The sequence below is a fragment of the Scomber japonicus genome, chromosome 15, assembly GCF_027409825.1.
Source record: "Scomber japonicus isolate fScoJap1 chromosome 15, fScoJap1.pri, whole genome shotgun sequence".
In the NCBI taxonomy this organism is placed as follows: domain Eukaryota; kingdom Metazoa; phylum Chordata; class Actinopteri; order Scombriformes; family Scombridae; genus Scomber; species Scomber japonicus.
The window spans coordinates 1,207,140-1,268,087 of NC_070592.1; the positions used below are offsets into that span (position 1 = coordinate 1,207,140).

Below are 60,948 nucleotides of genomic sequence, written 5' to 3' on the forward strand. Positions count from 1 at the left end.
TGTGTTTTTATTAATGTTGAATATAAACATACCACTGCACAAACACTGAGACTTTCCAGTGAAGGAGGAGACATCTGCTGTCCAACAGGAAACAGAAACAAAATGAAATATGTTTGCATATTTAGATTAAGGGATTTTTAGTAGAAATAAGTATTTTATAGTGGTAATACTTTTTTGTGGCAAAAACCATATCAGACACATTCTTTATTCAAGCAGAATCCTTTAATATGTTTTATTACATGTTTAGAAAAGAACTTCCAAGGACAGGTCCACAATCTTTAAGTCTGTCTAAGAACAGTTTTCTAAATGAACACCTTTGTGCCTCACTAAGGACATTTATTGCTTTTCATTTTTTATATGTATCAGAAATCACATAACTTGATAGCTTCTGTGTATCCTGGTCTTGGGTGTGGTATAGTAGGTTGAGTGCATTAACATCACTGGAGGCCCCTGGGCTACAGGACTTTATGAGTCCCCCATCTCTATGTGGTTGACACACTATATTTTAGATATAAAAACTCAGTACAAGGTCATCGTACCAATGTTTGTACATTAATTATGTGTATATATAACACATACTCACACACACACAATTACATCAGCACAATACTTCACTTAGGCTAATAATAGCTGTTCCATAGGCTATGCAACAAATCATACATATTGCCATCGTCGTCATCACTGTCATCACCGTCATCACCGTCATCATCATCGTCATCATCGTCGCCGTCATCATCACCATCATCACCACCACATCATCATCATCATCATCACCATCATCACCATCATCATCACCACCATCATCATCACTATCATCACCACCATCACCATCATCATCATCATCATCACCACCATCATCACCACCATCATCATCATCATCACCATCATCACCACCATCATCATCATCACCATCATCACCATCATCACCACCATCATCACCACCACATCATCATCATCAGCATCATCACCATCATCACCATCACCACCATCATCATCATCATCACCACCATCATCATCATTACCACCATCATCACCATCATCACCACCATCACCATCATCACCACCATCATCATCATTACCACCATTATCACCATCATCACCACCATCACCATCATCATCACCATCACCATCATCATCATCACCACCACCACCATCATCATCATTACCACCATCACCACCATCATCACCATCACCACCATCATCATCATTACCACCATCATCACCATCATCACCACCATCACCATCATCATCATCACCACCACCACCATCACCATCATCATTACCACCATCATCATCATCATCACCACCATCATCACCACCACATCATCATCACCACCATCATCACCACCACATCATCATCATCATCATCACCACCACCACCATCATCATCATCACCATCATCATCATCATCATCACCACCATCATCATCACCACCATCATCATCATCATCACCACCATCATCATCATCACCACCATCATCACCACCATCATCACCATCATCATCATCACCATCATCATCACCACCATCATCACCACCACCATCATAATCATCATCATCACCACCACCACCATCATCATCATCATCACCATCATCATCATCATCACCATCATCATCGTCGTTATCACCGTAGACTAATGAGTTGTGGCTTTAGCCTTATTTATCACTTTTACCACCAGATGTCACTGTAGTGCAGCGTCATGTGCGTTACAGTCGAGTGTTCATTAGCTATATAATTATTCTCAATTTTTATTTCGGTTCGCGTCCACTTTGTTTGCCCTCGTGCAGTTTGGATACCGCGTCCTCTCCTCTCCTCAGAACCCGCCGAGCCACCGCCGTCCAAACAACCCCGGACATCACTCTCCACTTTCCCGCTTACACCGAAACCGTGAGTCGGCTGAAGCCGGGTGTCTAAGTCTGTTTCTTTCGCTTATCTTATCTTTTGTTTTTGACTGGGCTTTTGGGGTTGGACGGTTGCTTTATGAACTGAACCGATCTGATCTGAACTGAACTGATAAACGGGAAAACCCGGGACGGAGCACCCGGTATCCTTATTTCTTTTATGGACCAGGACTGAGTTGTTGAAGAGTTTTGTTTTGCTTGTGTGCTCTAATATAATTTTGTTGAAATTCAAATGGTGTTGTGGTTGGCTTTATTCAAGTTTATTTAAGTGTTCATTTTGTGTTTCATATCCATGCAAAATGTGTTGTGGAACATTTTTCTGGGGTCATGGTTCCAACATGTATACTTTGTGGGGTTGAAGGTGAATTAAATTTGCTCAAACCGTGCTGGTCCATTTTACCTACAACATGAATTCTGAATCTGCAGAACTCTACATTGTCCAATTGACCCCACATTTCTCTCTTTATAAGAGTCCAGGCTGAACACATCTACATGTCTTTATCTACAGTCACAGTGCCACCTACTGGCAACAGCAGGTCAGCCTTATGTGACTAATTTACATGGTGGTGTACACATGATATACAGCAACATGACATAATTAATGGGTGTTATCTAGTCCTAATCTACTGTATCATACAAGTTTTCACAAAGCCCCTTGACTCAATGTTAATGACATACAATACTATTCACTTTATTCAGGTCATTTTATTTCAAGATCTCAGCCCATAACAAAAAACATGAAAGATTATAGAAGAAAAGGCAACAATATAAAACATTAGTTTACAATCAACATTTTAAAAAAGCATTTACATTGAACACAAGTGTAATCATCACTGTCACCATCAACTTATTACATGGGAACCTTTATGCTGAATATTTTTGGAGAAAAGTCTTTGTAGTATATATTTAACTCCAGCTTACATTTGTGGATAAATTGAACACATTTTCACATTCTTGAGCTCTGCTGTCTTATTACTGCTGTTGAATCTCATTTCTCCTGGTTTCTCATATGTAATTAGTCTTTCCTTAATAATTACATTTTAATGGCCCAGTTACCAAAAGCAATCAGTCTGGCTCATTTCAGTATTTAAATTTGGTTGGGCACTGCTGATAACACTATACACAGTACTATTAGTGAACCTCTGTCTATTAAAACAAAAACACCACCACAAGGACACTTTTTTTCATCAACATGAATGCATTTGAAGAGATTTCTCTTCAAAGAGAAATCTCTTTGAAGAGAAATCTCTTTGAAGAGCGTCTAAACCTGACTGCAGTTCACTGGTTCTGATCCTCCACAGTCCTCTCCATCAGCTTCTGTTTCCATCTGTTCAGTTGAGCTGCTGATGAAACTTAACAGTTTCTTCCCTTTGTGAACAGTCAGCTGACAGATGTACCTCCTGTATACACCTTTTTGGCACAAAATGAGCAGTTAAGTGGTTTCTCTTGAATGGATTCTCATGTGTCTGTGCAGATTTGCCTTTTTGTTGAATCTAAAACAACAAAAGGAGCAGCTAAATGGTTTCTCTCCTGTGTGGATTCTCATGTGTCTCTGCAGATATCTTTTCAAAGCAAATAGTTTACCACATTCAGAGCAGCTAAATGTTTCCTCGCCTGTGTGGGTTCTCATGTGTAGCTGTAAAGTCACCTCCTGGTTGAATCTTTTACCACAAATTGAACAACTGAATAGTTTTTCTCTTGTGTGAGTTTTCAGGTGGTAGCGCAGACCTGACTGAGTAAAAGATTTACCACAAACTGTGCAAGTAAAGGGTTTCTCTCCTGTGTGAGTTATCTTATGTCTCCTAAGAGACTCCTTGCATACAAATCTTTTACCACAAATTATACAATTAAAAGGTTTTTCTCCTGTGTGAAATTTCATATGTCTCCTGAGAGACACTTCGCATACAAGTCTTTTAAAACAAACTGAGCAACTAAAGGGTTTCTCTCCTGTGTGAGTTTTCATATGTCTCCCAAGAGACCCCTTGCATACTAGTCTTTTACCACAAATTGAGCAACTAAAGGGGTTCTCTCCTGTGTGAATTCTCATATGTCTCTTAAGAGACCCCTTGCACACTAATATTTTACCACAAACAGAGCAACTGAAAGGTTTTTCCTCTATGTGAATTTTGCGGTGGATGAGCAGATGTCCCTTTTGGCTAAATGTCTTACCACACTCAGAGCAGCTGAATGATTCCACCTCATTACAACTCTGCTCACAGCTCACTACAACAGGTTCACTGGTCTCCTTCCTTTCATCATGGTCTTCAGTCTCAGTCTTTAAAGAGTCTGAAGTCTTGTCATCAGTATCAGATTGTAAATGTGTATCTGGATGTGGGTTCCGGTCTGGTTCTGATCCTCCACAGTCCTCTCCATCAGCTTCTGTTTCCATCTGATCAGTTAGTCTTTGAAGATGTGAGGACTGAGGTTTCTCTTCATCATCTTCACTCTTCACAGGAACAGGAGTGAATGTGAATGTAGTGATATCAGCCTCCTCCAGTCCTTGAAACTGCTCTCCCTCCTGACTGGTGCAGACTTCCTCCTCTTCCTCTTTAATGTGTGGAGGATCTCGGTCCTGGTTCACATTGGAGTTTGTCTCCTGGTTATCTTCGTCTCCAGTAATCACTTCTTGTACATCTGAAAAGGTAAATATGGACAGATGAGATTCAGATATTTTTTTCACACATTTAAAAGTTATATATGCAAACATCTAAAAGTAGACAGGAAGGCAGAGCCTTCAGTTATCAGGCTCTTGTGGAACCATCTCCCAGATTCGGTTCGGGGGGGCAGACACCCTCTCTACATTTAAGAGTAGACTTAACACTTTCTGTTTTGATAAAGCTTATAGTTAGGGCCGGCCAGGCTTACGTTGGACCAGCTCCTAGTTTATGCTGCTATAGGCTTAGACTGCCAGGGAATGCTCCTCTCTCTTTCTTTCTATTTACAGTCATGTGCTATCAATGCATTCACCAACTTAAATTTCTTCCTTGGAGTTCTCTGTGCTCTCTCATCTCACAGGTAATCTGGGAACATTGACATTAGAACCTTCGTTCAGAGCTCCTGACTGCTGTCAACACTCCTATCATTTTCAATGTTGATCGATTGTTTGTCACTGTGCCTCTCTCTCCTCTCCCTCTAAACCCCAACCAGTCGAGGCAGATGTTCTCCCACTTAGAGCCTGTTTCTGCCTCAGGTTTCTTCCTGTTAAAGGGGAGTTTTTCCTTGCTGCTCTCACCAAGTGCTGCTCATGTGATAATGTTGGGTTTCCTTAAAGTAAATGAAATAGTTCAGTTTAGACCTGCTCTATGTGTAAAGGGCCTTTAGCTGGCTTGTGTTGTGATTAGGCGCTATATAAATAGAGACTGATTGATAAATTGATAAGGCAACAAAATATTTGAAGTCTCTCATATAAGGTGATGTATATGTGTATATACTAGATTCCATTATTTATATTACACAAGTGAATATGTGGCAGACATATTTATTTTGTATAATGTGCAGTACGGCCCAAAACTCTGAGTCTTAGTAGTGTTAGATTGATTTGATTTGAATTTATTAACATGTCATGCACCAAAAGTGCTCAAATGGGCTTACAAGACACCAAAACAAAAGAAGAAAGGAAGAAATAATAAATGAGAACCAGATAACATTAGAGCATTAGAGCAATTAAACATATAGATCGTCCTGACATTTTTTCCACACTTCAGATACATATTTAGCCAACTTAAAGACATTAGAGTTAAACAGCCAGTCCATTCATCATTGTCATCATCAGAGCACCAAAACATAAAAGAAAATGTGATTCATTTTCAACTTCATTGAGTTCACATAACCTTTCATCTTCAAGAATGTTTTTAAATCTACCGACTTCAAGTTTCAAGGGAAGGATTCCTGTTCTCAGCTGAGCCACTGTTTGCTTTAACATCAGGTTCAGGGCCATAATGGCGCTTTTCCACAACACAGTTCCAGCACGACTCGACTCTGCTCGGTTCCAGGAACGACCTTTTCCATTACAAAGAAGTACCTACTCAACGTGGGCGGGGTCGTCAACGGATCAACGAAACTGCCGTGACTTCGTTTTATACGTGACACAAACACAAACAATGGAGGACATGGAGGCGATGGTGTACTTGCTGCTGTATGTGTCTTTCTGTCACACACAAAGCAACAAAATTGAGCCGTATGGCTGTAACACTGTTGTTGGTATTTAAAAATGCCGGCTTTGACTCTTGTGTGGGACGGCTCGTGACTCTTCTGACCAATCAGTGGCCGGAATTCTGTTGTTGTCACATTTAGTATCGGCTCGGCTCGCTTGAAACCTCAGCAGAGCAGATACTAAAAAAGTACCAGGTACCAGGTACTATCCCTAGTGGAAACGCAAAAAAACCTGAGACGAGGCGAGCTGGAACTGTGTAGTGGAAAAGTACCATAATTGTGCTTAGTTTGGATATATGTTCATAATTTGGGCTTCAATAAAATATCATTTAACCATTTTGTCTCAAATAAAGCAAATAGTTTCTCACTAATTTAAGCTATTGAACAAGTTAAATTATTACTATACATATACTGTTAGAAATGTTAACATTAGTGCTTTCAAACTGCAGCTATCTTTGGTTTGCATGTTAGTGACTGATAATAACTTGAAGTGATTTTATGGCTCATCAAGTTTGTTATTATTGAGTTTTTATCAGTTAATATGACAGTATTATTTATGTTCCAGCCACAGTGGTGACCAGCCTGGTGCCATGCTTGACGGTTGGTGAAATTTAACTGTTCACCTGAATAGTCTGATAGAAGTGTTTAAGTTGTGAGTGCATGCTGGTTCATTTTTCACTGGTTGAGTAGTTTTTAGTACAATACATTTTGTTATTAATAAATGATGAATCCACCAGTGATCAGTGAGTCTACTCTGTGCAGGTTGGAGAGTCGGGTCTCTACAGACAAAGCACAAATCTCTGGAGTAAATATAACCACTGAAAGCCAAACTGAAGGAAGAAGGAACAATCGAAGCTCAAAGTGACTGATCCACTTTCATTTATGAGGCTAATGATTTGACTTCTAAATGCAGCCGTGGTTGGTTCGTACTGTAACTCCTCACAGATTCTCAAATGTTTTATTCTTACAGATTCGGATAAAAGCAGCAAAACAAATGATTATTGTTGAGAGTTTAAGGCCAGAACCCACTTTCCTTCCTTCCATCCATCTTCCCTTCCTTCCTTCCATCTTTCCTTCCTGTCTTCTATTCCTTCCTCCCTTCTTTTTAATGATGTGGCCCTCATCAGATCATATTGTTTGTATGTGGCCCTTGAGTTTAACCTCCTACTTTGAGGTCTGTGTTATACTAAATTGCATTTTTTATGTTGTATCACTTTAAATATTTTTCCACACCTTTTTAAATGATTGATTCTTAAATATTGAAGTATGCACTTTTAAAATACATTTTGATATCTTACAATACTCCTGCATATCTCATTAGTCCTCTATTGATCAGTGGCTGCTGTAAAATGAGCTGAGGGCCCAAAACACATCGAGCTGCTGTCCATGCCTCCATTTTAGGCTTAGTGAGGGTTTCCTATCACACGTGTCCTCCATTACACGACGGGTTGAGTCTGTTTGTTATAAAGATATAAAGAGAACAAACCTGCTCTGTGTAGTTGAAGTTGAGGCTTGAAAACAGCGTCCAGTAGTTTGCGTTGTCGCTTGTTCTCCTCTTTAGATCGAGAAAGTTCCTCCTCGTACTCTGCTATCGTTCTTTCAAACAGCACAAATATCTCTTCAGCAGCCGCAGTTAGTCTCTGATTCACCGACGCTCTCAGCATTTGGACTTTAGACATTTTGAACACAAAGCTAACTTCAGTCTCCTCGTAGCGGGAGATAAATCAGAGGTGAAACATTGTGAAGAGCACAGACAGGTTTATCCAGACATACAGAGCAGGACTCTGAACACAACCTACACACCAGTTCAGTAAAGGAAATCTCTTCCTGTTTTTAACTCTTCTTTGTGTTTATTAGTGGATCACAAACCAGCTTCACAGCGTCATACCGCCACCTGCTGGTTAGATTCTAGACATTACACCATCTGACTACTGACTACATACAGTCTATCACTCCCTTCTGATTTCTCTGAAGTCATTGACCTCTACTCAGTAATTAAAAACACTGAGACTTTCCAGTGAAGGAGGAGACATCTGCTGTCCAACAGGAAACAGAAACAAAATGAAATATGTTTGCATATTTAGATTAAGGGATTTTTAGTAGAAATAAGTATTTTATAGTGGTAATACATTTTTGTGGCAAAACCATATCAGACACATTCTTTATTCAAGCAGAATCCTTTAATATGTTTTATTACATGTTTAGAGAAGAACTTCCAAGGACAGGTCCACAATCTTTCAGTCTGTCTAAGAACAGTTTTCTAAATGAACATCTTTGTGCCTCACTAAGGACATTTATTGCTTTTCATTTTTTATTTTTTTGATTATTTGGGCTGTGTTCATATAATGGCATCACATTCTCCAATGACATTCTTTTTCATATATTTTCTTTGTTTTAATCAATCACTTATAATAGGTCTATAATACACTGTAGACACTACATTGTCACTCTGGGATCCTTAGGGACAAAAATGTCCCCATTGAAACCCATTATGACTACATTATAATGTAGTTATAAATGACTCTTTCATACATTCCTGTGTTCTGAGCTCATTTTAGATCCAGGACTTTTTTGTTTTTCACCAGATACCATAATTTAACTGTATTTTAGCTCTATGGGAGAATATAATGCAGTGTTCCTCAGTCCTGCTCGTCCTGTATTATGAAGCACAGCAGACCAATGAAAAATGTGAGTGCATCCAAAATGACCTGTCCAAAACTACTCTTTCATACAGATATCATATATGCAGACAGTTGTTTTAATTATAATGATTTATAAAATATTGCCAATGAAATAAAAGTACATTTTCAAGAATCCTATATCACACAAATAGAACAACACACATCTAATTTGATATTACAAATCCAGTGGTTAAGTGTTACCCACCAGAATTTTGAGAGACTGTGGTGGTGGTACCTCAGTCCGACCCTCTAGGGAGGCCTGGGGGCATTCTCTTCTGGATGAACATTTTGTACATTTTGAAGTCAAATGCATCATTCTAGTGCACTCTGAGCGCAAAATGAAGAGGTTTTAGTTAGTAAGTATATTGATTTGATATTGCAAATGTTTTTTGGTGTGGCATATTGGCTCTATAGCGCCCCCTAATGACTTTAAGCATTTTTGAAGTGATATAGTTTTTCAAAACTGTTTGCACATGTATCAGAAATGGCATAACTTCTGTGTGTGGCAGAGAAGGTTGAGTGCACCCGTAGAAATGTTTTAAGTCAAAACCCCCACCTATATATGTCATGTTAGACAGATGTAACATCTGCAGGCTTTGAAATAGCCTCTTGGAGCCAAACCCTAAGTCTAACAGAAAGGTTGGATTTTTTTTTTTTTTTTTTACATTTGAAGACCTTTGCTTTGCTAAATTGTGAAGCTTTTGAGTTTTCATGGAACGCCCTCGGCATGACGTGCTGGTCCATTTTACCTACAACATGAATTCTGAATCTGCAGAACATTGTCAAATTGACCCCACATTTCTCTCTTTATAAGAGTCCAGGCTGAACACATCTACATGTCTTTATCTGCAGTCACAGTGCCACCTACTGACAACAGCAGGTCAGCCTTATGTGACTAATTTACATGGTGGTCTACACATGATATACAGCAACATGACATAATTAATGGGTGTTATCTAGTCCTAATCTACTGTATCATACAAGTTTTCACAAAGCCCCTTGACTCAATGTTAATGACATGCAATACTGTTCACTTTATTCAGGTCATTTTATTTCAAGATCTCAGCCCATAACAAAAAACATGAAAGATTATAGAAGAAAAGGCAACAATATAAAACATTAGTTTACAATCAACATGTAAAAAAAAAGCATTTACATTGAACACAAGTGTAATCATCACTGTCACCATCAACTTCTTACATGGGAACCTTTATGCTGAATATTTTTGGAGAAAAGTCTTTGTAGTATATATTTAACTCCAGCTTACATTTGTGGACAAATTGAACACATTTTCACATTCTTGAGCTCTGCTGTCTTATTACTGCTGTTGAATCTCATTTCTCCTGGTTTCTCATATGTAATTAGTCTTTCCTTAATAATTACATTTTAATGGCCCAGTTACCAAAAGCAATCAGTCTGGCTCATTTCAGTATTTAAATTTGGTTGGGCACTGCTGATAACACTATACACAGTACTATTAGTGAACCTCTCTCTATTAAAACAAAAACACCACCACAAGGACACTTTTTTTTTCATCAACATTAATGCATTTGAAGAGATTTCAACTTGTGTGAAATGAACACAAGCAACTGAAACATTTCCTGGATCATTTAATCTGATGCTCCAAATGGTTTGTTACAGAGAACCATCTGAGAATTTGTCCTTGGAAACTGTTTGGAGGAGGGCAACACATGATTATAAAACAGTATTACATCCCATATCACTTAAAAGGGAAAGTATGGCGTCTAAACCTGACTGCAGTTCACTGGTTCTGATCCTCCACAGTCCTCTCCATCAGCTTATGTTTCCATCTGTTCAGTTGAGCTGCTGAGGACTCATCAACACACCTGTGCTTTTTGAACTTTGTAGACCAACTGAATCTTTGGTAACAAACACTAAAACAAAATAGTTTCTTCCATTTGTGAACAACCAGATCACAAACCTTTTTAGCACAAAATGAGCAGTTAACTGGTTTCCTTTGAATGGATTCTCATGTGTCTGCGCAGATTTGACTTTTGGTTGTAATGTAAATTACAAAAGGAGCAGCTAAAAGGTTTCTCTTCTCAGTGGATGCTCATGTGCCTCTGCAGGCGTCTTTTAGAATCAAATAGTTTATCACATACAGAGCAGCTAAATGTTTCCTCTCCTGTGTGGGTTCTCATGTGTAGCTGTAAAGTCACCTCCTGATTGAACTTTTCACCACAAACTGAGCAACTACATTCTTTTTCTCTTGCATGAATTTTCATGTGGGAGCGCAGACCTGACTCAGTATACGATTTACCACAGATTGTGCAAGTAAAGGGTTTCTCTCCTTTGTGAGTTAGCTTATGTCTCTTAAGAGACTTCTTGCATACAAATGTTTTACCACAAGCTATACAAGTAAAAGGTTTTTCTCCTGTGTGAAATTTCATATGTCTCCTGAGAGACACTTCGCGTACAAGTCCTTTACCACAAACTGAGCAACTAAAGGGTTTCTCTCCTGTGTGAATCATCATATGTCTCTTAATAGACCCCCGCTTTAATATTTTACCACAAATTGAGCAACCGAAAGGTTTTTCTTCTGTGTGAATTCTCTGGTGGATGAGCAGGTGTCCTTTTTGGCTAAATGTCTTACCACACTCAGAGCAGCTGAATGATTCCACCTCATTACAACTCTGCTCACAGCTCACTACAACAGGTTCACTGGTCTCCTTCCTTTCATCATGGTCTTCAGTCTCAGTCTTTAAAGAGTCTGAAGTCTTGTCATCAGTATCAGGTTGTAAATGTGTATCTGGATGTGAGTTCCGGTCTGGTTCTGATCCTCCACAGTCCTCTCCATCAGCTTCTGTTTTCATCTTCTCAGGTTTCTCTTCATCATCTTTGCCCTTCACAGGAACAGGAGTGAATGCGAATGTAGTGATATCAGCCTCCTCCAGTCCTTGAAGCTGCTCTCCCTCCTGACTGGTGCAGACTTCCTCCTCTTCCTCTTTAATGTGTGGAGGATCTCGGTCCTGGTTCACATTGGAGTTTGTCTCCTGGTTATCTTCATCGCCAATAATCACTTCTTGCACATCTGAAAAGGTAAATATGGACAGATGAGATTCAGATAATTTTTTCACACATTTAAAAGTTATATATGCAAACATCTAAAAGTAGACGGGAAGGCAGAGCCTTCAGTTATCAGGCTCTTGTGGAACCATCTCCCAGATTTGGTCCGGGGGGGCAGACACCATCTCTACATTTAAGAGTAGACTTAACACTTTCTGTTTTGATAAAGCTTATAGGTAGGGCCGGCCAGGCTTGCCTTGGACCAGCTCCTAGTTTATGCTGCTATAGGCTTAGACTGCCAGGGAATGTTCCTCTCTCTTTCTTTCCATTTACAGTCATGTGCTATCAATGCATTCACCAACTGTTAGAAATGTTAACATTAGTGCTTTCAAACTGCAGCTATCTTTGGTTTGCATGTTAGTGACTGATAATAACTTGAAGTGATTTTATGGCTCATCAAGTTTGTTATTATTGAGTTTTTTATCAGTTAATATGACAGTATTATTTATGTTCCAGCCATCTTACAACAGTTGTGACCAGCTTCTTCACTTCTCTTCTCTCCCTTCCATCTTTTTAATGAGGGCCACATCATCAGATCATATTGTTTTGTATGTGGCCCTTGAATGAACATGAGTTTTACCTCCTGCTTTGAGGTCTGTATTTTTTTTTTATGTTGTATCACTTTAAATATTTTTCCACACCTTTAAATGATTGATTCTTAAATATTAACGTATGAACTTTTAAAATATATTTTGATATCTTACAATACTCCTGCATATCTCATTAGTCCTCTATTGATCAGTGGCTCCTGTAAAATGAGCTGAGGGCCCAAAACACACCGAGCTGCTGTCCATGCCTCCATTTTAGGCTTAGTGAGGGTTTCCTATCACACGTGTCCTCCATTACACGACGGGTTGAGTCTTTGTGTCCAGCGGCTCCACACAGGAACCAAACGGGCTGTTTGTTATAAAGATATAAAGAGAACAAACCTGCTCTGTGTATCTGAAGTTGAGGCTTGAAAACAGCGTCCAGTAGTTTGCGTTGTCGCTTGTTCTCCTCTTTAGATCGAGAAAGTTCCTCCTCGTACTCTGCTATCGTTCTTTCAAACAGCACAAATATCTCTTCAGCAGCCGCAGTTAGTCTCTGATTCACCGACGCTCTCAGCATTCGGACTTTAGACATTTTGAACACAAAGCTAACTTCAGTCTCCTTGTAGCGGGTCCTAGCTCTACTTGGCTCGACTCAACTCGGTTTGGTATCAGGAACGACCTTTTCCATTAGTTCCTCCTCAACGTGAGGAGGGTGGTCAAAGCACGGCTCCGCGAAACTGCCTTGACTTTGTTTTATACGCGACAGAAACAATGGAGGCGATGGTGTACTTGCTGCTGTATCTGGCTTTCTGTCTCACACAAAGCAAGAAAATTACCGAATGACTGAAACGCTGTTGTTGGTATTTAAAAATGCCGGGTGTGGGACGGCTCATGACTCAGTGACTCTCTGACCAATCAGTGGCCGCATTCTGTTGGCGTCACATTCAGTATCTGCTCGGCTCGCTTGGAGCCTCAGCAGAGCAGATACTAAAAAGTAGCAGCTACAAAGTACTATCACTGCTGGAAACGCAAAAAAAACGAGTCGAGTAGTGCTAGAACTGTAGAGTGGAAAAGCGCCAATTGTGAAGAGCACAGCTTCATTCACACTGAACAATAAACAGAGCAGAACTCTGAACACAACCTCCACACCGATTTAATAAAGAAAATCTCAGCGTTATACCGCCACCTGCTGGCTAAATTGGGACATTACACTATCTGACTACTACTGACTAAATAAAGTCTATCGCTCCCTTCTGATTTCCCTGAAGTCATTGACCTCTACTCGGTAATTAAACTGTATGGATTGATTGATTGATTGATACTGAGGCAGACAATGGTGGACAGTCAGACCAGAAAAATTGAATCAATCAATCTTTATTTGTATAGCGCCAAATCACAACAAAGTTATCTCAAGGCACTTTACACATAGAGCAGGTTCTAAACCGAACTCTTCAGGTTTCAAGACCTGTCTACAAAAGTCTTTTACACATTTGGGACGACTTATTTAATCTTTCTTAAGGCATCTTAAGGCCTGTTCAGCTGTTTTGTGAATAGATGTTTTATAATAGAGAAGTCATAATATATATTGTATATATTACATATTATTTATAGGTTATTATGCAGTGGATTTTAATGATCCAGTCCACATAAGATGAAATATGGCTGTATGCGGCCCTTAACCAAAATAAGTTTGACACCCCTGCCATAAGTCTGTATTATATTTACAATAGCATGTTCTAGAATATTACAACACTGACACTGATTTAATGGACAATAATAACGGAAGTATTGGGGAAAAGAAAAGAAAAATAGTCACAAAAGACTTGCAGAAAACAATGAAAAATTATACATAATACAGTTAAAAGAGAAACATAACTATATGAATAAATGAATATAACTAAAACAAAGTGAATAATCCATTTTGCAAACCAGTTAAAATCATCTGGAAGTGTTTCCCACACAGATGCAGAGAGTCTACAGACACAATCACTGAATGTCTGAACTTTAACATAAAGGAGGTTTTTGTTTGGAAGAAACTGAAGAAATCTGGCTTTGTGTAAATAATATTTGCCCAAAAGAAACAGCAGTCTAATCAAGTTATCAACTACACTGATGTAAGACCGTAAGTTCAAAAATAAGTCCAGACTTTCTGTAATAGTGACCAAAACCTAATAAGTCCTCCACATTGATGAGGGAATTTGAATCCATAAGTTACTTGATTGAACACAGACATAAAATAAGTGAGAAAAGAACTCAACCTCCTTTTTTGCAGAAGGAACATAAAGAAGAAACACCTAATCTAAAATTGTTAATTAATTAATTGCAGAGATAGTATTTGTGTAAAATTTGAATATTGTTTTCTTTAAGTTTATAAGGCACAAAATAAATCTGTTAAATTAAGTCCAAACATTCCTGCTAATGTGATGAAACATTATTTTCCAGCTGAGAAAGAAGTTTGGATACTGACTAAGAACACTTCTGATATGAGTAGTATTTAATGAACATTCCTCAAGATCCTTTCCATCAAGCCACAGTTTAGGAATTAGTCCTGAGAAATGTTCATATAATAAAGGTGCTTTGATGAGAGACAGAAATTTAGTGGATATGATGAGAACAAGAAATATCTAATCCTCTTTGTGGGATGAAGTCTTCATATGTACGAGGTCCCTCATTTCATTTAAAGGTTCAGAAATTAACAAAATACCTTTGTCTTTAAAATATAGTATGGTATTTGTGTATACAACATGTTGATGGTTCCATAATATACATGATACACTGCTGCTTGTTGTCATATATTGTGATTTATGGCCTCTTAGTGACACCTACTGTCAAGAATACCACATTACATGTAAAAGTCACTAAAAAGCACACTTACTGTGGAAGGTTTCATTCTTTCTGGATCACTATCATATTCCATGCATCGGTAATTTGTCACCTTTCTTGTTACACTTGTTACACTTAGTTTTGTATGTTTTTGTGTGTCTATTTCTTCACTGTAAAGTTTTTATGTTGTATATCTCACTATAGGAGGGCCACTCAACGAGCTCTTGTGGGTTTTATCAGCTTCTTCTGCACATTTCTTAATCTAAAAACAATTCTGCATGTATTACTTTTCTTGTATTAGGTATTTTTTTCTTCATAAAGATAAATATAATTGTTAACTTTGACCATCATGGTCATCCATAAAGCTGTAGCATTAATATTCTGCACTTTAACCTGAGGAATGTGATGTGTTGGTAGAGAAAAATAGTGCAGTTGTGCTACAATAAATGGAATAAGCACATGATATCTGTAATTAATATAATAATACCCAGCTTATATATCCACAAAATCAAACTTTGCACTGGCTCTTAAGATTTTCCCTCAAACACAGAGTTGTGAAAACAATGTGTGTCAAGCATTGTTGTCTATATTCAGTGCAACAAGCCTCAGCTGTCTGAGGCCTGAATGGAAGATGATAAAATCTCAAACTCAGTTTTCCATATTGCAAATTTATTTAAAAGCAAAATTGAAATATCACATTGGCATAAGGCAACTCTGCTATAAAGTACAATGAACATGAGCAAATGAAAAGTTTCTGTCCTGGATGAGTTCATTAATGCATGAGGGGGAAAAAGCAAACAAAAAAAACAAGTTTTTAAGCCAGTATTACAACCCAAACACTTCAAAAGGAAAACGTATTGTGACTAAACATCGACGTTCACTCTTCTCCCCTTTCAATCATCATGACTGTTTAAGGTTCAGGAAAGTCTGAAACATTGTCATCAGTATCAGGTTGTAAATGTGTATCTGGATGTGAGTTCCTGGTTGGTTCTGATCCTCCACAGTCCTCTCCATCAGCTTCTGTTTCCATCTGTTCAGTTGAACTGCTGATGAAACAACATTGTTTCTTCCCTTTGTGAACAGTCAGCTGACAGATGTATCACATCTTTTAAGCACTAAATGAACAGCTACATGGAATCTCTGGAATGGATTCTCATGTGTCTCTGCAGATTTCCCTTCTTGTTAAATCTTTTAAAACAGTCAGGGCAGCTAAATGGCTTCTCTCCTGTGTGGATTTTCATGTGTTTATTAAGATATATTTTTAAAGCAAATAGTTTACCACATTCAGAGCAGCTAAATGTTTCCTCTCCTTTGTGGGTTCTCATGTGAAGCTGCAAGGTCATCTCCCGGTTGAATCTTTTACCACAAACTGAGCAACTAAATTGTTTTTCTCTTGTATGAACTTTCAGGTGGTAGCGCAGACCTGACTGAGTAAAAGATTTACCACAAAGTGTGCAAGTAAAGGGTTTCTCTCCTGTGTGCATTCTAATGTGTTTCCTAAGAGACTCGTTGAATACAAATCTTTTACCACAAATTGAGCAACTAAAGGGTTTTTCTCCTGTGTGAATTCGCACATGTCTTGTAAGAGACCCCTTGCTTACTAATCCTTTACCACAAACTGAGCAATTGAAAGGTTTTTCCTCTATGTGAATTTTGCGGTGGATGATCAGGTGTCCCTTTTGGCTAAATCTCTTACCACACTCAGAGCAGCTGAATGGTTCCACCTCATTACAACTCTGCTCACAGTTCACTACTACAGGTTCACTGGTCTCATTCCATTCATCATGGTCTGAAGTCTCAGTCTTTACAGAGTCTGAAGTCTTGTCATCAGTATCAGATTGTAAATGTGTATCTGGATGTGAGTTCCTGTCTGGTTCTGATCCTCCACAGTCCTCTCCATCAGCTTCTGTTTTTATCTCCTCAGTTAGTCTTTGATGAAGATGTGAGGACTGAGGTTCCTCTTCATCGTCTTCACTCTTTACAGGAACAGGAGTGAATGTGAACTTGGTGATATCAACCTCCTCCAGTCCTTGAAGCTGCTCTCCCTCCTGACTGGTGCAGACTTCCTCCTGTTCCTCTTTAATGTGTGGAGGATCTGGGTCTTGGTTCACGTTGAAGAGTGTCTCCTGCTTATCTTCTTCACCAATGATCACTTCTTGCACATCTAAAAAGGTAAATATGAAACACAGACAGACAGCTATTAATGTAAACACATCAACCTTTGTTCAATCAAGTTTGATAACCATATTTTATGTTGAAGGCAACCTGTGGAAGTTTTAAAACACTCATAGTGCTATAGTGCATAGTTTTATGAGTGGGTGACAAAACAAAAGTAATTGAAATCACATTGTTTGAAATCATGTCACAATGTTTTCCAAAGTACCAGATCTTCTGCCAATTTACACAATGTTGGGTTATCAGGGCTCATCATAATCCCTTTTCAACTTTCTTTTCAGCAAAAGTAACATCTTTTATTCTTGAAACATAGTGCAGTGCAAGTGTTGTTGCATAACATTAATTATTACCAATGTGACAATTTACTGGGTCACATAGCGTCAGTTTAATCATTACTATTATGTCATCCGAGGCTGAATGTGCCCCCACTTCAAAACTCATTGTGGCACCACTTTCTATGGGAGCAATGTGAAGGTATTTCACCCTAAAGACTGCCAGGAGTTTAGCTAATGTATGTTCTGTATGTTGAGCCACACTTTCCATCTTCACATACTCTGATACATGAATACACATGTATTTCACATTGTTTTTGTGGTTCTTGCTGCAACTTGTCAGATTATAAAGATTTTAACTTATTTGTTTTTCTTCTTACAGAATCTGTGATAAAAGATGATAATTATTGTTGAGAATTTAGGTCTATGTTATACTGACCTGCATTTATTATGTTGTATTATTTCACTTATACTTCCACTCCACTACGTCCATCATTTTTAATTATTTGATGTTGACTAACAAGTGTGTAGCCTAATTTTATAATAAATATTGACATCTTTCAATGTTAATGCTTGTCTCATTGGTATTCTCTTGGCCCACTATTGATCAGTGACACCACACCACATCAAGCCAAACATTTTAGGGTTAGTGAGGGCTTCCCATGACATGTGGCCTCCATCTCATTGAGTCTGTGTCCAGTGTCCAGCCTCAGCGGCTCCACACAGCAATCAAACGGGCTGTTTGTTATAAGAAGATATAAAGAGAACAAACCTGCTCTGTGTAGCTGAAGATAAGATGTAATAAAATGCAAACAGAACAAACCTGCGTTGTGTATCTGAAGTTGAGGCTTGAAAACAGCGTCCAGTAGTTTGCGTTGTCGCTTGTTCTCCTCTTTAGATCGAGAAAGTTCCTCCTCGTACTCTGCTATCGTTCTTTCAAACAGCACAAATATCTCTTCAGCAGCCGCAGTTAGTCTCTGATTCACCGACGCTCTCAGCATTTGGACTTTAGACATTTTGAACACAAAGCTAACTTCAGTCTCCTCGTAGCGGGAGATAAATCAGAGGTGAAACATTGTGAAGAGCACAGACAGGTTTATCCAGACATACAGAGCAGGACTCTGAACACAACCTACACACCAGTTCAGTAAAGAAAATCTCTTCCTGTTTTTAACTCTTCTTTGTGTTTATTAGCGGATCGCAAACCAGCTTCACAGCGTCATACCGCCACCTGCTGGTTAGATTCAAGACATTACACCATCTGACTACTGACTACATACAGTCTATCACTCCCCTCTGATTTCTCTGAAGTCATTGACCTCTACTCAGTAATTAAACTCTATTCCTGTCCTGCCTTACATACTGTAGCATGTTTTTTTCTTTAATGAACCAGATATAGATCATAGACACATAAAAGAGAAACACATTAAAAATAAATGTATGGGATGAAAACAAGAAACACTAAAAAACAAAGTACAAATAACAAACAAATAAATATGTAAATATGTAACACAAGCAGTCAGGCCAACATTGGACAACAAATTGAAATATGGTAGGCTATGTATCTTTTCCACCAAGTTTAGGAATCAGTCCTGAGAAATTTAGTGGATATAAGAACGAGACATATTTATTCCTCTCTGTTGGATGAACTCTTCATAGGTAGCCTTTCATTTAAAGGTTCAGAAATAAACACAATACCTTCGTCCTTAAAATATAGGGTCTTATTTTTGTACACAGCATGTTGATGGTTTTATAAAATACACAATACACTGCTTTGTTGTCATATATTGTGATTTAGGGTTAGGGTTAGGTTAGGCCTCTTACTGACACCTGTTATAAAGAATACCACATTACATATAAAAGACACTAGAGGTCACACTTTCTATAGAAGGTTTAAAGGTTTATTTAAAAGTTGGATTGTATGAGGTATTTATCCATAGTCAGTGTGTTACCTGCAGTCATATTGTCAGCACACTCCCAGTTTGGAGAAGCAGGCAGAAGTACCAGCATGGAAGTTAAGCACTGTACTGCTGTGGACAGGCTCAGAAACAAAACATATTTTAGCCACTTAAATAAAATGAAAAATCATCAGACAGTCCTTTCCTTTGGTACTACATTTTCTAAATGTTAGAACTTCCATATTAACCTGTGTAGCTCACTGTATTACGCTTGAGATATGCTGTTTGGATCAGAGCTACAGATACAATAACATGTTGTTTATTGTGGAGACAAGACAATACCTGTATGAACCAGAAATAAATATTCTGAAGAGTCTGAAGTTGAAAGACCTGAAAACAATGACCCCAGCTACTATCACTGATGATGTGTCCAAGTGCATCACTGGATGTATGTACATATTATATTATGGGGTCCCAGAAAACATTTCTGTTTCATGTTGTGAAGAACATGGGCATGAAAGCAATATTGTACATACAAATTAGGAATAATTCATTTAGTAGTCTGTACATGTCCATCATAAACATGAACCAAAAACTACAAGTTAGCCTCACTATAGCGTATACAATGGATGTACAGTATATATGTAGATATGTGTTAGAAATGTGTGTTGAAATAGTATATTCGAAATGAGAGAAAGAAAATCATAAGCATTTCTTTACTGGTTATCCGGTAAGTTGTGTCAATTATATTGCAGAACTCTTCAGCAACTGTCTGACTGTCTGACATATTTGATGGTGGTTTTACATAATCAGGTTCAGAAGTTGTGACAACATTTTGTGTGGAGTGTTGATGTCTATATTCAGCTGTCTAAGGCCAATATCACTGAATGGAAGACAGTGAAATCTATAGTGCATTCAGAAAACTTTTCAGACCCCTTCCTTTTTGTTTACATTCAGTACCCGCATAATGAGAAACCAAAAACAGAATTGTTTTTGCAAATTTATTCAAGAGTAAAAACTGAAATATCTCATTGACACACGTATTCGGACTCTTTACTCAATACTTATTTGAAACCCCTTTGGTAGTGATTACAGTCAGTGGCTTCTTGAGTAGGATGCAACAAGCTTTGTACATCTTTGCAAATTAGGGGATTTTCTGCGATTCTTCTGTGCAGATCCTCCCAGGCTCTGTCAGGTTGGATGGGGAAGGTCATTTATCTCCAGAGACACTCGATTAGTATCAAGTCAGGGTCTGGTTGGCCCACTCAAGGATATTCACAGAGTTGTCACTAAGCCACTCGTACATTGTATTGTTTATGCGTTTAGGGTCACTATCCTGAAAGTCAACCTTCAACACAGTCCACAGTCCTCTCCATCAATCTCTGTTTGCATCTGTTCAGTTGAGCTGCTGAGGACTCATCAACACACTTGTCTTTTGAACTTTATGGACCAACTTAACACTTTGGTAACAAACACTAAAATAAAAACAGTTTCTTCCCTTTGTGGCCAGCCAGGTAGCCTGACAGGTGAATCTGTATCTCTATGAATCTTTTAAGCACAAAATGAACAGCTACATGGAATCTCTTGAATGGATTCTCATGTGTCTCTGCAGATTTCCCTTTTTGTTAAATCTTTTAAAACAATCACCGCAGCTAAATGGCTTCTCTCCTGTGTGGATTTTCATGTGTTTATTAAGATATATTTTTAAAGCAAATAGTTTACCACATTCAGAGCAGCTAAATGTTTCCTGTCCTGTGTGGATTCTCATGTGAAGCTGTAAAGTCACCTCCTGGTTGAATCTTTTACCACAAACTGAGCAACTAAAGGGTTTGGTGTGAGTTTTCAGGTGGTAGCGCAGACCTGACTGAGTAAAAGATTTACCACAAACTGTGCAAGTAAAGGGTTTCTCTCCAGTGTGCATTCTCATATGTTTCCTAAGAGATCCCTTGCATACAAATCTTTTTCCACAAACTAAGCAGCTAAAAGGTTTTTCTCCTGTGTGAAATTTCATATGTCTCTTGAGAGACACTTCGCATACATATCTTTTACCACAAACTGAGCAACTAAAGGGTTTCTCTCCTGTGTGAGTTTTCATATGTCTCCCAAGAGACCCCTTGCATACTAGTCTTTTACCACAAATTGAGCAACTAAAGGGGTTCTCTCCTGTGTGAATTCTCATATGTCTCTTAAGGGACCCCTTGCACACTAATATTTTACCACAAACTGAGCAACTAAATGGATTCTCTCCTGTATGAACTTTTAAATGTCTCCTAAGAGATCCTTTGCATACAAATCTTTTACCACAAACTGAGCAACTGAAAGGTTTCTCCTCTGTGTGAGTTCTCCAATGTTTGCTCAAGTGACCCTTTTGGCTAACATTTTTCCCACACTCAGATTTCAACTTATTACAACCTGACTGAGGTTCACTAGTCTCCTTCCACTCATCACTGTCTTCGGTCTCTGTCTCACTGTCATCACTGTCAGGTTCAGAAGAGTCTGAAGTCTTGTCATCAGTATCAGGTAGTAAATGTGTATCTGGATGTGAGTTCCTGTCTGGTTCTGACCCCCCACAGTCCTCTCCATCAGCGTCTGTTTTTATCTGCTCAGTTAGTCTTTGATGAAGATGTGAGGACTGAGGTTTCTCTTCATCATCTTCACTCTTCACAGGAACAGGAGTGAATGTGTACTTGGTGATATCAACCTCCTCCAGTCCTTGAAGCTGAACTCCCTCCTGACTGGTCCAAAGTTCTTCCTGTTCCTCTTTAATGTGTGGAGGATCTGGGTCCTCCCTCTTTATCTCTGTATGTAATGCCATGTATTGGCTCAGACTTTCTCTTTCTGTAAAAGCTTTATCATTCTCAGAGGGGTTTAATCGTTTCCTGTCAGTCTTACACCTCACATGACTGTCAGAGACTGATGGATGTTGTCTTGTCTCTTTCCAAAAATCACTGCCATCAGTGTCAAGTTTAGAAGAGTCTGGAGTCTTGTCATCAGTATCAGGTAGTAAATGTGTATCTGGATATGAGTTCCTGTCTGGTTCTGATCCTCCACAGTCCTCTCCATCAGCTTCTGTTTTTATCTCCTCAGTTAGTCTTTGATGAAGATGTGAGGACTGAGGTTTCTCTTCATCATCTTCACTCTTCACAGGAACAGGAGTCAATATGAACTTGGTGATATCAACCTCCTCCAGTCCTTGAAGCTGCTCTCCCTCCTGACTGGTCCAGACTTCCTCCTGTTCCTCTTTAATATCCTGGTCCAGACTAGAGCTCCACTCCTGCTTCTCACCAATGATCACTTTTTGCACATCTAAAGGTAAAGCTGAAACACAGATAGACAGCTATTAATGTAAACATCACATCAATGTTCAACTTTGATGACTGTATTTTATAATAAAGGTACTCTGTGGAGATTTTAAATACTCATAGCTCTGTACTGCAATATTTTTTATGAATGGGTGACAAAACAGGAGTAGATCAAATCAAGTAGACGTTTTCCTAAAGTACAGCTGCAAAAATTAGTCAATTAATCGATTAGTTTCCCACTATTATATTATTCTGCAACTATCTTGATAATCAAATAATTGTTTTTAGTCATTCTTCAAAAAAACATTCCCAAACTCTCTGATTCTTCTTCTTAAATGTGAATATTTTCTTGTTTCTTAAGTCACATTGACTTTGGGCTTTTGACATTTGAGGATGTCACCTTGGGCTGTCAACAGTCAACAGATTAATCGATAATTTAAATGATTTTTATTTGCTGCCCTTATGGTATGCTTTTGGTGTTTCCATGCTCAGCTGCAGGGATACTAACAGTTATTTTCATGATTAATTGACCGATAGTCTTTTTTTTCTTCTAATTAATCAAATTGTTGTTTGGTCTATAAAATATGTGAAAAGAGTGAAAAATGCTGACCACCATATCACAAAGCACTGAAGATTGTTGTTTTGTCTAACCGACATTTCACAATCCAGAGATACTCATGACTTTACTGTCACAGTGGACTAAAGAAACCAGAACATTTTCACATTGTGAAGCATTTTTTTGTCTGGACAGAGGAACACAATGGAGAGAAAAAGATGCATCTACCAATCTAGCCTGTTAGTGTGGACACAGTCTTAATCTGGCTAATGATGACCATTTTATTTGTAAAATCATAAACCAGTTTTGAAAATATTCAAATGTGTTGTTTGGAACAACCATCACAAACCAAATAAATTCAGTTCAATATTAAAGAAGAAAACCAGAGAATGTTATCAATTGAGACCTTTGTGTTCTGTGTCATGGTCAACCCTGACATAGATTCATATAACAGTGCTTAATGAGAGACAGCAGTTTAGGGGATATACTTTTAAGTACTCTGGGATGCTGAGAGCGACAAATGTCTAATCCTCTCTCTCAAATGAACTCTTCATTGGTCCTTAACAAATAGGACGTGGGAACATTTTGCATCGTGTAAAATGGCATCTGCTGCTTGTTGTCATGTATTGTGATTTATGGCCTCTTGCTGACATCTGTTATCAAGAATAATACATTACATGTAAAAGTCACAAGAGGGCACACTTCATGTGGAAGGTTTAACAATGTCGCCACTGCTGCACTGACGAGTCTGTCTGTCTAATTAATGTTGCAAAAATCAAGTAAAACATTAACAATCAGATCATTAAGACTCACTCAAGCTTAATTTATTTTCTAACACATCATTAAAGTTTAAGAGACAAAGCACTTTGTCTCACTGTTAATGATACACAATACTATTCACTTTATTCAGTTCATTTTATTTCAAGATCATAGTTCACACCAAAAAACATGAATGATCATAGAAGAAAAGCCAATAGTAGGGACGCACTGGTGAGATCATTTTAAAAAGAGTTCTTTATTCGATGAATGTAGATGCTGATATGCAAAATTGGAAAAAACTAAACAAAACATGGGCATTGGGCAAGTAATTGGTGTATGCCCCGACACTGTGTAACACTGGTAACACAGACTACCGCAGCAAACTAGCCAGTAATATAAAACTGTTTACAAATGTCAAAAAACAGCATCAATATTACACAGAACTTTAATCATTACTTACACTATCAACTCCTAACATGAGAATATTCATCCTAAACATTTCTGAACAACAACAAATATGGATGAATCTTAAGTCAAATTTTTTCCTGTACACAGAAATACACAAAGTTTTCCTGGTGTTTCCTGTAACATTTCTGTCGACTGATTTGTGTTCATTATTTCAGTTTTTTGAGCATTTACAGCTGATACCACAAACACACTGTACTATTAATAGTGACACTCGAAAAACACAAGGCCATAAGCATTAACACATTTGAAGAGATTTCCATTTATGTGAAATGATGATGAGAAAAGTTTCTATTCTGGATGATAGATAAATGGATGGCGAAAAAATTGTTTTTAAGCCAGTTTTAAATCCCATATGACTTAAATAGGAAACGTGAGGTGTCTTAACATGAACAAGGTTCACTGGTCTTCAAATCATCATTGTTTATGGTTCAAGAAAGTCTGAAACCTTGTCAGCACTGTCTTGTTGTAAATGTCTATCTGAATGTGAGATCCTGTCTGGTTCTGATCCTCCACAGTCCTCTCCATCAGCTTCTGTTTCCATCTGTTCAGTTGAGCTGCTGCATCTTTTGAACTTTGTAGACCAACTGAATCTTTGGTGACAAACACTGAAATGAAACAGTTTCTTCCCTTTTTGATCAGCCAGGTAGCCTGACAGCACCTTTATTTATACATCTTTTAAGCACAAACTAAGCAGTTAAACAGTTTCTCTTGAATGAATTCTCATGTGTCTCTGCAGATTTCCCTTTTTATTAAATTTAACACAACAAAAGGAGCAGCTAAATGGTTTCTCTCCTGTGTGGATTCTCATGTGTCCCTGTAGGTATCTTTTGAAGCCAAATTGTTTACCACATTCAGAGCAGCTAAATGTCTTCTCTCCTGTGTGGATTCTCATATGTAGCTGTAAAGTCACCTTCTGGTTGAAACTTTTTGCACAAACTGAACAACTAAATGGTTTTTCTCCTGTGTGAATTCTCTTATGTCTCCTAAGCGACCCCTTGCATACAAATCTCTTACCACATACACAGCAACTAAAAGGTTTTTCTCCTGTGTGAGTCTTCAGGTGGTATTTCAGTCCTGATTGAGTAAAAGATTTACCACAAACTGAGCAACTAAAGGGTTTCTCTCCTGTGTGAATTCTCATATGTTTCCTTAAAGACCCCTTATAAAGAAATCTTTTACGACAAACTGAGCAACTAAAGGGTTTTTCTCCTGTGTGAATTCTTTTATGTCTCCTAACAGACCCCTTGCATACAAAATGTTTACCACAAACTGAGCAACTAAAGGGTTTCTCTCCTGAGTGAGTTTTCAGGTGGTATTTCAGACCTGACTGCGTAAAAGATTTACCACAAATAGAGCAACTGAAAGGTTTCTCTCCTGTATGAATTCTCATATGTCTCCTAAGAGATCCTTTGCATACTAATATTTTACCACAAACTGAGCAACTGAAAGGTTTCTCCTCTGTGTGGATTCTCCAATGTTTGGTTAGGTGTCCTTTTTGGTTAAATTCTTTCCCACACTCAGAGCAGCTGAATGATTTCAAATTATTACAACCTGACTGAGGTTCACTAGTCTCCTTCCACTCGTCACTGTCTTCGGTCTCTGTCTCACTGTCATCACTGTCAGGTTCAGAAGAGTCTGAAGTCTTGTCATCAGTATCAGGTTGTAAATGTGTATCTGGATGTGAGTTCCTGTCTGGTTCTGATCCTCCACAGTCCTCTCCATCAGCTTCTGTTTTTATCTCCTCAGTTAGTCTTTGATGAAGGTGTGAGGACTGAGGTTTCTCTTCATCATCTTCAGTCTTTACAGGAACAGGACTGAACTTGCTGATGTCAGCTTCTTCCAGCCCTTGAAGCTGAACTCCCTCTTGACTGGTCAAGCGTTCCTCCTGTTCTTCTTTAATGTGTGGAAGCTCTGGTTCCTGTTGGTCCAGATTGGAGCTCCACTCCTGCTGCTCTTCTTCGCCAACAATCACTTTTCGCACATCTAAAAGTAAAGCTGAAACACAGACAGACAGCTATTAATGTAAACACATCAACAAGTTTGATAATTGTATTTTATGTTAAAGATAACCTGTGCAGTTTTTAAACATTGGTAGGGCAATTCATTTTAAACAGCAAGTGTAGACCTCCATTGATTAGTTAATTAATTAATTAGTTTCCAACTATTAAAATAATTGGCAACTATTTTTATAATTCATGAATAGTTTTGAGTCATTAAAAATAAAGTCTGATTCCAGCTTCCTTTCATCCATCCATCCATCCATCCATCCATCCATCCATCCATTCAGTGCCGCTTATCCAGACCCAGTGGCAGTGCAGTGGCATTAGACTGAGCAATGAAACTTATAGACGACACACAGCATGTCTAAACTTCTGACCCTATCTCTAATGCCGAGGCCAGACATTCTCCACAGGAAATTCATTTAGGTTGCTTGTATCACGATCTCATTCTTTTGGTCACTACCCAAAGCTGTTGACCATAGGTGAGGGTTGGAACATAGACTGACAGGTAAATTGAGACTTTTGCCTTCAGGCTCAGCTCTTCCTTCACCAGAAAAGTCTGGTGTAACTCATCACTGCTGTAGCTGCACTAATCTGCCTGTTAATCTCACTCTCCATATTGCCCTCACTTGTGAATAAGACTCTGAGGTACTTAAACTCCTCTGCTTGGAGCAGCACCCCCCCCCCCCTCCCAACACTGAGGGGGCAGTAAACCTGCTTCCAGCAGAGCACCATGGCCTCAGATTTGGAGGTGCTGACTCTCATCCCGACCGCTTCACACTCGGTTGCAAACTGTCCAAGAGCCTGTTGGAGGCCTTCACCTGTAGAGTCCAACAGAACAACATCAACCCCAAAAAGCAGAGAGGTGATTCTGAGGTCCCCAAACTGGACTCTCTCCTCCCCCCGGCTGCACCTTGAGACTCTGTCCATGAAAATCACAAACAGGATCAGAGACCAGGGACAGCCCTGATGGAGCCCAACACCCACTGAGAACAGGTCTGACTTTCTGCAAAGAATGTAAACACAGCTCTCACAGCGATTGTATAGGGGCCCAATGACTCGCAGCAGAGACCCTGGTACCCCAAATTCCCACAACACCTCCCACAGGGTCCCCTGAGGGACATGGTCAAAAGCCTTCTCCAACTCCACAAAACACAGTCCCCCTTTTTTCAAAAATGGGGACCACCTTGCCAGTCTGAAAGTCCATGGGTACTGTCCCCGACCTCCATGACAGCCTCACAATATCCAGACGGTTTGCCATAATATCTTTGAGGCAGACTGAAAAATCCTTCTCCATGGCTTTCCTGAACTCCTCCCACACCTGGGTATTTGCTTCAGCGACCACCTGAGCTGCTGCCTTATTGGCCCGCTGGTACCTGTCTGCTGCTTTAGCCAGGCCCTAAAGGCCTCCTTCTTCAACTTGACAACCTCCTTCACTGCTGGTAACTACCAGTGGATTCTCAGTTTGTCTCCTCGATAGGCACTGATGACCCTCTGGTCACAGCTCTGGGCAGCACCTCCACAACTGAGGTCCTGAACATTGTCCATTGTCGGATTCCATCCTCCCGGTAAATGCAGGAGAAAGGACACAAACCTTGTTTAGTTAACAAAATAGTTATTAATTAGTTGTCGACTGATTCATTGAGTAATTGTTGCAGCTAAAAACAAAATAACTTTGGAAGACATCCACTTGATTTGATTACCTCAGACTGCTCAACATAACTATTAACTTCAGATAAACTCTTAAATAAGGACTGAGTTCTGGGTCTTGAGAACAGACTGAAAATTCTAAATTTAAGATTTGCTTCCTTCATTATTCCCAAAGCTTTAAGCTTTTTTGAGCAGATGGACTGCTGTAGGACACAATGGAAATGTAGAGAATAGCTAAATAAATGAATCGTAAGTTTAGGGCTCTGATCAATGAGCATTTGCATAATTGAAATAATACTTTGTTCAAATTAAGCTGGCTAAGTTCTAAAACACAGTACTTGAACAAAAATGACCACAGCAGGAGTTTAAACTCAGTTATGTAAATACCTCCATCCATGTTAAAATGCCAAAATGGGTATTTCTCTTCCTACTGGGCATGTGCACAAGACAGATGTGAAAATCAGTCGCAGAAAACCAGCAAAGAAGAAACAGTATACTGTTTCCATTTCCGCACTGGCTTCATAACATTTAGTTTATTGCAGCAGATTACAACAGTTTGAGCAGAGAAAGGTGGAAGATAGCTGCATCTAACTCTAAACAAGCTGTCAAAGACAATAAAGAGAACAACACTCACATGAATCTGTGCACCACTGTTTTTGCTGAGTTTCTTCTTCTTCTTCGTCTTCCATTAAAATGCTGCGCTACTGCCTAGGGCTGCAATAACGAATTGATAAAAATAGATATGATATATATAAAATATATTATTAACAGTGTTGCGCAATTAATCCGTCACTTGCACATTGACTTCACATGCAGACCGAGTTGAGCAGAGCGTGGCGGAGGTAGAGGGGAGCCAGTCGTTTAAAAGGAAATGAAACAAGTAAAACATGGCAGAGGCGGAGAAAGCGGTTCGACTGAAATCTTCAAATGTGTGGGATCACTTCACACTACATAAACTAGAAAGTGTGTTAGTTGCAAGCTTTGCAAATGCGATATGACATACACTACGGTGATGATACAGCACCTGAAACAAAAACATGCTTCATCAATGAGGAGGAAGTGAGTTCAACAGAAGGTAAGTCACTACAAAATCCCACGTTTGTTCCGTTTAAAAGTCATTAGTCTGTCAGGTTGCTCGTCTGGTCCCAGCGTTCACTCCTTATCGAGTTTGACAAGCATGAAAAGTTCATTAAACTAACATTAACATTAGCTAGTTAATGACAGTAATTGACCGACTAATCTTTCAATTGTATGTGATGTGTAGTTTAATGTTCTTTTTGTATAGTACTTGTTCAGCTTCAATTAAATTAAATGTGATGTATAAATTAATTTTGAACTTACTACAATGATGGTAATAATTTAATGATAAAGTGTTAATTTTCTGAAATAAGGTCAGGGTGAAGACACTACACTGTATGTGAGTGAGGTAGATGAAAGTAATTTATTACATCTACTCAAATTTGTGTAATTAAGTCATTTTTAGGGTACTTGTACTTTAATGAGTATTTATATATGAGATTTGTAATTGCTCTTTGGGTTACTTGCTTACCTTTACATAACAGTTATCAATAACTAAAACAACAATGCATGTATTGAGTAGTGCTGCATTATTAATCATTTGGTCATCTACGCACCATGAGCGGAGATACTTCACAGACTGCTTTCACTCTCTGTGTAGTCTGTAAAGAATGTGTAGTGCATGGTCACATGACCACAGACCAGGTGTAAATGGATGCTAACAAGCAGGATGACACTGAACTGGTGGCCAAAAAGAAAGATGCTTTACTCTGTAAAACATCTCAAATTAAACTCTGTATGTCACACAGCAATCAGCACCTTAAACAGCACAAAGAAAAATGTGATGAATGCATTGCAGCGCAAGCGCTAACTAATAAAGAGATGACACATGAAGGCCAGCCTGTAAATAAAAACAAACAAAACAAAGCATAATTACAAATGTGTTCGTAGGACCTGTGTGAGGAGCGTATGGTCGTTATCACAACGGATAACAGCACGAACATTGTGAAAGCTGTGGAGCTTAATCAATGGACTTGGTTCCAGTGTTTTGGACTTCACGTTGCTAATGGTAAGTTAGATTCTCAAAATCATCGGTAATGATTCACTCATGATACCATTTTGTTTATTATATCGCAACCGTTATCTCAATATTTTCCACAATAATCACAATATGACTTCTTCACCAAATCATGCAGCTCTAGTATTGAGTTGATGTAATCTGCTAATATACATACTCATACTGTCTTTCTTATTCCAGAAGAACAACAAACTGTGAGAGGCTTCTTGATGGAAAATACATCGTGTAGACCTCGACAAGGAGGCATGCAGTCAATCTGCCTCCCCACCATGCCACTGCAGGAAAGACATACTGCATCTAACATCACAGAGTGGCTGGAAGAGGTAGTAGCCGGGTTTGAAATTCCTCCTAGCAAAATCATCACCATAGTCCATGACAATGGTGCCAATGTTGTGGCTGCAGCAAACATCCTGGAGGAGAAGCATGGGTGGTCCTTACTGTGCAGCCCATGGTCAATGCTGCATTGAAGCATCCAAGCATTGAAAAATCTATCAGGGCTGCAAGATATCTGGTAGAACATTTTAAGAAAAGTGAGCTAGTCAGCACGCTAAGAGAGAAATAACAAAAAATGGCCACAGCTGAGCACAGTCTTGGTGAAGACATAAGCACAAGGTTAAACAGTACATTCTATATGATAAGTAAAGGTGGTCTGTAGCAGCAACACTGGCTGACAGCTCTGTCACACAGAGAGGCAAAAGGATACCTTGATTTGAAACCAGACCAGTGGAGCCTGCTGGACGAGCTTTGAACAGCCCTCAAGCTTTTTGAATGTGCCACCGTGTTCATGAGTGGACAGAAGTATGTGACAATATCTGCAATACCTCCACTTGTGAAGTCTACCGAGAGCGCTGCCTTCAAGTCAGCCCCACTGCAGGCTTTCCAACTCACTGCTACAGAGGAGCTGCAGGATCAATGGAAAAGAGACTGCTCTTTCAGATACAACACCAAACACAGTGACCCTCGGCCCTCAACCTGAGGTTTAGGACCCTGAAGTTTCTTTCACCTGACGAAGTCCTTCATGTTCAACCTTAAGTGCAAACAATGGCACCTGGAGAGAGAAGGGAGATGGATGTGCTGCAGCATGGCAGTTGCAGCGTCACCTCCACCAATACTACAGCTGCTGAATTGACACCTCCTGCCACTCTACTTAATTCACTCCTTGGTTCTGATGGTGAAGACAAGCACAGAGCAAGTGCAGCTGAGGATGTTCACACCAAAGTAAGGAACAAAGTCCTCACATACTTTGGAGAAAAGAACCAAGGAAGAAAAACCCCATTACAATGGCGGAAGGCTAACAATGACAGATTTCCCATGTCAGCCAGGCTAGCCAAGTCCTACTTATGCATCCCTGGCACCTCAACACCATCTGAGCAGCTGTTCTCTGCAGCAGGCAACACAGCATCCAAGAGGAGAGTCAGCATTAGCCAGAAGTATGTAGACAGTTTTGTGAGTTTTTAATGATTTATTTATTGTTCTGACAGCTCAGGTCCCACTTTATAAGAAAAGGAGCCTATATATTTTGCAGATGTTCATTTGCCATCAACATTTAGGTTTTCTTTTAAATTATTATTAATAATTAAATGTTTCTTTAAGAGCTCAGGGACGTTGAAGCAGCAACCTTTTGTACTGCACTGTATTTACTGTCAATTAATTTGTTGATTATTTTGCGATTAATGAAGTGAGTTAATAGTTATTTCATCCATAAAATGTCAGAATATGGTGAAGATTTTCAGCTTCTTCAAATGTCTTATTTTGTCCACAACACACATTTAATGAGATGGAATCGGAGAATTTGGACTTTTTGTTTTTTTTAAAGAAAAACAATACATAAATGATCAAAGTATGTGTTGATTAATTTAGTAGTTAACAACTTATTGACACACAAATGAATCATAAACCGTTTTGCAGCTTTGTCCACAGTTTTAAACACTTTACATTTGTTTTACTTTCATTTTTAAAAGCATCTTACTCTGAAACTGTTATTAGTTTATAAACTATCAGACCAACTTCCTGTTTCTGCAGCCTGACAGTCAGAGATGTTACTGTGAGCTTGTTTTAATATCATGATGACTAAACCAAAGAGCCTGCAGTGAATCACACAGATAACACTTTAACAACTAAAACTCAACATGCAGAGAGACTAAATAAAGCTTGTACCAGACTAACATTAGCTTAGCTCTCCCTGCAGCCTTACTGTGTTTTCAGCAGTAAAATCCGCACAAACCTTCAGTTGTCAGCTTGGTTTCAGGGTTTGGGTCGGTGTCACGGTGTCGGTCCATCTCTCCTCCGCTTACTACACTGAATACTGCCGTTTATCTGCGCTTATTTCCAGCCAGGCAGCGGATTCACTGCGCTCACTGCTCGCATCCTCAAAGCAGGAAACCAAGACTTCCGGGTACGGGTTTCACGATGAACGCGTCTCCTGCTGTCCGTTTGCTGTTTTTAATATTCAGACAAAAAATGCATGAATGAAAACAGCTTCAGTCATAAAGCCTTGAAATGATGTAGAATAATGGAGGTGTGCACTAAAGTTAAACCGGAAATGCTTCACGACGCTGGAGTGTGATGGTTAAGGGAAAATTAAAGTGCATCATAAATAATAATAATAATTAAAGCCTGATTCAATATTTATTCACCACATACACTTCTAACAAGTATAGTTATATATATAATATAAGTAAGTTATATATAATAGCAAACAGCCTTATGGTTGTTTTTTACTCTTTCATTAGTTAAAATAAATTCAAAGAGTAAATTTAATCTGACAACAGTAATAATCTTCTCACTTTCTCTGATACCCTTTAGCAAAAGTTTGTCACTCAGCTCTATTTGTAAATATTAATAAACCATTAATAAAAGGTTCTTATAGTAATCTATCAACTTTGCACTTAATGAGCCTGCAGTTAATAAGTTGTTTATGAATGTATTTTGCTCCAGCCCTTTTCAGAGCATAGGCCGTTAAACTCCCTGATAAACTAAAATGACAAAACAAATATTTGACAGGGAATATTTTCCACAACCTAGCAATGTCAAAGTTGTTCTTACTAATATGTAAATTATCTATAAAGCGTTAGTAAATTATTAATCATCAATAAAGTCATTAATGCTTATGTTACCATCACCTTATGTTATCAATTTAACATTCCAGCAAAATTCAGTTAAAATAAAAAATAAATCATTAAATAATCAGACATAAATAGATAACAATAAATAGATTTTAAAAAATACTTGTTTACATAAGTGAGTTATAAGTGTTGAAACAGTAACAGGACACTTTTGTGGTGCCTTCATATGTTATGACATCATAAAGTGATGGCATTTTCAGAACTTCTTAAGCTTATGACATCATTATGACATCATATCTTTGGCTTCTTGATAAAGACTGCTCCAGCAGGTCAAATTGACTGTTGGTGTGTAACACAGTGATAATTCTGTCTGATATCAGGAAGATCGTTTATAGAACATTTTTATCTGCTGAAGACTCTAACTAAGTGGTTGGTTGTATTAAAATAACAATGGAAACGCAGGCAGTGCCAGCACAAAACCCGCCGGAAGACACTTCCATGGAGACCAAAGATGAACCTATAGATATTAAAAATATGTTCACTTGTGAAGACATTCCTCTGATTGTGCAGCTGTTTCGAGAGGCGGACGCTGATGGCAGTGGAGGGTTGGACACTGATGAATTTTGTGTTGCACTGCAGCAGTTCTACGGAGCTGTGAATACAGACGACCTCATTGCACTTCATATGCAGATTGACGTAAACTGTGATGGAACTGTGGACCTTGATGAACTACTGAACTTTGTGTTGACTAAAAATACAGCAACAGCAAACATAAATTTGAGCAAACATACGTTTCCCAAATCAATAAACATAGTTCCTGTGGATCACTATAAATCAATAGTTAAAATGATTTTCCGTCCATTTGAGGATAGCAGCAAACAAACTGGTGCTTCTGAGCTTTCAGTGGCACCAATAAGGGCCTACCAGAAAGGTCAGTACCTCTCAGTCAGCTCTGATGGACTCTTCAGCTTTTGGTCAGACAGCTTTCATCAGTCATGCCCAGTCAGACTAAACAAAGTACAAACGAAACTTCCTTTTTCACACAGGAGCAAAATGTATGTTAATGACATGGTGTACATCCGTGAACTCAAAGAGGTTGCTATCGCAACCTATGACAGGGAACTGACTTTCTTCACCTGCAATGAATTCCCTGACCTATTTCAACATAAATACTCTTTAATATTTGAGGAAAACATAGTGAATACCATGAACTACTGGTCCAGCGGCACTAAAGCAATTTTTTCCTTTGGTGACACAAAAGGCTTTTTGTTTGTATTTGTCAGCTACAACATCCAGAGCAAAGGCCTCTTCTACAAAAATGCGTTTGAGAAAATCACTCTGCGGGAGTATCCAACTGTTTATGTGACATCCCTGTTAAAAAACACTTCTGAAGACTTTCTGTGTGTTAAAATTCCCATCTTCGATGAAATATGTCATCAAGTTCAATACTTCCAATCACTGGATACTTTTGCCATCTGTGGTAGTTCATTCACAACGATGGTACTCGTTAACCTGCCAAAGTCACCCAAAGCCAAAATCAATAAGAAACTATTTAAGAGCTGTAAAGGACATGGATTTTTCACCTGCATTGAATACTGCCCCTCAATTAAGTATCTGGTGACTGGTGGTACAGATGGCGCTCTGCGGGGGTGGTATCCCCATGACACTGTTTGCAAAAAGATAGCTACGGGACACATCAAACCAATCAGCTGTATCACAGTTAATGTGAGAAACAAAATACTCCACAGTATATCTGTGGACAAAAATCTACGCTTGTGGTGTGAGGAAAGCTGGGCGTGCCTGCAAAGCATCCAGGTAGAATTATTGACACAGGCCCCAATCTCCACTGTTAGCTATAATGTTTACAACAATGAGTTAGTCCTGGCTAACACAGACATGGGAACATTTCTGGGAAGAGGAACAGATCTTTTTATAAGTATGTTAACATCCCATGACCAGCCCTTGTGTGGTGCTCTTTACCACAGCATATTCAAGCAAGTCATCTCTGTTTGCCTGTCTGGTGTGGTGATAGTTTGGGATATCCTAACAGGAATGGACATCGTGAAGTTCAAGGTCACTCCAGATCATTACATCGGGTTCACCGCCTTTTCATTTGATGGAACACAGCGCAGACTAATCACAGTTTCTGACCATGGGAAAGTGAGACTGTGGAACTTCAGCAATGGAGCAGAGCTTTCCGTTCTTCCTGTGACTGTGCAAAAGGAGGTGACAGGTATCGTCTCCATAAACGACAGGGTGTTTGTGTCTGGATGGAATTCAAAGGTAATTTTTGACCTTGATTTAGAGGAAGTTGACAACAGAATTCTGGAGCATGACAATTTAAATGACATTACCTCCATGAGCGCACATGAAGCCAGACTGTTTACTGCCTCAAGCAATGGTAACATAGTTATTTGGGATGCTGAAACTGCTGAGGTTACCTATTGGCTTGACACCACTACCGACCCTCGAACACACATGGCAGACAGAAAGACTCAAGGCTATATAAGGAATGTGCCTGATGAGAGTAAACAAAAGAAAGTCACTGGGAAAAATTCTGAACATAAAGACGCTACAGCTCTAACTGAGGAGAGGAATGATTTGAATACCTGTCTTTTCATTCTATGCCTGCAGACCAGGACGCCCACTGCCAACACAGCCACACTGCTGACTTCTGAAAATAACTGCATCTGTGCTTGGTCTATTATTAGCACAGGTGGTCTGTTAGGAAAGTTCAGGGCAGTGCTTGGTGAAGGTGATGTCATTACCACCATGTCAACTGATGCCAAAGAGAAGATACTTCTGACTGGGAGCAGTACTGGAAAGGTTTATCTGTGGGACATTCAGTCGTTTGGATTTAGAAAAAAGGAAGATCCTCAAGGGCCATTTGAGGTTATAAAAAACTGGCAAGTCTCACTGTATCAACCACCTCTGCTGGGGTCCTGGAGAGCTCATGAAATGAAGGTGATGAGTGTTAAGTGCGACTTTGGATGTGAAAAGATAATTACTGCGTCATTGGACAGCAATGTCTCTTTATGGACAAACACAGGCCAGTGCATAGGCATCTTTGGCAAACATGAGTGGGATGCTGAGCAAATCAGCCTTATAGAGAATACCGGCAAGGAGGAGCCACTGGAACCAGACACAGTAACAAAAGAAAGTTCCCAGGTGACAATCCCTGAGTCACCAACACAACCATCCCAAAGTCTAAAGTCACCACAAGATTTCACAAGCCTCATTAACAGAAGTATAGAAGCAACCACAATACGTGAGCCAAGGCCAATACTGAATCAACAACAAATATCTAAACTATGTAAACAGATGCTCGCAATCACACCATCACTTAATATATTAAAAAACAAAAGGAACCTGTTATGTTCAATGAACAAAAATGACGAGGACTTCCAGCAGGGGTCAACAATATGTCCACCAAAGACCTCGACAGGCCTCGACGGTAGTAACACTACAAACAAGGAGGCGAAGGAGGAGTGATGTTGAATGAGTGCTGGATGTCGGATGAGTGATGGATGTTGGATGAGTGATGGATGTTGGATGAGTGCTTGATGTTGGATGAGTGATGGATGTTGGATGGATGTTGGATGAGTGCTGGATGTTGGATGAGTGCTGGATGTTGGATGGATGTTGGATGAGTGATGGATGTTGGATGAGTGCTGGATGTTGGATGAGTGCTGGATGAGTGCTGGATGTTGGATGAGTGCTGGATGTCGGATGAGTGATGGATGTTGGATGAGTGATGGATGTTGGATGAGTGATGGATGTTGGATGAGTGATGGATGTTGAATGAGTGATGGATGTTGGATGAGTGATGGATGTTGGATGAGTGATGGATGTTGAGTGAGTGATGGATGTTGATTGAGTGATGGATGTTGGATGAGTGATGGATGTTGGATGAGTGCTGGATGTTGGATGAGTGCTGGATGTTGGATGAGTGATGGATGATGGATGAGTGCTGGATGTCGGATGAGTGATGGATGTTGGATGTTGGATGAGTGATGGATGTTGGATGCTGGATGAGTGATGGATGTTGGATGAGTGCTGGGTGAGTGATGGATGTTGAGTGAGTGATGGATGTTGGGTGAGTGCTGGATGTTGGATGAGTGATGGATGATGGATGAGTGCTGGATGTCGGATGAGTGATGGATGAGTGCTGGATGTCGGATGAGTGATGGATGTTGGATGAGTGATGGATGATGGATGAGTGTTGGATGTTGGATGAGTGCTGGATGTCGGATGAGTGATGGATGTTGAATGAGTGATGGATGTTGGATGAGTGCTGGATGTTGGATGAGTGATGGATGATGGATGAGTGATGGATGTTGGATGAGTGATGGATGTTGGATGAGTGATGGATGATGGATGAGTGCTGGATGCTAGATGAGTGATGGATGTTGGATGAACAGTTGTGTATGCTGGGTTTCCCCCTCAGAACTGAACTGATTTAATGCAAGCAGTGACATGTGACAGTGTGTATAATTGTACACTCTGCATCAGTGCAGTCAGAATAATATGAAACAACTATGTTATGATAACTGCAAATAAAAAACAAACATTGTCACGTACAGTGTGTTAATTGACTCCAATGTTTATAAATGCTAAATTTGGGTCAGACAAACCTCATCAGTCATTAACTAAGTTTCTACTCTTTCTTCACTAGCAGAAGCAAAAGAATACTCACTCTGTACAGCGGCGGTTTGAGCATGGGGTGGCATACAGGCTGTCGCTTCCATTTTACTTAGTTGAATGACTTTTTACTAGGGCTGTCAAACGATTAATTTTTTAATCGAGATTAATCGCAGAATTTCCATAGTTAATCACTATTAATGGCGTTTTGAATTGCATGTTTAAAATCCTGTTATTTTCCATTTGAAGGCAGTTTTAAGCCCATAATGTAAAGCATTTCTTACCAGAGTGTCTTAACTGGGAATCAATCACGGCTCTGCTGCGACTCCCACACTCCAAAATGGTCCTTTGGTGGAGCTGAGGCTGGCTTGGCTGCACCTGGGTGTTTAGCGTGGAGGTGCTAACTCAAACTCCACGTACTCCGGTGGTAGTTAAACTCCGTTTGACACAGGTTGCATTTTACTTTTGACTTGTCAACTGAAGCGTCTGGAAGTGTTTTAAAGTTAAACAAGCCGTTCAAAAGTCCAGTAGCTCTCTTACTTTCCATCAGCGCGGTAGGTTTACTGCAGGAGGCCACTTCAAAGCATAGCGCTACAGCTAGAGGAGCCGTCTACGGGGGAGTAGAAGGGACAAAAAGGCTTGCTACATTAAAATGCGATAAAAAAAATTAACACGTTAACGATTGCATTAATCTAATCGTGGTTAACGCGTTAACGCTGACAGCCTTACTTTTCACCTAAAACAGGTTTCCTGCATGATCTTCTTGTTAAATGTTTGATGTTAATACAAACTCAACTCTAACAATTTCAAATGAACAGCCCATAGACATAATCTCTTCATTTCCTGACTTTTATTGTGAAACATCTGCAGTCATACTGTACCATACACAACAATGACTCAAGGTTGAAAACGGCAGTATTGTGTCACTTTGAACCCTGTAAAACAAAACAGGTTCATTAATTGATTATATTCTCCTCACATTAAGTGTATAACAGTAGATCATCAAACTTGGCTAACAGTACCAATAATGGGTTTCTAAAACAGTATTCTTTAGTTAATTCATTATCAGCAACATGTAAATCCATAAATAGTCAATTTAATTTGTATGTAGAATGATCAGTCACATGCTGGAGTGTGAGTACGGACAGGTGTCACAACATCTAAACAACACAGATCTGAGGTACTCCAGGTATAGACATTAACAACCATTTTCATTTACAGCACAGTCACATATCTCATAATAATCAGATTAAGCTGCGAGCAAAACCCAAACATAAAAAAGGAGGATGTCGCCTAAATATTAACATTGCTGCTTACTGTGATAAATAAAAGTTTGATTACAGCTGGTTAATATCCTCCTGCTGGGAAATCACCTTCCTCACCATTATGACTTCTCATCACCATCAAGAACAAGTTCATTGTCCTGACCTCGCTGTCAGAGCTGAGTGAGAGACTCCCATCCAGTAGCACAGGACTGTCCTTCCCTGAAGAGGAGGATGAGGTCCTCTTCACTTGAGTCAGTTTTCACAGATAATCCAAAACCTCTCAGGCTTCATCGTATCCTTGTCCAGACTGTCCCAAGTGGCAACCACCGAGCTAGAGCTGCTGCTTTTACCACATTACTGTGGTAAGGCGTTCACATCACAGTCACAGCAGAGTCAAGCTGTTCACCACTTCACTGCTGAGTGATGAGACATGAGTTATTCCCTCAGGATTGACATAAAGAATGAAGTGCTAAGACATTTAGAGAAATAAGACGTAAAGATAGACATTTATACAACAGACTACTCCAAACTTTACTTCATTGGTCCAAATATAAGTTGTTTTTTCCCTGGAAATACATCTCATATTCAGGATCTGGACTACTAGACTACTTGTTCACAACATCAGATATTCATTTAGAGCCTGGTAGCAGAGTGTGTGAGTATGTTTTAGTATACTATGATGTAAATTGTAATTAAGATTTTTTCCAAACACAGGATTGCCTTATATTTGGGCCAATATGGAATTTAGTAACCAATTATTTTACAACATCTGAGGTTTAAATTATTATTATTATATTTTTATGTCAGTTAGAATCAATACAAGCAGTCCACAAGCAGGCGGTGTGTTGGGTGGAGGCATTTTTGTTACAGTACCTCCAGCTGTGTATTCTTTATCTATGTCTCCAGTCATCCACTGATTGTAGGTATCATGCAGACTCTGCTTGAAAGGCTGGTTCCATATCACATCGGGGTCTTGGATATATTTAAGGCGGCCTCCCAGGATCACTGCTGCTGTGAGCTTGTAGCCACATTTCAGTTCAGCTCTGCTGGCCGCACTGATGTGGCAGCAGTGTCCTGGAGTCCTACACAGGACCTGCAGAGTGAAGCTCAACTCTCCTATCACAGACTGCAGTGACAGTATCATTCATCCAGTTGGTCAAAGAAGTGGTGATCACTGTGCTGAAGATCACTGTGCTGAAGATCTGCTGCTGCATTGCCTTCACTTCACAAACAGTCCCTTTGAAGACGATATACTGCTTGAGTTTGGGGTTGTCGGACTTGGCAGCGAGGTGGCGTGACACTGAAGTGAGAGGTCGTGGCGCTGTAGAAACCTTTGTAGCCAACCTCTACTAGCCACAAACATCTTGCCTCCGTCACTCACTGAGGGGTAGATCTCCAACGCTTTATTTTTGATCATTTTTCTAGATACACTGATATGTTTGTCCTGCATGGAGTAAATCCACTCTGAAAGCCGCCTCTCCAGCTCCAGGCTAACTTTCTTCCTCCCTCCTCCACATAGCCGCGCTCTCCTCTTGTCAGCTAACAGCAGCTCACTCTTCTGTTTTTTCCAGTATCTGATTCTTTTCGGGTCAATGTCAAAGTGCTTAGCAGCTTTCTCTCCTGAATGTTCCTCTGCATATAGCAAAACTCTCTCTTTAAATTTGACATCAAACCTCCGTCTGTGTACCATCTCCCCCGTGTGTGTTCTCATGTGGCTCATCAGATGACCCTTGTGGCAAAATGATTCCTTGTCAGTATTACTTTGAACATCACTTTCATCACCATTTTCCAGAGAATGTACATCTGCCTGAGGTTCACTGATCTCCTTCCAACAATCACTGTAATCAGTCTCAGTTTCTAAAGCTTTATCATAAGGAGCTGGCTTTAAATGACTATCTGGATCCACATTGCTGGTTGAACCCTTTGTTTTTGTTCCTGTGTGGATTCTCATAGTTGAGTTTCCATTGTGAGAATATCTTTTGCCACAATAGGAGCAGCTAAATGGTTTCTGTCCTGTGTGCATTCTCATTTCTGCATTCAGATGTGGCTTACAGACAAATCTTTGACCACATTCAGAGCAGCTAAATGATCTCTGAACAGAGTTACAGCTCACATCACCTAAAGGGTCTTCATTATTTGTCAGAGTGTTCAAGAATGGCTGAGGTTTCCTAGTCTCTCTATAGTCATCATCACTGATATCAGTCTCAGAAGAGTCTGGAGTCTTGTCATCAGTAACAGGTTGTAAATATGTATCTGGATGTGAGTTCCTGTCTGGTTCTGATCCTCCACAGTCCTCTCCATCAGCTTCTGTTTTTATCTCCTCAGTTAGTCTTTGATGAAGATGTGAGGACTGAGGTTTCTCTTCATCATCTTCACTCATCACAGAAACAAGGGTGAAAGTAAACTTGGTGATATCAGCCTCCTCCAGTCCTTGAAGCTGCTCTCCCTCCTGACTGGTCCAGACTTCCTCCTGTTCCTCTTTAATGGGTGGAGGATCTGGGTCCTGCTGGTCCAGACTTGAGCTCCTCTCCTGCTGCTGAGGGGAAACCTCTTCTATACTCTGCAACAGCTGCTGAACATCTGCAGGACCCTCTGAAATACAGACAAAGATATTATGGAAAAAACTTTTCAGGCCAAGCAGGATAATTTAAATTTTGGGATAATTATTTCATGAGCTTCTTGGTAGCAGCTGCTGACTGTAAGCTCTGTACCTGGTTAGTGGTGGCTTAAATGTGGATAGTGCTGAAATGATAAATCAATTGTTCACACAACAGATAATTGATTAATTGTGGGGGCGTTTAACTTGTTTATGAAGCAAAAACACTTCAGCAATCTTCAGCATCCAGTTCCTAAAAAGTAACAGAATATCATAATTATCATTATTTTCTATTCTTTTATAAATGAGCCCCCATGGGTCACACGGCTCTGCCTCAACTACTGAGTTTTATGATGGTTAGCATCCCTACCATCTGCTGGACTGTCCCTGGTCTCATCTATTCCAGCATTGCCATGGCATGTGTGAAATACTCATGAATATAGCTGTATGTGTGAATAGCGGCAATGCTGCATTCGGACCCCTAGGGGCCCCTGGGCACTGAAGCTCATGTCCCCCAAAACAACTTTTATTTTATTCTGATTGGATGACGCTGCTGATGGGTGGAAACCTTGTAACTCCATATTTTGTTTTGGACACACTAGGTTCCTGACAGTGATCACAATTATCAACATCAAGAGAATGAGTCAAGTCCTGTGTCATATTTCAATATACACAATAATTGTTTCTCCCTCCTTCATTGAGGGCCCCTTTCTGCTCAGGGGACTCAGTCCAGCCATGAATAGCAGTGCTGGAAAGATTATTTACCAGATTTATGTGTGAAAGAGGCTTAAACGTGTGTACACAAACTGCCAACTTTGTCTTAAATAAAACCCTGAATATATAATATAATATAATATACCCTGTAATATCTACTGTGTATTATATAAATCTGAGGTTGAGGTTCTATTTACGAGCTTTAAACTTGTGTTTAAATCTAAAATGACTAAATTGAAGCTTTAATTCCAAACCCTGCTTCATGCTGTGGAGCTCAGAGTGAGAATAAGATGTAATAAGATATAAAGAGAACAAACCTGCTCTGTGTAGTTGAAGTTGAGGCTTGAAAACAGCGTCCAGTAGTTTGCGTTGTCGCTTGTTCTCCTCTTTAGATCGAGAAAGTTCCTCCTCGTACTCTGCTATCGTTCTTTCAAACAGCACAAATATCTCTTCAGCAGCCGCAGTTAGTCTCTGATTCACCGACGCTCTCAGCATTTGGACTTTAGACATTTTTACATCACAGGAACTTTTCCTCCGTCAGGACCTCACTGTGAGCTCCGTCACTTTATGAGTCTGCTGAAAAGCAACACAACATACACATCAGTTTAATTAAGAAAATCTCTTCCTGTTTTTAACTCTTCTTTGTGTTTATTGGCGGATCGCAAACCAGCTTCACAGCGTCATACCGCCACCTGCTGGTTAGATTCAGACATTACACCATCTGACTACTGACTACATACAGTTCAACCCTTCATAAGTCAGCTCATCAACCGTTTGGTAGAGGTCACTTTGTGTCGTAATATCTGCTCAAAAACTAAATCTATTGAACCTATTTAACTTTTAGGTCAATCTTTATCACTTGTATGAGGTATGTAATGCACAGACAGACCATTAGATTGTTCTATGGTTGCTATAGATACAGGTTGTTCTATGGTTGCTATAGATACAGGTTGTTCTATGGTTGCTATAGATACAGGTTGTTTTATGGTTGCTATAGATACAGGTTGTGCTGACATCAGAGATACTGCTGGAGACATTTTTGAAGTTGACTTTCATTTTTTCATCTTGTACATGAACAGAATGAGTCTTTAACATGTTTTTAATAAAAGTTTGGACCAATGAAATGTGAATGAGGGCATCAGATTTCAAAAGTCTAGAAGAGTCGCACAATTTGTTGATTTTCATTGTGCCTCTCTCCTCTATCCTTCCTTTCTCTCCTCTCTACCCCAACCGGTCGAGGCAGATGTCCGCCCACTTCTGAGTCTGGTTCTGAGGTTTCTTCCTGTTAAAGGGAGTTTTTTCTCGCCACTGTGTCTCATGTGGGAATGTTGGGTCTCTTTAAAGTTAAAACCTGAAGAGTTCGGTTTAGAACCTGCTCTATGTGTAAAGTGCCTTGAGATAACTTTGTTGTGATTTGGCGCTATACAAATAAAGATTGATTGATTGATTGAATTTAATGATTGTATCCAAATTCAAGTTAGTCAGAGGGTAATTTCAGTGTGATGCAGAGTCTATCAGTCTCACAGCTAGAGGGAAGAAGCCGTCCTTCTTTAACTTTATTGGAGACAAAAAAATCTCTTAAATTCAAAATCTTCCTGCTAATGTGAGAAAACATCACTTTCCAATGATGAAAGCAGTTTGGATACTGACTTTAAATAGAAGTTTTAACACTTTTGATATGAGAATGATTAAAAGCATGTTTTATCAAGATCCTTTTTATCAAGCCACAGTTTAGGAATCAGTCCTGAGAATATCAGTGCTTTGAATTAAGGAATGTAAGAACAAGAAAATATCTAATCCTGTCTGTGGGATGAGGTCCCCTGTTAAATTTAAATGTTCAGAAATAAACACAATACCTTTCATCCTTAAAATACAGGATCTTATTTTGGTATACAACACGTTGACGGTTCCATAAGATACATGTGTGAAGTGGGGGTGTTACATGGTGTAAAATGTCTACTGCTGCTTTGTAGTCATGTGTTGTGATGTATGGCCTTTTACTGACATCTATTGTCAAGAAAACCACATTACATGTAAAAGCTGCTAGAAGGCACACTTACTGTGAAAGGTTTAGTCCTTCAGCCACTGCTGCATTGATCAGGTCTGTGTCTGTCTGATTAATGTTGTGACTTGTAGGAGACCAGCCTGTGTCTGCTTTCTCTGACTTGCTTTATAATTTAACGAAGGAGCGCTAGAGCTGGAAGAAAATGAGACGTTTTACTACAGCAGTCTCATTAACACACTGACACCTATTAGAGGTTGTAGTAGTTAAGAACTGAATGTTTTCATATCAGCCAGTTTTCTGTGACAGACATAGTTTCATGTAACAAGCTGTTTATTCCAACTGATGGTATTTATAATTAATACATTAACATGCAAGTGAATATCTCTAATTATACAAAATGATTGGTGATGTCATTCATAATACTCAGATCAACAGATAATCAGCTGGAACATACTAATCAGATCATTAAGGCTCTTATTTCCTAACATACAAACCAGTTGTCTCACTGTTAATGAAACACAACACTATTCACTTTATTCAGTCACTTTTATTTCAAGATCATAGCTCATGACAAAAAACATGAACAAGTTTGCAAACTTTAAAAAAGCAGCATCTATATTACACACAACAGTAAGAATCACTATCACTGACATGAAAACCTTTATGCTGATTTTTTATATTTTTTTAACTCTTAATACATGGAGGAAGTTCTTTCACATATTTTTCTATAACATTCATTTTCTTCAACAAATATTTCACTTCTTTTTGACTTCTTGACTACAGTGACAGGATGGAGCTTCATCTTATTACTGCTTTCAGTTCCATCTCATTTCTTCCTTTTGTATTCTTTCCTTAATAACTTAACTTTTTTCCAACAAGCCCAGTTACCAAAAGCACTCAGTCAGCTTGGCTTGTTTCCTTTAACATTACTGCTGACTAATTTGTATTGATAGTCATTATACACTTCCAGGAGCACTTGCTGCTTATAATACCACAAACACACAGCATGATTAATAGTAAAACACCAGGACAAACCTTTGCAATAAAACATTAGAGGTAATCCAATCCTGCAGTATCTCCTCAGAGTCCGCTGGCTGTCACTTTTGTAAAAGAAATCAAGTTTGAACAAATATCAAACGTCACGCAATCCGTTCGAAGGTATTCAAATAACTATGCCGGTGAATACATTAATGCTCCCATTCTGTTTCTGTTGGATTAACAGAAGCATAGTCTGAAGAAGAAGCTGTTTAAAACACAAATAGTACACTGAATATGTGTTTGAACTGATTAACTGTAGCAAATACTCAATAAATACAAACAATGGATTGGATTTCTTCTCCTGGAGCCGACATGCATACTGTTTTGGTTCAGTAAATGTCTGCTGTCAGTCAGCCTGGTGATGATGTATTTGTTTGGGTGTTTAATTCAAATATTAACAATATTTCTCCAAAATGACTGACTCTACCTCTAACACAGAAACGTTTCTCTCCTGGATGAACATGATTTTTTGTTTCACCTGAAAAGAAAACGTCTAAACCTGAATGAGGTTAACTGGTCTCCTTCCAATCATCATCATTGTTTAATGTTCACTAAAATCTGAAACCAGAGTCTTCACTCTCAGGTCCAGAAGAGTCTGAAGTCTTGCCATCAGTATCTGGTTGTAAATATCTGTCTGTCTGTCTGGTTCTAATCCTCCACAGTCCTCTCCATCAACTTCTGTTTCCATCTGTTCAGTTGAGCTGCTGAGGACTCATCATCACACCTGTGCTTTTGAACTTTGTAGATCAACTGAATCTTTGGTAACAGACACTGAAATATAAGTGTTTCTTCCCTTCGTGATTAGCCAGGTAGCCTTTCGTATACATCTTTTTAGAACAAACTGAGCAGTTAAACAGTTTCTCTTGCATGGATTCTCATGTGTCTCTTCAAATTTGCCTTTTTGTTGAATCTAAAACAACAAAAGGAGCAGCTAAATGGTTTCTCTCCTGTGTGGATTCTCATATGTCTCTGCAGATATCTTTTGAAGCCAAATTGTTTACCGCATTCAGAGCAGCTAAATGTTTCCTCTCCTGTGTGGACTCTCATGTGAAGCTGTAAAGTCACCTCCTGGTTGAACCTTTCATCACAAACTGAGCAACTAAAGGGTTTGGTGTGAGTTCTCAGGTGGTAGCGCAGACCTGACTGAGTAAAAGATTTACCACAAAGTGTGCAACGAAAGGGTTTCTCTCCTGTGTGAATGATCATATGTCTCCTCAGAGATCCCTCGCTTGAAAAACTTCTACCACAAACTGAGCAGCTGAAGGGTTTCTCCCCTGTGTGCATCCTCCGGTGTATGACAAGGTTTCCTTTATGGCTAAACTTCTTACCACACTCTGAGCAGCTAAATAATTTCTTGCTAGTATTACAACTCACAGGAGACTTTGAATCTGACTGAGCTTCACTGGTCTCCTTCCATTCATCACTGTCATCAGTGTCAGCATCAGAAGAGTCTGGAGTCTTGTCAGCAGTATCAGGTTGTAAATGTCTGTCTGGTTCTGATCCTCCACGGTCCTCTCCATCAACCTCTGTTTTTATCTGTTCAGTTGAGCTGCTGGCTGGAGGCTCTGACTCTCTGTTATCTTCAGCGTGGCTTTGATGAGGCCGTGAATACTTCCGAACACACTTGTGGTTTTTGACCTGTGAACGCCAGGTGAATCTTTTGTGACACAGACGACAGCTGAATCGTTTCTCCGCTGAGTGAACAGCCATGTGTTGTGTCACATGTCCTTTTTGAGTAAATTCTTTTCCACATAACACGCAACTAAATGGTTTCTCTCCTGTGTGAGTTCTCATGTGTCTCTCCAGAAGGTAACTGTAGTGATATGATTTACCACACTCAGAGCAACTAAAAACAGGAAACACATTTTTCCCAGCGATATGTCTCGTACCTCTATGAAGGACCAAGTTCCTGTCTGGTTCTGATCCTCCACAGTCCTCTCCATCAGCTTCTGTTTCCATATTTTCGGTTTGTCTTTGATGAAGATGTGAGGACTGAGGTTTTTCTTCATCATTTTCACTCTTCACAGGGTCAGGAGTACTCTTTGTGGTATCAGCCTCCTCCAGTCCTTGAAGCTGATCTCCCTCCTGACTGGTCCAGACTTCCTCCTGTTCCTCTTTAATGTGTGGAGGATCTGGGTCCTCCTGGTCCAGACTGGAGTTTCTCTCCTGACGCTCATCGCCGATGATCACTTTTCGCACATCTGAAAGTAAAGCTGAAACACAGACGGGCAGCTATTAATGTAAATATAACAACCTGTGTTCAATCAAAATTAATAACCATATTTTTACAGCACTGGCTTGACTACAAAGTCTTGCAATGGACATGAAATGATCATATCACAAACTGTGCTTGGATAGTCAATGTATCACAGTATAGCAGGGTATTCAGAAATCCAGAAAGTATGATTTAAAATATGATCAAGGAGATAATCTACTGGTGCAGATGAGCTGAGAAAGATGGTGACTGTGGGTGGTATGGAATTAGGAGTTGGCCCTTCTTGCTTTACACTTTATGTTCTGGAAGATCGCGCCCACCGTGCACATCGTCTTGCTCACTGTGTTCTCACTCATGGGGTCCAACGCCAGCCTCTGAAAGCTAGCATCTATGTTAACAAACTAACCTGGCGCCAATACAGAATAGGGTGGATTAGAGTAATGTGGGATAACTAAACTCCAATGCATTCATCTCTTTCTCTACTGAATTATTCTAAAGTCAACTAGTATATGCCAACCGTGTAACATTACACATGTGAACATACAGGCTACTTGTTTTTTTAACCTATCTGATGCAGAAAGCAAAAAACATGAAGACCAACACAATTAAATGACCAAATATGGATATGCACATTTCAGAATGTTTTGGCACATAGCCTACGGTTGTTTTGTATAAATTTAAGTATTTCTAAGCCTAAAAATTAGTGTCATGATACATGGAACATAAAATATATGTGGCATATATTAAAATGTGTCTTCTGATTTAACAAGGAAACATCTCAGGGATTTCATAATGATATTAAGTGTTGATATAATGCATTGGATTATATATAAATATGGTAAACAAGTCAGAATTGCAACAAGTGTCCCACATTACCCTGATCCACCTGATCCACCCTCCCACACTGTTGAGCCTCCATAAATCACTGCAGGGGGAATTCTGTGTTCTGTTACTGAAGCACTATGAGTTTAAACATTAATGAAAAGAGCAGTACAAATTAAATACTGTTATTGGAAGGGAGGAAGGAAAGAAGGAAGGAAGGAAGGACGGGAGGGCAGTGGCCGGATTGGACTCCTCGGCGGGCCGCTTCCGGCCCGCGGGCCGCATATTTGAGAGCCCTGGTTTATCTGTTAGCATTAGCTTAGCATTGAGTCCCGGTCACATGAACAGAGCATCAACATGTTTCCAGCAACATAAAGACAACAAACCTGCTTTTCGCTGCTTAGTTTCAGCTTTTAAAAGCTCGTCCAGCAGCCTGCGGTGTCTGCGGTGGATCTCCTCTTCATACTCGGTTATTGTTTTCTCTAAATGTCCAAATATCTCCTCCACAGCCGCAGTTAGCCGCTGCTGGACGAAAAGCTTCACACTCTGAAGGCTGCACATGTTCCACACAGCTCACACTAAACTAATACTGACGCTTTTCTGCTCTTATTAGAAGGTGTGTTCACCAAACTCTGCTCTCACTGCAACACAAACACTAACATGGACTTCCGGGGCACTTTTCAAAATTAAAGCTGAAGACATATTAAAATAAAACAACAGATTGTTTACTGCAGTTAAAGTATTAATACAGCAGTGTACAATAATCCATTACAAGTAAAAGTCCTGCATGAAAAATCCTATTACAGTAAAAGTACTGCAGTATTATAGTGATGTAGTATGCAGTATTACAGTAAAAGTACTGCAGTATTATAGTGATGTAGTATGCAGTATTACAGTAAAAGTACTGCAGTATTATAGTGATGTAGTATGCAGTATTACAGTAAAAGTACTGCAGTATTATAGTGATGTAGTATGCAGTATTACAGTAAAAGTACTGCAGTATTATGAGTGATGTAGTATGCAGTATTACAGTAAAAGTACTGCAGTATTATAGTGATGTAGTATGCAGTATTACAGTAAAAGTACTGCAGTATTATAGTGATGTAGTATGCAGTATTACAGTAAAAGTACTGCAGTATTATAGTGATGTAGTATGCAGTATTACAGTAAAAGTACTGCAGTATTATAGTGATGTAGTATGCAGTATTACAGTAAAAGTACTGCAGTATTATAGTGATGTAGTATGCAGTATTACAGTAAAAGTACTACTTTTTTGGAGCAGTGTATTTTAAGGAACCGTTGTGAGTCCCGCTCTCATCCACTAGATGGCGGTATGAACCTAAAAGCTGAAGCACGAAGGAGAAGAAGAAGTGTTTCCGGTTTAACTTTAGTGCACACCTCCATTATTCTGCATCATTTTAAGTCTTTTTGATTATAGCTGTTTTCATTCAACGTGCATTTTATTTTTATTTCTGCATATTAAAAACAGCTGGAGATGCTTTTATTTTGAAACGTGGTGTTTTTCCTGCTTTAAGCATGGAGCAGTGAGCGCAGTGAATCCGCTGCCTGGCTGGAAATAAGCGCAGATAAACGGCAGTATTCAGTGTAGTAAGCGGAGGAGAGATGGACCGACACCGTGACACCGACCCAAACCCTGAAACCAAGCTGACAACTGAAGGTTTGTGCGGATTTTACTGCTGAAAACACAGTAAGGCTGCAGGGAGAGCTAAGCTAATGTTAGTCTGGTACAAGGTTTATTTAGTCTCTCTGCATGTTGTGTTTTAGTTGTTAAAGTGTTATCTGTGTGATTCACTGCAGGCTCTTTGGTTTAGTCATCATGATATTAAAACAAGCTCACAGTAACATCTCTGACTGTCAGGCTGCAGAAACAGGAAGTTGGTCTGATAGTTTATAAACTAATAACAGTTTCAGAGTAAGATGCTTTTAAAAATGAAAGTAAAACAAATGTAAAGTGTTTAAAACTGTGGACAAAGCTGCAAAACGGTTTATGTTTTATGATTAATGTGTGTAGAGTTGCAGCGATCAGTCAATGAATCAATAAGTTGTTAACTACTAAATGAATCAACACATACTTTGATCATTTATTGTTTGGAGTCTTTAAAAAACAAAAAGTCCAAACTCTCTGATTCCACTTCATTAAATATTAAATATGAATATTTTCTGGGTTAGTAAACAGAATATCTTTGTGTTGAGGACGTTGCTTTGGGCTTTAGGAAACAGTGATTAGCACTTTCACCATTTTAAACTAAACTTTCACAAATTAAACTAATTAATTAATCAAGAAAATAATCGACAGCAATAAAAATAGTTTGTTGCAGCTCTACATTCATACTTTGAGTCATATCTCGATGCTACTGTACGGAAAGTGATGTAATAATGTTGTGATCAGATTTTAAACTTCATGCAGAACTTAAACAATCAATAGAAAAAAATCTCTGTCAATTATTTTATTAGCAAAGAAATGAATGAAAAGTCCAGTTACAGTGTTCAAGTTTCTCAAATATTAATATATGATAATTAATATAAGCTGGAGTTTTTCTTTTATATTACGCTGAATATTTTTGGCAAAAACAAATTAAATAAATATATTGAAAATTGATCCAAAGATAATCAACTGACAGATTAAGACCGTCCACACTCAGCAGCACATCTTCTTCTCTCCGTTCAGACTTAAGCAGCATTTATCTCGTCTGCAAACTGCTTTTCAAAATGTCGTCTTGATTGTGTAAATATGAAAAGTAAATGCTGTCATATCACTGACAGACCAGATGGTGGCAGTAGTGCAGCATTTTAATGGAGGAAGAAGAAGAAACAACGACGGCATGTAGATAAATGCAACTGTTGTTCTCTTTGTGTTTGACAGCTTGTCCTTTCTCTGCTCAGACTGTTGTACATTTATCATTTTTATAATTGTACTCTTACACAGCTCCCTTATGAACGAAGTTTAAACCACTCACCACCAGAGTGCTCCAGTGTACACGTTTATTTGTCACCTGAACATTTCTCAGGACAGTAGAGATCCATATGTTACTAGTCTCCTGTTGGAAACACTGGTATGAATATCTTCTATAACCAGAGCAATGCTTTTATTTTTCTATGTATCTTATGTGTGTTTTTAAACTGGACTCTGAGTCTGACAGTTAAGGTGATGATGAATTATCTTAAGAAAAAAATGATTTGATTCCAGCTTCATCAATATGAATATTTTCTGGTTATAATTTCTGGTATAATTTGGACATTTCTTTAAAAAATTACTCAATGATTATTCATTTATCAAAATGTCGTTGCTGGGTTAGGGTTAGGGTTCTTTAAAACACTATCAGAGGCACTTGTTCTCTTTCCTCCTCTGGTTAAGTGTTTTCTAGATGGGCGGATGAGTTATTACTTGTGTGTATAGATTGAAGAAAACAAGGAAGGAAAATAATAACAATAAAAAATAAATAATTAAAAAAATAATAATAGTGTGTTACAAGTATTTCTCCTATGTTTTATGTCTATGTGATTACCTTGTATTATTAATGGCATCACTACATTTAATAATGTTAAAAAGACTAAATATCCACTTGAATTGATTTGCTCTTGTCCCTAATATTACTCCACAGGGTACTTTAACATAACATATCATTATCTAGCTGACATTAACAGCTGTCTGTCTGTGTTTCAGCTTTACCTTTAGATGTGCGAAAAGTGATCATTGGTGAAGAAGAGCAGCAGGAGTGGAACTCCAGTCTGAACCAGGAGGAACCAGATCCTCCACACATTAAAGAGGAACAGGAGGAAGTCTGGACCAGTCAGGAGGGAGAGCAGCTTCAGGGACTGGAGGAGGCTGATATCACCAAATTCATATTGACTCCTGTTCCTGTGAAGAGTGAAGATGATGAAGAGAAACCTCAGTCCTCACATCTTCATCAAACACTAACTGAGGAGATAAAAACAGAAGCTGATGGAGAGGACTGTGGAGGATCAGAACCAGACAGGAACTCACATCCAGATACACATTTACAACCTGTTACTGATGACAAGACTTCAGACTCTTCTGAGACTGATGACAGTGATGATGATGATTGGACACAGACCAGGAAACCTCAACGTTCAAATACTCTTAAAAATAATGAAGACCCTTTAGGTGATGTGAGCTGTAACCCTGTTCAGAGATCATTTAGCTGCTCTGAATGTGGTCAGAGATTTGGCCGGAGGCCACATCTGAATGCACACATGAGAATTCACACAGGAGAGAAACCATTTAGCTGCTCCTATTGTGGCAAAAGATTTTCTCAAAAGGGAAACTCAATCAGTCACATGAGACTTCACACAGGAGAAAAACCATTCAGTTGCTCAGTTTGTAATAAAACATTCAGGTATAGTGGAGACGTTAGCAGACACATGAGAATCCACACAGGAAAGAAAACCATCAGTAGCAATATGAGAGACATGACTAACAGTAACATTCATACAGGATCAGAATCAACCAGCAATGTGGATCCAGATAGTCCTCTAAAGCCAGCTCCTTATGATAAAGCTTTAGAAACTGAGACTGATTACAGTGATGATTGGAAGGAGATCAGTGAACCTCAGGCAGATGTAAACTCTCCAGAAAATGATGATGAAAGTGATATTCAAAGTAATACTGACAAGGAATCATTTAGCTGCTCTGAATGTGGAAGAACATTTTGCCGCAGGGATCATCTGATGAGCCACATGAGAACCCATACGGGGGAGAAACCCTTTAGTTGCTCAGTTTGTCAGAAGCGTTTCAGCTGCAGTGGAAACATTTTGGCACACATGAGAATTCACACCGGAGAGAAACCATTTGAATGCTCATTCTGTGGCAAAAGCTTCAGTCAGAAAGGAACTCTGCAGCTACATGTGAGAATTCATACGGGAGAGAAACCGTTCAGTTGCCCTTTTTGTGATAAAAGATTTGCACATAAAAGACGTATGACCCTGCACATGTCTGTCCACACAGAGGAGAAGAGATTCAGCTGCAGTGTTTGTGACAGAAGGTTCACGTGGTACACGCAGCTCAAAACACACAAGTGTGTTGGTGAGTCCTCACAAATCCGTCAAAGCCAGACTGAGAAAAAGGTTACTGCCAAGGAATCATTTAGCTGCACTGAGTGCAGTAAAACATTTAGCCTCAAGGGCAACCTGAAGACACACATGAGGATTCACACAGGAGAGAAACCGTTCAGTTGCTCAGTTTGTGGTAAGAGTTTTAAACAAAACGTTCATCTCACCGAACACATGACCATCCACACCGGGGAGAAACTGTACAAATGCAGTCTTTGTGGCAAAGGATTCAACAAGAAGTTACTTGTCAAAAATCACACATGCTCTTAATCTTTTGACAGTTTTCTGATCTTTTTAAACAACAATCCTAAATTTACAGATATGCTTTTACAAAGACAGTGAATGAAAAGTGTCATTTTGCAGTTCAATAAGACTTTCTCACAAACTATGTGTACGGGCACATCATCTTTTAACCCATCTAATGTCCAAGCTGATGACATTTGGATCAGGATCAGCCTAAAGTTCATCACCTGAGCAGCTCTGAAACAGAACATCCAGGTTTCAGCTTGTCTAGTAAAGGCTGGCTTCACTGTATTTTTTGTCAGACAGTTATTGATTACATAAATATTCTAGGATTACTTTATTTAAAATGGAGCTGCAACAATCAGTCAACCAACAGAAAATGAATCAGCAACTATTCTAACCCTAGAGACCCAACATAGACCCATTTTTGTCTTCATTGGGGGGTCGGGGGTGTCTGTAGGGGGAGACGGCAGGTCAAGTCGTAAATTATTTAATAATTTGGATGGGTGCCTATTCAGAAGGGCTTAGAACATTATGATGAAAGTATATGATGGCCATTCCCATGCTCAGTTATGCCTCATAAGTTGTTGCCGCAATTTTTGCGTTGATATCATTTCTTCCAGTCGTCACATTAACCACAAACCTTTTGACATTTGGAGATTTCTGCATTTTTCAGAGATTGAATGGCAGTCTGTTCAGAAACCATCCTTATTGTCAGCATACCTGGGATGACCTCACACCCTCTGGTCCTTTGCTCATGGTTGTAAAGTTTCATGAGTTGTGAGGTCACTATAGGTCATTTTATACTTTTAGCGAGATCATGTTTCAGAGAATTGTTTCACTGTAATGAAATAATGACTATGGGGACGAATCATCACACATGAATACAATTGGATTCATCCTCAGGATTCCCTCTCAGACCCAATTTATGCTATTCCAAGGCTGTTTAGGAACCTTGGTATACAGAATACTTTAGAATACAGACATTTATACTGCATGCAAAGAAACTTAATGGTTTTGCAAGGGAAACTCTGTGGGATTAGCATAAAGTGGCTAAAGGGTGGATTTTTGGGTACCAATAAAACCCATTTTCATTCATATACCTTGAGGTGAGAGTTCAGCAGATCCCTTTTGAAAATGGCCATGTTAGTTTTCCCCTTACCCAGATGTGTCCTAACTCATGGAGCGTTATTTAGCTGCCTTCCTGACACAGTAGCATGACATGGTTTGTACCAATGAATGCCTTAGGTCATCTTGTTCATATGATCATCACTCATTGTTGTGAGCATGAGGAACACTGAACAGTTAATCCACTGATAATCTTGTCATCATTTATTAGAGAAACCTGATTCCTGTTTGGTTGGTTTGTATGACCGAGCAGTGAATGCAACATTTAGATGATACGTTTAATTCCTAAGTGCTCGCATGCTGTATGTAAAAAGTTTTGAAACATTTATTTATGGCATGAATTCAAACTTAAGGAGGGAGAAAGAAGGTCATATTAATAGAAGTTTTGTTTTTTGGGGTTGTTTTCTGTAACAAACCTTTGAAGTTGGCGTGAGCTGGTAGCGTACTGGTCTGAACAGCTAGGAACGTCTGCTGCCCCTCCGTCTCTCTACTGCTGAAATAAAACTGCTTTAAAGGGGACCTATTATACTTTTCCTTATATTCAGTCATGTATAATGTCACAATGCAGTATGTTTATATTAAACGTGACCAAAGTGTCAGATGAGGTGAATGTATGTAGAAGTAACTCTGTGACTTCAGATTGTTCTGAAAACTGTTTCCAATGTTTTTTGTACTTTCAGCCCGAGCCGACGTTGGTTGTTTACAGATCTATCTATCAATCAATCAATCAACCAACCAACCAGTCAAACTCTATTTTTATAGCACTTTTCATACAATTACAATGTAACACAAAGTGCTTTAGTGCTGACCAATCAGAACAGAGTGGGCTCATCTAGGGCTTAAAGAGACAGGAGCTAAAACGGCCTGTTTCAGACAGAGGCTGAACTGAGCGGCTGCATAAAGGACCAGTAGAAGATAAATAAGGAGGTTTTTGTTTTTTTTTTAACTCTGAGTCATGTGAAACTATTCTATTGGATTCCAAAAATTAAAATAAAGAGCTGGAAATGAGCATAATAGGTCTCCTTTAAGGTTTCAGCCGGATCTCTAGCAGAGGTCCAGATACTGGAAAACTGACATAAAGGGGATTATTAACTCAAAACATTGTAAATGTACATGTTTCTCAAAGATATCATGTTGAATGAATGCTTAACTCAATATGCTTACACTCTGTGAATGTATACTGTAACTGGACCTGCTGACAGTGGTCAAACAGTTATGTCTTCATATTCTTTAAATAAATATATATGGATACAGTGAGTTTGGAAAATGTGTTTTGTCTTATTTCTTTCTTTCCCTGACACTAAGTCTTATTTGCTGTCAGTTGAATCACAGGTTCAGCTCAAGCTAAAGAGAACTGGATGCAGCATCTGGTTGGTCCAACATGCAGGACCTCTGCTAGATAAAGTGACACCAGCCCATTTAAAAATGTAAAAAACAAACAAAAATCTTAAAATTAATGCTAAGACACAGGAAGCCAATGAAGACAGGTCAGTACCTCCCTCTGTCGCCAAGTGCTGCTCATGTGGGAATGTTGGGTCTCTTTAAATTAAATTAAAGAGCACAGTCTAGACCTGCTCTATGTGTGAAGTGTCTGAGACTGATTGATTGAAGAAATAAGTATTTATTTATTTTTGTATATTTCTGACCAGCTAATGTTCCACACTCCAGTCCAGTAGATGGAGGTAAATGCACCTAAAAGTTCGTGCAAACCGCCAATAAAAACCAATAGAAGAAGAATGTGATGCCTCACCGCTTTTACTCTGAAGGCCTGTAGAGTTGTGTTTGTGTTTCCGGGTCGTGGCGCAGTTAGCTGGTCATAGCTGCACGAGCTGAGTGAAGATGTGATAAAAACGTAAATAAGAGATGAATGTCCAGAGTGTAGTTGTCTCTTCTGTGACTCTACGATCTGTGGAAAATGTCCAGATTTCAGGAACTTAAAGATTTATTCAAACGGCGGCTGATAAATGCGGCTCGCGCTCATCTGTTTGAACATTTCGAGGAATCAATATCTGGAGTTGAAAAGAAGATCGATCACAAACGGAAACTGCTGGATTTGGTTTTATACCCCGACGTGAAAGTGCAGAGAACAGGTTGGTTTTCTTTCTGCTGGTGAGTATTAAAGCAGCAGTCAGGTGTCCACATGAACAGTAGAGAGGTTCATCCTGTTCATACTGATACTACTAATACTATTACTACTACTACTAATACTACTGATTCTACTAATACTATTACTAATACTACTAATATATGTCTTAATATTCAGTATAAACGGTATAAATCCACAGTGTGAAGCTTCTATTGAGCTTCAGCAGTCTGAGTTTGTCATATCAGTGATATCTGACACATTTACTGAGTGGGAAAGTACATGTAGTAGTAATAGTACTAGTACTTTTTGTAGTAGAGACAGTAGTAGTAGTACTTTCTGTAGTAGGGACAGTAGTACTAGTACTTTTTGTAGTAGGGACAGTCGTAGTAGTACTTTCTGTAGTTGGGACGGTCGTAGTACTTTCTGTAGTTGGGACAGTCGTAGTAGTACTTTCTGTAGTTGGGACAGAAGTAGTAGTACTTTCTGTAGTTGGGACAGTAGTAGTAGTACTTTCTGTAGTTGGGACGGTCGTAGTAGTACTTTCTGTAGTTGAGACAGTAGTAGTACTTTCTGTAGTAGGGACAGTAGTAGTAGTACTTTCTGTAGTAGGGACGGTCGTAGTAGTACTTTCTGTAGTTGAGACAGTTGTAGTAGTACTTTCTGTAGTAGGGACAGTCGTAGTAGTACTTTCTGTAGTTGGGACGGTCGTAGTAGTACTTTCTGTGGTAGGGACAGTCGTAGTAGTATTTTCTGTAGTTGGGACAGTCGTAGTAGTACTTTCTGTAGTTGGGACGGTCGTAGTAGTAATTTCTGTAGTTGGTAGTAGTACTTTCTGTAGTAGGGACAGTAGTAGTAGTACTTTCTGTAGTAGGGACAGTCGTAGTAGTACTTTCTGTAGTAGGGACAGTAGTAGTAGTACTTTCTGTAGTAGGGACAGTAGTAGTAGTACTTTCTGTAGTAGGGACAGTCGTAGTAGTATTTTCTGTAGTTGGGACAGTCGTAGTAGTACTTTCTGTAGTTGGGACAGTCGTAGTAGTACTTTCTGTAGTTGGGACGGTCGTAGTAGTATTTTCTGTAGTTGGTAGTAGTACTTTCTGTAGTAGGGACAGTAGTAGTAGTACTTTCTGTAGTAGGGACGGTCGTAGTAGTACTTTCTGTAGTAGGGACAGTAGTAGTAGTACTTTCTGTAGTTGGGACAGTCGTAGTAATACTTTCTGTAGTTGGGACAGTCGTAGTAATACTTTCTGTAGTTGGGACGGTCGTAGTAGTACTTTCTGTAGTTGGGACGGTCGTAGTAGTACTTTCTGTGGTAGGGACAGTCGTAGTAATACTTTCTGTAGTTGGGACGGTCGTAGTAGTACTTTCTGTAGTAGGGACAGTAGTAGTAGTACTTTCTGTAGTTGGGACGGTCGTAGTAGTACTTTCTGTGGTAGGGACAGTCGTAGTAATACTTTCTGTAGTTGGGACGGTCGTAGTAGTACTTTCTGTAGTTGGGACGGTCGTAGTAGTACTTTCTGTGGTAGGGACAGTCGTAGTAATACTTTCTGTAGTTGGGACGGTCGTAGTAGTACTTTCTGTGGTAGGGACAGTCGTAGTAGTACTTTCTGTAGTAGGGACGGTCGTAGTAGTACTTTCTGTAGTTGGGACGGTCGTAGTAGTACTTTCTGTAGTTGGGACGGTCGTAGTAGTACTTTCTGTAGTTGGGACGGTCGTAGTAGTACTTTCTGTAGTAGGGACGGTCGTAGTAGTACTTTCTGTAGTAGGGACGGTCGTAGTAGTACTTTCTGTAGTAGGGACAGTCGCAGTAGTACTTTCTGTAGTTGGGACAGAAGTAGTAGTACTTTCTGTAGAAGGGACAGTTGTAGTAGTACTTTCTGTAGTTGGGACAGAAGTAGTAGTACTTTCTGTAGTTGGGACGGTCATAGTAGTACTTTCTGTAGTAGGGACGGTCGTAGTAGTACTTTTTGTAGTAGGGATGGTCGTAGTAGTACTTTCTGTAGTTGGGACAGTCGTAGTAGTACTTTCTGTAGTTGGGACAGTAGTAGTAGTACTTTCTGTAGTAGGGACAGTAGTAGTAGTACTTTCTGTAGTAGGGACGGTCGTAGTAGTACTTTCTGTAGTTGGTAGTAGTACTTTCTGTAGTTGGGACAGAAGTAGTAGTACTTTCTGTAGTTGGTAGTAGTACTTTCTGTAGTAGGGACGGTCGTAGTAGTACTTTCTGTAGTTGGGACAGTCGTAGTAGTACTTTCTGTAGTAGGGACAGTCGTAGTAGTACTTTCTGTAGTTGGGACAGTCGTAGTAGTACTTTCTGTAGTTGGGACAGTCGTAGTAGTACTTTCTGTAGTAGGGACGGTCATAGTAGTACTTTCTGTAGTTGGGACAGTCGTACTAGTACTTTCTGTAGTAGGGACAGTAGTAGTAGTACTTTCTGTAGTTGAGACAGTCGTAGTAGTACTTTCTGTAGTTGGGACAGTCGTAGTAGTACTTTCTGTAGTTAGGACAGTTGTAGTAGTACTTTCTGTAGTTGGGACAGTCGTAGTAGTACTTTCTGTAGTAGGGACAGTCGTAGTAGTACTTTCTGTAGTAGGGACAGTAGTAGTAGTAGTACTTTCTGTAGTAGGGACAGTAGTAGTAGTACTTTCTGTAGTTGGGACAGTCGTAGTAGTACTTTCTGTAGTAGGGACAGTAGTAGTACTTTCTGTGGTAGGGACAGTCGTAGTAGTACTTTCTGTAGTAGAGACAGTCGTAGTAGTACTTTCTGTAGTTGGGACAGTCGTAGTAGTACTTTCTGTAGTAGGGACGGTCGTAGTAGTACTTTCTGTAGTTGGGACGGTTGTAGTAGTACTTTCTGTAGTTGGGACAGTCGTAGTAGTACTTTCTGTAGTAGGGACGGTCGTAGTAGTACTTTCTGTAGTTGGGACAGTCGTAGTAGTACTTTCTGTAGTTGGGACGGTTGTAGTAGTACTTTCTGTAGTAGGGACAGTCGTAGTAGTACTTTCTGTAGTAGGGACGGTCGTAGTAGTACTTTCTGTAGTTGGGACGGTCGTAGTAGTACTTTCTGTAGTTGGGACGGACGTAGTAGTACTTTCTGTAGTAGCGACAGTAGTAGTAGTACTTTCTGTAGTAGGGACAGTAGTAGTAGTACTTTCTGTAGTAGGGACAGTCGTAGTAGTACTTTTTGTAGTTGGGACGGACGTAGTAGTACTTTCTGTAGTAGGGACAGTCGTAGTAGTACTTTCTGTAGTAGCGACAGTCGTAGTAGTACTTTCTGTAGTTGGGGCGGTCGTAGTAGTACTTTCTGTAGTAGGGACAGTCGTAGTAGTACCTTCTGTAGTTGGGACAGTCGTAGTAGTACCTTCTGTAGTAGGGACAGTAGTAGTAGTACTTTCTGTAGTAGGGACAGTCGTAGTAGTACTTTCTGTAGTAGGGACAGTCGTAGTAGTAAAAGTAGTACTTTTTGCAGCAGGACTAGTAACAGTACTAATATTACTTTTTGTAGTATTAGTAGTATTTACAGTGTTTATAGCATCATATCTCCTCTTAGTGCTTCCCTTCCTTCCTTCTTTCCTTCCTTCCTTCCTTCCTTCCTTCCTTCCTTCCTTCCTTCCTTCCTTCCTCCCTTCCTCCTCTTAGTGTTTCCTGTGTCTCTGTGGTGGAAGTATAGTAACATAAAGTATAGGAACTAAAAACA

The 60,948-nt window shown here is 39.4% G+C and overlaps 7 protein-coding genes across 7 annotated transcripts; 2 read left to right on the forward strand and 5 right to left on the reverse strand.

The window, feature by feature from the left end:
• Nucleotides 1–3,332: 3,332 nt before the first annotated feature.
• Nucleotides 3,333–7,807, reverse strand: LOC128374523 (zinc finger protein OZF-like). The gene is made up of 2 exons (XM_053334793.1): nucleotides 7,539–7,807; nucleotides 3,333–4,534 (listed from the first exon to the last, which is right to left on the reverse strand). The coding sequence occupies exons 1-2, from the start codon at nucleotides 7,729–7,731 to the stop codon at nucleotides 3,333–3,335; spliced, it is 1,395 nt and encodes a 464-aa protein (XP_053190768.1). The 5' UTR covers nucleotides 7,732–7,807.
• Nucleotides 7,808–10,796: 2,989 nt separating this feature from the next.
• On the reverse strand, nucleotides 10,797–18,712 carry LOC128374524 (gastrula zinc finger protein XlCGF57.1-like). The gene is made up of 3 exons (XM_053334794.1): nucleotides 18,444–18,712; nucleotides 16,390–17,337; nucleotides 10,797–11,368 (listed from the first exon to the last, which is right to left on the reverse strand). The coding sequence occupies exons 1-3, from the start codon at nucleotides 18,634–18,636 to the stop codon at nucleotides 10,797–10,799; spliced, it is 1,713 nt and encodes a 570-aa protein (XP_053190769.1). The 5' UTR covers nucleotides 18,637–18,712.
• Nucleotides 18,713–21,088: 2,376 nt separating this feature from the next.
• On the reverse strand, nucleotides 21,089–23,656 carry LOC128374525 (gastrula zinc finger protein XlCGF26.1-like). The gene is made up of 2 exons (XM_053334795.1): nucleotides 23,614–23,656; nucleotides 21,089–22,836 (listed from the first exon to the last, which is right to left on the reverse strand). The coding sequence occupies exons 1-2, from the start codon at nucleotides 23,654–23,656 to the stop codon at nucleotides 21,089–21,091; spliced, it is 1,791 nt and encodes a 596-aa protein (XP_053190770.1).
• A 1,641-nt stretch (nucleotides 23,657–25,297) lies between these two features.
• On the reverse strand, nucleotides 25,298–26,008 carry LOC128374526 (gastrula zinc finger protein XlCGF57.1-like). Its single transcript, XM_053334797.1, has one exon. It carries the CDS (start codon nucleotides 25,991–25,993, stop codon nucleotides 25,298–25,300), a length of 696 nt encoding a protein of 231 aa, XP_053190772.1. The 5' UTR covers nucleotides 25,994–26,008.
• A 7,855-nt stretch (nucleotides 26,009–33,863) lies between these two features.
• On the forward strand, nucleotides 33,864–40,454 carry LOC128374527 (WD repeat-containing protein on Y chromosome-like). Its single transcript, XM_053334798.1, has 2 exons — nucleotides 33,864–36,681; nucleotides 40,243–40,454. The coding sequence occupies exons 1-2, from the start codon at nucleotides 33,864–33,866 to the stop codon at nucleotides 40,452–40,454; spliced, it is 3,030 nt and encodes a 1,009-aa protein (XP_053190773.1).
• Nucleotides 40,455–46,521: 6,067 nt separating this feature from the next.
• On the reverse strand, nucleotides 46,522–49,358 carry LOC128374528 (gastrula zinc finger protein XlCGF57.1-like). Its single transcript, XM_053334799.1, has 2 exons — nucleotides 49,096–49,358; nucleotides 46,522–47,885 (listed from the first exon to the last, which is right to left on the reverse strand). The coding sequence occupies exons 1-2, from the start codon at nucleotides 49,268–49,270 to the stop codon at nucleotides 46,522–46,524; spliced, it is 1,539 nt and encodes a 512-aa protein (XP_053190774.1). The 5' UTR covers nucleotides 49,271–49,358.
• A 974-nt stretch (nucleotides 49,359–50,332) lies between these two features.
• LOC128374529 (gastrula zinc finger protein XlCGF57.1-like) lies at nucleotides 50,333–54,070 on the forward strand. The gene is made up of 3 exons (XM_053334800.1): nucleotides 50,333–50,387; nucleotides 52,395–53,135; nucleotides 53,367–54,070. The coding sequence occupies exons 1-3, from the start codon at nucleotides 50,333–50,335 to the stop codon at nucleotides 54,068–54,070; spliced, it is 1,500 nt and encodes a 499-aa protein (XP_053190775.1).
• Nucleotides 54,071–60,948: the final 6,878 nt, after the last annotated feature.

Bases quoted from the DNA above. Each gene is read 5' to 3' on its own strand.
- LOC128374528 (XM_053334799.1), bottom strand. From the start codon at position 49,270: ATGTGCAGCCTTCAGAGTGTGAAGCTTTTCGTCCAGCAGCGGCTAACT. The intron at 47,886-49,095 runs GTTTGTTGTCTT...TCTGTGTTTCAG, and splicing joins AACTAAGCAGCGAAAAGCAG to CTTTACTTTCAGATGTGCGA.
- LOC128374526 (XM_053334797.1), bottom strand. From the start codon at position 25,993: ATGAGAATTCATACAGGAGAGAAACCTTTCAGTTGCTCTATTTGTGGT.
- LOC128374524 (XM_053334794.1), bottom strand. From the start codon at position 18,636: ATGTCTAAAGTCCAAATGCTGAGAGCGTCGGTGAATCAGAGACTAACT. The intron at 17,338-18,443 runs GTTTGTTCTGTT...TTACCTTTTTAG, and splicing joins ACTTCAGATACACAACGCAG to ATGTGCAAGAAGTGATCATT. The intron at 11,369-16,389 runs CATTTAGCTGCC...ATGAGGTGGAAT, and splicing joins AATCCACACAGGAGAGAAGC to CATTCAGCTGCTCTGAGTGT.
- LOC128374525 (XM_053334795.1), bottom strand. From the start codon at position 23,656: ATGGTCATCATTAGCCAGATTAAGACTGTGTCCACACTAACAG. The intron at 22,837-23,613 runs GCTAGATTGGTA...TCTGTGTTTCAG, and splicing joins GACTGTGTCCACACTAACAG to CTTTACCTTTAGATGTGCAA.
- LOC128374527 (XM_053334798.1), top strand. From the start codon at position 33,864: ATGGAAACGCAGGCAGTGCCAGCACAAAACCCGCCGGAAGACACTTCC. The intron at 36,682-40,242 runs GTGAGCCAAGGC...CACTGATTGTAG, and splicing joins TATAGAAGCAACCACAATAC to GTATCATGCAGACTCTGCTT.
- LOC128374529 (XM_053334800.1), top strand. From the start codon at position 50,333: ATGGACCGACACCGTGACACCGACCCAAACCCTGAAACCAAGCTGACA. The intron at 50,388-52,394 runs GTTTGTGCGGAT...TCTGTGTTTCAG, and splicing joins AACCAAGCTGACAACTGAAG to CTTTACCTTTAGATGTGCGA. The intron at 53,136-53,366 runs AAACCATCAGTA...ATACTGACAAGG, and splicing joins GAGAATCCACACAGGAAAGA to AATCATTTAGCTGCTCTGAA.
- LOC128374523 (XM_053334793.1), bottom strand. From the start codon at position 7,731: ATGTCTAAAGTCCAAATGCTGAGAGCGTCGGTGAATCAGAGACTAACT. The intron at 4,535-7,538 runs GTTTGTTCTCTT...TTACCTTTTCAG, and splicing joins ACTTCAACTACACAGAGCAG to ATGTACAAGAAGTGATTACT.